The 72089-nt window shown below is 31.8% G+C and overlaps 1 protein-coding gene and 1 long non-coding RNA gene across 2 annotated transcripts; one reads left to right on the forward strand and one right to left on the reverse strand.

Moving 5' to 3' along the window:
• The first annotated feature begins 8002 nt into the window (after positions 1–8002).
• Positions 8003–10229, forward strand: LOC131179063 (uncharacterized). The gene is made up of 2 exons (XR_009148066.1): positions 8003–8214; positions 9899–10229. It is a non-coding gene; the product is annotated as an uncharacterized LOC131179063 (long non-coding RNA).
• A 15373-nt stretch (positions 10230–25602) lies between these two features.
• On the reverse strand, positions 25603–28952 carry LOC110662140 (leucine-rich repeat extensin-like protein 4). Its single transcript, XM_058145739.1, has one exon. It carries the CDS (start codon positions 28349–28351, stop codon positions 26120–26122), a length of 2232 nt encoding a protein of 743 aa, XP_058001722.1. The 5' UTR covers positions 28352–28952; the 3' UTR covers positions 25603–26119.
• Between the last annotated feature and the right edge of the window lie 43137 nt (positions 28953–72089).

The following is a 72089-nucleotide window of genomic DNA, read 5'->3' on the forward strand; positions in this document are numbered from 1 at the left end:
ATTATAAGTATTTTTCCCACCTAAAAATGAGGTGGCTTCCCCTTCCTGACCACAGTTTTTGGCACGTGCTGGCCAACTCCCTCCCCATTATCTGTCTTTTAATTTAATGGATTTGGGACAGGCAACAAACCATGATGTTACTTACTCCATTAACGCCAATCAAGGAGCCGCTGTGCCCTTCAATCAAGATTACCACTTTATTATCGAAGACTGCAAAATGCATTATTCACGAAATTTGTGATTACAGCTAAAGGGATATTGATTAAATATTTTTATGTTTATTTAAAAAATAAAAATTAAAAAAAATTCTCTTTATTCACTTTTTTTTATCATTTTTTAAAAATTATTTTATTTAAAATTATTTATTATATTTATTAATTAATTTTTTTTTAATTTTACCTTTATTTCTACTAAAAACAATAATTATTTCTACAATTTCCTAAAACTTATTTTACCACCTCCCCATCTCTTAATTAAATGAAATAAATGGTAATTTATTCAAATTATGAGTATTTTATTATAATTTAGGTAATTTAATTATTTTCTTAATCACTGTATAAAAATATTAAATAACATATAAAAATAAAGATCATGATTGAAGGATCAAGTGGATCCACAATTAATGTGGATCAAAGGATTTTCAGCATCATAAATATTTTATTTACCCTTTATATTTTTGAAGGTAAAATTTCCTTTCATCCTTTACCCTTTCCTCTTTCAATATTTTCCCTCCAACTATATCATCTTTTTTAGCAAATAGTAATAAATTATGCTTTCATTTTCAAGAAAAAAAAAAATAAACTTCTTCTCTATACTTATTTTCTCTACACACATTGAAGAAAACATATATAATTATTTTAATTTTAATAACATATACTTAATATTTAAATTTTAATTTTAAAAATTTATTTTAATTTTACTTTATTAAAACTTTAAAGAGTACAACCCACATGTACTTTTTTCTTTAGCCAATATTTGTGATGAAACAATTTTCTCTTACTCAGTATTTATCATTTGAAGGCTTCTTTATCTTTTTCCTCAACTTTGTACCAATCGATAAAAATCATGTATATTATATAAAATATGTAAGGTACAATATGCCAAATTTTTTGCCCTTTAATCTGGTTAGTTTAGTAAAAAAAAAAATATGACCGGTTAATGTTAGGATTAATGTAACAACCCGCCTCTTCGGGATGGCAATGGCCACATAGAGAACGCTGCAGTAAAGGGCTGGGCATTGCTTGAGGTCCAGGGCAAGGGACAGGAATGAACCAAATCATACATTGAAATGGGAGAAACTAATCACTAAAGGCGTCTTTTGGTGGAATGGCCTGGAGAGTTGGAAAAACTCTAGGGTTAAGCGTGCTCGCTTGAGAGAAATCCTAAAATGGGTGACCTCCTGGGAAGTTCTCCATTCCACTTATGGGACAAAACCGTGAGGCTTAGAATGAGGTGGATCAAAATGGACAATTCCTCTAGTGGTTGGAGCAGGGGCGTTATAAATGGTATCAGAGCCGGACCCCCTCTAGTAGATGTGTGGTTCGAGGACGAACCAGGCGGAAGCTGGTGGGCCTATAACAACCCGCCTCTTCGAGATGGCAATGGCCATGTAGAGAATGCTGTGATAAAGGGCTGGGCGTTGCTTAAAGTCCAGGGCAGAGAACAGAAATAAACCAAATGATACATTGAAATAGGGGAAACTAATCACTAGAGGCGCCTTTTGGTGGAATGGACGAGAGTTGGAAAAACTTCAAGGTTAAGTGTGCTCGCTTGAGAGAAATCCTAGGATGGTGACCTCCTGGAAGTTCTCCATTCCACCTATGGGACAAAACCGTGAGGCTCAGAATGGGGTGGGCCAAAACGGACAATTCCTCTAGTGGTTGAAGCAGGGGCGTTACAATTAATTTTAATTAAATCAAATTATTCATCTCACTTTTAATTTTAATTTATGACTGTAATTAAATTTAATTATTTGATTTAAAAAATAATAATTTTAATTTAAATTAAATTAATTAATTATTATTCAATTTAAAATTAATTTAAATTTGATCTATGATTTAATTTAAATTTGATCTATGATACGAAATTGAAATTAATTAATTATTATTCAATTTAAAATTAATTTAAATTTAATCTATGATACTAAATTGAATTAGACAGTGACAAATAAATTAATATGTTTGTTTGTTTTGAGTAAATAGGATAAATCTATATGAATTCAATTCAATATATATTTTAATCAATCAAATAAATTGAGCATGTGACATATTACATTGATTGTATCAATTGCAAAAATTATAATTTAATTGATTCAATTTAATATATATTTGAGTCAGCTAAATTAATTTGAGTATTTGACATGTCATATTGATTATATATTTTTAATCAATTAAGCGTTTAATTGAGTCAATTGAGATTACGTACAATGTCACATTAATTATATATATTTAAATCAATTAAGAAATTATAATTCAGTTGATTCAACTGAATCTATATATTTGAGTTAACTGAATTAATTTGAGTATGTTGCATGTCACATTAATCATATATTTTTATCAATTGAGTTTTTAATTGACTCAATTGAATCAAACTGATTATGTATAATATCACACTAATTATATGTATTTGAGTCGATTGCAAAAATTATAATTTAATTGAATATATATTTCAGTCAATTGAATTAATTTAAATATGTGACATGTCACATTGATCATATATATTTTAGTCAGTTACGAAAATTACCATTTAACTGATTCAATTGAATATATATTTAAATCAATTGAATCAATTCGAGTATATAACATGTCACTTTAATCATTAATTTTAGTCAATTAAGTTTTTAATTGAGTTAATTGAATTAATTGATTATGTGTAATATCACATTAATCATATATATTTGAGTCAGTTATAACAATTATTATTTAATTGATTCAATTGAATATATATTTAAATCAATTGAATCATTTTGAGTACATGACATATCACATTAATCATATATTTTAGTCAATTGAATATTTAATTAAGTAAATTGAATCAACTGATTATGTACAATGTCACATTAATAATATATATTTTAGGTTAATTGTGACAATTATCATTTAAATGATTCAATCAAATATATATTTTAGTTAATTAAATCAATTGAGTATGTGACATGTCACGTTGATCATATATTTTAATTAACTGAATCAATTGAGTATGTGACATATTACATTGATCATATATTTTTGTCAATTGAGCTCTTAATTGAGTAAATTGAATCAATTGATTATGTAATATGTCAATTATGTCAATTGACTATATGTGTTTTGAGTCAATTGAATCAACTGACAATATATATTTTGAGTCAATTATGACGATTATTATTTAAATGATTCAATTGAATATATATTTTGGTTAATTGAATCATTTGAGTATGTGACATATTAGATTGATCATATATTTTAGTGAATTAATCGTTTAATTAATTCAATTAAGTAAAAATATATAATTTATTTATATGAAATATATTTTTTAATTAAGTCAATAGAATTCATTTGAAATTATAATATTAATTAATTATTTATTATCATATATTCATTAATCGAATTAATTTAATCGATTTATATTGTTAGTTTAATTGAGTTAATTTAATCAATTTAAATTTAGATTGATCATTTGTTTAATTATAATAAAGTAATATATATTGTATTTTTTTAATATTAATTTACACATTAAAATAAAAATAAAAAAATAAAAATATATTATTTATTTTTATTTTTAAGTTTTTTTAATTTACATAAATATTTTTTTTCTAAATGTGTAAACCTAGTTAAAAAAAAAAAAAGAAAATCATTGATTAAAGAAAAGAGGAAAGAGAGAAAGTAAATGAAATTTTAATTTGTATTGAAATTTATAGTTAAAATAAATATAACAGACACAATTTAAATTTTAAATTTTAAATCTCTGTATTCTCCCATAAAAATAATTTAAAGGATATTTTAGTAAAATAACTTAATTTTTATATATAAAATGACTTTACTATCCCTATTATTCTATATTTAACGATGATTCACTTGATCAAGCTTTTTCATAAAAATAAATAGAGAGAGTAAATTAGTTTAATTCATATTTTTTGTGGCATTTTCATAGATAGCGTGTGAATTTCATAAAATTGAGATTGTATAAGAATGAGTTTTTCAACTGTTATATTAAATATTTATATCTAAATTCGTGCAATTCATATATATTTTTTAATTAATTTTACACATATTTTAATATAAATTTAATCTAATAGATATTAAGATCATTCTCTTATAATTACACTTGTATTAGATACACCCATTTTCATATTAGTATTATTAAGTGGGAGTGGGCTTTCTTTCAGCAATTTGAGCCGAAACTAAATTGTGGACTTCATAGGCCTAGTGTTTGGTAGTAGGCTCATAAATGACAAATAACAGTTTTACAACGAAAAGGTTATTGTTTTAGTTTTAGAAGACAAGTGAAATGAACGGGCCTCTTCGACTGGGCTGCAGCAAATACCCTCTTCGGCTTTTCCAACACTTTTAAAAATAATTTTGGAATGAGGTAAAAGTAAAATAAAATTTTTTAAATTATTTTTTAAAATTTTTTATTACTATTATTGAAAGAAAATGAAAACATTTAAAGTTTTTAAAACATTTTTTTTTCAATTTAATTTATTAAAATTGTTAAAATAAAGCTATTAAATTTTGATATCTAATTCTCTTATCAAAAATAATTTAAAATTTTAGTTTTTGAATTATAATATTTATAATTAAAATAATCAAATTAGATACTCACAATATTAAATTTTATACCATAATAAATAGATAAAAATTTATATTAAAATATAAAAGTAATTAAATAATTTAAGTTTAAATTAATTAATTATATTATTTACACTTTAGTGGAAGAAAAAAAAAAGACATTTTCTTTTATAGGATACGGATTCAACAGTCAAAACTCATTTTAATATAGTATGATCGACCAATCCAATTCAATTTTTAAAACTACGCATGTAAATTTTAGAAAGTACAATAATTTTTTCTTAATTTTTGGAAAGTAATTTATTGAAATAATTTTAGTTTTCTAGGTTAAGGTAACCACTAAAATCACCCTACTCAAACTCAAGTTGATTAATATTTTTAAAACTAGAACTCATTCCAAACTCGATTAAAATTTATTTTGAATTATCTAAATTGATTCTAAACCTAATTATTATTATTATTTGAAAAGTATCAAAATTTGTTTAATTATATATTTTTTTATTAATAACTTCGCCTAAGTAGTTTGCGCTTAGCCGATCCCAATCTCGGATAAAGGAGGAGGGTTGCGGTAGGTGACAACCAGCATAAAAATTTTATCACACCTTATGATATGGATTCAAATGTTATAAACGTTGGGGCGTCCTCTACTTACGACGCGCTATATCGGAGCCCGGGTGTAGTGAGAAATATGTAAAGGTGTAGGGCGTTCATCGAAAGCGACGCGCCATGCCAGCGCCCGGGTGTGGTATTAAGTGAGCAAGGGTTCTCACATCATGGACGGGTGTGGATAAAGAAGTTAGTCTATAGGACAGATAGTAGAATAGATAGTGGAACAGAACACAAGATAGACATAGAAAACAATAGAAGATATCAAAGAAGGAGACTAATTAGGAAGGAACATGATAGGAGGAGGATCAGGGTTGGTACTTGAAATATTGGATCACTTACAAAAAAATTAATGGAGCTAGTAGATACCTTGGAAAAGAGAAGGGTGAATATTGCTTGCATTCAGGAGACTAAATAGGTAGAAGAGAAAAGCAACGAAGTGGGTAATTCAGGGTACAAACTGTGGTTTACCGGAAAGGAGAGAAACAAGGTACAAACTGTGGTTTACCGGAAAGGAGAGAAACAAGAACAGAGTGGGCATAATCATAGACAGGACATTGAAAGACGCTGTAATAGCTGTGAAAAGAGTAGGAGATAGAATTATACTAGTAGAGCTAGTACTAGAAGGAGAAACAATAAATGTAGTTAGTGCTTATGCCCCACAAATAGGACTAGATACTGAGAGCAAACAAAGGTTTTGGGAAGATATGGATGATTTAATGTAAAGCATACCGAATGAAGAGAATGTTTTTGTCACGACTCAACCTATGAGCCGGAACGGCACTAGGACCTGGGCCAACCTAAAGCCCCCGAGGCCCGTAGTAAGCCTAACTATTCCTCAACCCAACTCTAAGGCCCATTTGGGCCCAATTTCAAGAATTCAACTGGACAGAGTTCGGCTATAAAATGGACCATTTAACGGAGAGTTTTTTACTCACCCTACCTGTAAACACAATATATATAATCATCTAGGGAGCTCAGCTCACCCTCCACATAATCATGATGCCATAAAAATAAATGGGAGCTCAGCTCCCTCATCCAGTCCAACATACAGGCCTTTAATAAGTTTACAGGTCCAACATGACAATTATATTACAGACCCAATCAAATAAATATTTCTAACACATGCGAAAATTCTAGGAGTTAACAGAATTATACAAATATTAATAGACGATCTGCGAAGAAGAAAAGCAGGTTAACCACAACAATAATCCTCCTATAGCTTGGAAAAATAAATGAACAGGAGTGAGCGTTCGACTCAAAGAGTAAAATATCAATTTTAACCATAATTTCTATAGCTATTTAAAGCTAATGTACCCTATAGAATGAAATGCAACATCGTCATAAATTTCATACAAATCACATCAAAAAGGCAATTTGGAGCACTCACACACCCGATAATGTCAAACAATACATATACGGGAGCTGATCCCCTATACAGCCCTCTTAATCCAACATTTGCTAGCGAAGATCTCAAGCCGGACTTTCGCTTAATAAACCAAATACGGGTTCCCAGTGAAGAACTCAAGCCGTGTCTACCCTGAAGGACTGGGTTCCAGCGAAAATCTCAGGCCGTGTCTACCCACCCTGTCCATATCCAACACCATACCACACGCACACCAACGCACGCACACTGCTCCAAATTACCACAACAACATCCATGGCACTTTAACAGTTATGAATGCAACATAAAACGTGCCTAGAGTTTAACTACATAAATACATATTTATAAGTGATACATGGGCATGCTTGAACATATAATAATATCAAAATTACAATTAAAATTAATATTTTACTCACATACTTAATCGCAATCACTGTGGCGGCTGGGGGAGGAGGAAGACTGTCTCGGCTCACCTGATAATTTTATTACAATTATTTAGTACATTTGACTCAATACAAGCTAAGAAAAGACCAACAATGTCCTAAGTCGTGCCGAAAATCAGGCAGAGTCTCCCTTATACCTAGGACCTGTCTTGTAACATCCTCACTTTAGCTAGTCCGTACAGTCTACTGTTCCGGTGATCGGTGTCGGTCCGGACAGCTAGAATGTATGAAAAAATATTTAAACTAAAGTGAGGGACTATAATTAACTCAAATATTAATAAGAAAAATTTAGCAAAAAATTTTAAAAATAAAATACAACCAAGTTCAATGAACCGGTGCCCTAGCGATGGGTAACCTAGTGAGAAGTTGCGGTTCTCGCAACTAGGAGCCCTAGACCCGGGGGAAAAATTATAAAATAATTTTTGGGACTCCAGAGAAGGGTTATTGAGGTTCTTATGGCATTAGAATGCCAAGAAAATACTTAGAAAAATTTTTCAATCGGTACAGACAATTTTGGCCCGTTAAGCCAAACGGAGGGCATTTTGGTCATTTTGCCTTCAGAGGTGATTTTTGGCCGACTTGTCCAGTTAAGTAAATAATTATTATGACATAAAATGTGAATAAATATTACTAAAAGTTGAATTGAAAATGAGTAGAAAAGAAAAGAAAAAAAATGAATTAAATGGGAATTTATGACATCACATGATGTCATTAGTGTGCCTTCACCCACTCAAGTGTTGACACATGGCATAAATATGTTTAAAAAGACAAAATGGGCTGAAAAATGAGAAAAAGAAATCAGATTTCCATTTCCTCTTCTTCCTTGCCGTAAACCAATTTTCCCTAACCTCCATGGACAAGCTTTTTCAAGCTTGATTTTCCCTAGCTTCCACACCATAAAAGCCCTAGTTGTCTTCACAAAAAATTCACCCCACACCTTGAGGAAGCTTTGGGCAGCAAAATCTTGAAGAAAAATTAAAGTTTTGGTTGGCTTGGATTTGAGCTAAAAGAGGTTAGTGACCAAAACCTTAAATTTAAATTCAATTCCATGTTTAAGCATTATATTGGTGATTAAATGACAAAGAAACTTGATAAAAGACATTGGTATGCCATCCCTTATTTTTGGCAGCCATGGTTAGGGTTTGATGGTGTTGAGTTTAATGAAGTTAAAAGGGTATTGGGGCTGCCCACAATGTGTATTTGCTAAGTAGATTGAAGAAATAAAGTGAAAATGCAAGTTTGATAATGTTGAGTTAGGGTTTGGAGGGGGGAAAATGAGACTTTGATCTTGTGATGATAGAAATAGGTTTTAATGCTCAATTAGTGACCATTTGGTTTGGTTTGAACCAGAAATGAAGTGAATTGGGTTGTGGGATTTGAGGTTGGAGTGGCTGCCTTGGGTGACCTGCAGGTGTGGCTGTGAGTCCAGCCTGTTTGGACAGCCATAACTTGAATTGTAGAGGTTCAATTGGTGTTTGGCCAATTGGAAATAAAACTAGACACATAATGGCACAACTTTGATGAAGAAACCATGCCCAGAAAACCAAACCAACTTGACCAAAAGCTTGCCCTAATTCGGGTGACCTGCACTCTGCGTGGGCAAAATGACCAAATGAACAGTGTTTGGTCATTTGGCCATAACTCAATGTAGAAAGGTCCAATTGACCTGAAATTTTACCAAAAACAAGGTGAAATATAGACCAACAACTTTCATGAAGAAACCTGACCCAAATTATGATCATAACCTAGTCAAATTGCCAACCAAACTTGAGACACCAAATCTGGCAGAATCAGTTTTGCCCAGAATTTTGGAATCTGCCCAATCCGGCCAGTTATGGTGTTTAGGCCATAACTTGAGTTACAAAACTCCAAATGGAGTGATTCAAAACAAGAAATTCATCTAGACAAAATAAGGAACAACTTTCATGTTGATCACTTTTCCAAAATACCACTGCAAAGGTGACTAATGGAACAGTAAAGTTAAAGCATGAAAACTAAAAATTTTGTCTAATTATCATTAAGCTTAGAGATGGTGTTGGCAACCAATACCAACAAGTTTAAAATGTAAAATGTGGTATGTTAATGATATTTAATCTAATTTACCTATTGTCAATGCAAAAGTCAACATTTTGGTTGACTAATGAAATGAATAGTAATCATTAAAATTTCAATTTCAAAGAATTACACAAATTAAAAGTGTTAAATGCCCTAGTAGTCCTAATGTGATTGGTTTGGATAGGTTGGCATGCCAATAGGGTTCTGTTAGCGATCGCATATGGCTTCATGCCGTTCTGTATTTCATGGCATCCCATGCCATTCTGTAACATAATAGCCTTTGGCTATGATAGTGAGTTGTTATACTTGGGTTTAACCCCCGATAATTATTACAGCTTATTAGCTGTTCTATTGCACACCAGGAGACACAATGTGACCGATGGTGTGATGGTCCGAGGTACTTAGTACCCTGTGCCAGTTTACCCGTTTATCCAGTCCAGTCAACTAGTATAGGTTACTCAAGCAGTGTTAATAAATCTTACTCAACTTTAATCGAATAATATTGTAATAAATATTTGAAATTTAGTCCACCCAAAAATGTAAACCTACATTCTGCATATTTTATTATATTTTATTTTATTCTATTTTATATTGTCACCACTAAGCAGAATTGCTTAGCGCGTCGCTTTTGCCACGCGCAGGTACTGGAGATTTAGCTGGGGAGTCCAGCAGACCGCATACTGGGTGAGCCATCATATCTGCACTCAGAGTTCAGAGTCACCTCACATTGCAGTGCATTTGGTAGGACATTAGGCCATCTGGGATATTTTGATATTTTGTTATTTTGTATTTTGTAAACTTTTGTTATGTACATTATAAACTCATGTACTTATATTTTTGCTGTAATTATCTATGAACTGTGTTCAGAATTAAATATGAGTATTTCTCATTGAACTTGGTGAATATGAGTTGAATGTAAATTTTGGAATACTGAATTGATTTGAGAAATGATTGAGATTGAGATTGTAATTATATTGGGAGTGTTTTTAAACAGGTGCAGAAGAACTGTTTTCCAAAATATAGCCGGCACTCTGCCGGATTTTCTATAAAATTTGCGGTAAATATAGATTTTTTTCAAAAATTGTAAATAAATAAATAAAAAGGGATAAATTGAAATTAAAACATGAATTGATGTTCCGACACACTGAGTGGCATAACTTGCTCGGCTACACTGTAGACGGGTAAGGGGTGTCACATTTAGTGGTATCAGAGCATCGGTTTAGGCGTTTCTGGGTCTAGATAGAGTACATACCATTGCATTGCATTTGTAAGTGTTGAGGTGACACTGATGCAGATTTTTTGTTTTCTTATTTTGAATAGGATATGGATCCTTCTTCGCAAAGAGCAGTTGAGGAAGAGGTGGAGAGTCATGCTCCACCAAGGGTTGAGTCTGGGGGCAGGGGAGAACCTACTCCACCTGCAGCTGAGGCACCTGCTCAACCTCAGTTTGCTCTGTTCCAGCAAATGACCGAGTTTTACCGGCAAATGATGGGGGCAATTCCACCACCACAACCACAACCACAACCTCCACCAGCCCTACAGAAGTCCCATTTGGAGAAATTGTGAAAACATGGGGCTGTGGACTTCTATGGGAAGAAGGAGGATGATCCCATGGCTGCAGAAAATTGGTTGGACAGAACCATCAGAGTACTGAAACAGTTAAACTGCACCCCCGAGCAGAACCTGGTGGGTGCTGTGTCCCTACTTCAGGATGACGCATATCAGTGGTGGGACACAGTAACCAGTGAGGTGCAACCTGAACGGATCACTTGGGAATTCTTCCTTACAGAGTTCAGGAAGAAATATATTAGCAAAGTATATTTAGAAGAGCGAAGAAGGGAATTCATCAGTTTGAGACAAAGACAGTTGTCAGTGGCTGAGTATGAGCGTGAGTTTGTCAGACTGAGCCAGTATGGGAGGGGTCCCTACCGAGGCGGAGAGGTGCAGACAGTTTGAGGAAGGGCTCAATGACAACATCAAAGTTATGATCACAGCACTAGAGATTACGGATTTTGCTAAACTGATAGATGCAGCATCGAAAGTGGAAAGGGTCAGAATCAATGAACAAAATAGAAGGGAAAGACAGCAGAAGAGGGGTCCGGGTCAGTCCAGTGCATTTTCTGCTCCCAGTAAGAAGAGTAAGGGTCCTCCTGCTCAGAGTTCAGGACCACCACAGGGTCAGGGTCAGTCTCAGGGGCCCAGACCGCAGTTCACACCGAGGAGAGGCCAGCCCACACCATCAATGGGCAGCTCTCCAGGGACGGTGTTTAGGGGACCAGCCCCTGCATCTTCTGCCTGTCAGTACTGTCAGAAGTGGCATAAGGGGGAATGTTGGCGAGTGACTGGTGCATGCTTACGGTGTGGATCAACAGAACATCAGATCAAGAATTGTCCGGAGAGGACTACTACAGTTTCTCCAACACAAACTAACAGACCTGCTTCTGCACCACAAAGAGGTAGGAAGCCTGGTAAACCTGAGGTAGCTGGTCCATCATTAAGGCCTGCATCCGAGTCAGCTGAGAGGCCAGACACTAGAATGCCAGCTAGGGCTTATGCCATCAGAGCTCAGGAGGAGCAAGATGCCCCGGATGTCATCAGGGGTACGTTTTCCCTCTACAATACTTCTGTACATGCATTGGTGGATCCAGGATCCACTCATTCCTACATTTGCATCAAACTACCCATAGAGAGGGGAGTTTCAATAGAGGAGAGTGATCAAGACATTCTGGTCACAAATCCACTAGGCCACAGTGTGGTAGTGAATAAGGTGTATAAAGGTTGCCCGTTGAGGATTCAGGGGTATGAATTCTCGGCAGACCTAATTGAATTGCCCTTCCACGAGTTTGATGTGATTTTGGGTATGGACTGGTTGTCACGTCATCAGGCAATAGTTGATTGCAAATTGAAGATAATTTCTCTGAAAACTTCTGAGGGTAATGAGATCACTGTTGTGGGTGAAAGGACAGATTTCCTGTCCAATGTTATCTCAGCTACAGTTGCAAGAAAATTGATGAGAAAAGGCTGTGAAGCTTACCTAGCACACGTGGTTGATACTAGGCAAGCTAAGCTAAACCTGAGTGATATACCCACAGTAAGAGACTTCCCAAATGTATTTCCTTAAGAGTTGCCTGGTTTACCACCAGAAAGGGAAGTCGAGTTTGCTATTGAGGTAATGCCGGGTACAGCACCCATTTCTATTACTCCTTATAGGATGGCACCTACTGAATTGAGGGAGTTGAAAATTCAGTTACAAGAGTTGCTTGATAAGGGGTTCATACGCCCCAGTGTGTCACCATGGGGAGCTCCGGTGCTATTTGTGAAGAAAAAGGATGGAACCTTGAGATTGTGTATCGATTATCGGCAGTTGAACAAAGTAACTGTGAAGAATAAATATCCATTGCCCAGAATCGACGATCTATTTGATCAGTTGAAAGGAGCCGGTGTATTTTCAAAGATTGATCTCAGATCAGGATATCATCAGCTGAGGGTAAAGGATGCAGATGTGTCAAAAACTGCATTCAGAACCCGGTATGGGCATTATGAATTTCTAGTGATGCCGTTTGGGTTAACAAATGCACCAGCAGCATTTATGGACCTTATGAACCGTATCTTCCATCCATATTTAGATCAGTTTGTAGTGGTATTTATTGATGATATTCTGGTGTATTCCAAGACCAGAGAAGAACATGATGAACATTTGAGGATTGTTCTGCAAACCCTGCGAGAAAAGAAGTTGTATGCTAAGTTGTCCAAATGTGACTTCTGGATGAGTGAAATCTCCTTTCTTGGACACATAGTATCAGCTGAGGGGATTAGAGTAGATCCTAAAAAGATAGAAGCAGTGATGAAATGGAAGCCTCCTAGAAATACAACTGAGGTCAGAAGTTTCTTGGGGCTAGCTGGATACTACAGAAGATTTGTGAAGGGGTTTTCTCTTATAGCTGCTCCAATGACCAAGTTGTTGCACAAGAATGTGAAATTTGACTGGAACGATAAGTGCCAAGCCAGTTTTGAGAGGCTAAAGGCTATGTTGACAGAAGCACCAGTGTTAACACAACCAGTGTCAGGAAAAGACTTTATGGTCTACAGTGATGCCTCACATAATGGGCTAGGGTGTGTATTGATGCAAGAGGGGAAAGTGGTCGCCTATGCTTCCAGGCAGTTAAGGCCACATGAACAGAACTACCCTACCCATGATCTAGAGCTTGTAGCAATTATCTTCGCACTGAAGATATGGAGGCATTACTTGTATGGTGAAAAGTGCTACATTTACACAGACCACAAAAGTCTGAAATACTTGCCAACCCAGAAGGAGCTCAACCTCAGACAGAGGCGATGGATTGAGTTCCTGAAGGACTATGATTGTGTGATAGATTATCATCCTGGGAAGGCAAATGTAGTGGCTGATGCTTTGAGCAGGAAGTCCATCACCGCTTTAAGATCACTAAATGCCTGTCTATCCTTAGCTCAAGATGGAGCTATTTTGGCTGAGTTGCAAGTGAGGCCAACCCTACTACAGCAGATACAAGATGGGCAGAAGACAGATGAAAAACTAATGGCCATTATGGCTAAAATTCTTGAGGGGAAGGAAATTGAATATGAGGTGAAAGCAGATGGGTGTCTATACTACAGAGGAAGAGTATGTGTACCAGATGATGGGGAACTGAAGACTAGTATTCTGAAAGAAGCACACACAAGTGTTTATGCTATGCACCCGGGGAGCATAAAAATGTATAATAATTTGAAGCCTCATTATTGGTGGCCTGGTATAAAGAGGGATATAGCTGACTATGTGACTAAATGCTTGACATGTCAGCAAGTTAAGGCAGGACATCAAGTTCCATCGGGTTTGTTACAGCCTATAAACATACCTGAATGGAAATGGGACCGGGTCACTATGGATTTTGTTAGTGGTCTACCTCTCACCCAAAGGAAGCATGATGCAGTGTGGGTGATAGTGGACAGATTGACGAAGTCAGCATATTTTCTGCTAGTTAGGACTGACTACTCACTAGAGAAGCTAGTAGAATTGTATATCAGTGAGATAGTTAGGCTGCATGGAATCCCACTTTCTATCATATCTGATCGAGACCCAAGGTTTACATCAAGATTCTGGAAGAAGTTGCATGAATCCTTGGGTACACAACTCCATTTCAAAGATGACTTTCCATCCTCGCACGGATGGGCAATCGAGAAAGAGTAATCCAGTCCTTGAGGATATCTTGAGGAGTTGTGTCATTGAGTTTGAGGAAGTTGGGATAGATATCTTCCATCGCGAATTTGCATATAACAATAGCTACCAAGCAAGCAACCAAATGGCCGTATGAAGCCTTTGTATGGGAGGAAATGTAAAACTCGGTGTCTTTGGACTGAATTGGGCGAAGATAATTTGGTAGGGCGGACACAGTGAAACAGTGAGGAAAAAGTGAAAATAATCAAAGCTAACTCAAGATTGCCTCCGATGATGTAAGTCTTATGCCGTCTGAAGAGAAAAGAGATAGAGTATACCGTTGGTGATAAAGTGTTTCTCAAAGTCTCACCATGGAAGAAAATATTGAGGTTCGGAAGAAAAGGTAAGTTGAGCCCTAGGTTTATTGGCCCATATGAATTCATTGAACGTGTGGGACCGGTAGCCTCTGAGCTAGCTTTACCACCAGAGCTGGATAAGATCCACAATGTGTTCCACGTGTCTATGCTAAGACGATACCGCTCAGATCCTTCACATGTCATCTCCATGGAAGAAATTGAAGTACAACCGAATTTGACATATGAAGAGGAACCCATACGAATCCTGGCTCAGGAAGTAAAAGAGTTGAGGCATAAGCAGATTCCACTGGTGAAAGTGCTTTGGAAGCACCACAACACCGAGGAGGCAACTTGGGAAAGTGAAGAGATGATGAGGCAACAGTTACCTCAACTGTATGCATCGAGTAAATTCGAGGACGAAATTTTTATTAGAGGAAGAGTTGTAACATCCTCACTTTAGCTAGTCAAATGCTGATCTCTTTGTTCGGTGATCGGTGTCGGTCCGGACAGCTAGAATGTATGGAAAAATATTTAAACTAATATAATTAACTCAAATATTAATAAGAAAAATTTAGCAAAAATTTTAGAAATAAAATACAACCAAGTTAAATGAGCCGGTGCCCTAGCGATGGGTAACCTAGTGAGAAGTTGCGGTTCTCGCAACTAGGAGCCCTAGACCCGGGGGAAAAATTATAAAATAATTTTTGGGACTCCAGAGAAGGGTTATTGAGGTTCTTATGGCATTAGAATGCCAAGAAAATACTTAGAAAAATTTTTCAATCGGTACAGACAATTTTGGCCCGTTAAGCCAAACGGAGGGCATTTTGGTCATTTCGCCTTCAGAGGTGATTTTTGGCCGACTTGTCCAGTTAAGTAAATAATTATTATGACATAAAATGTGAATAAATATTACTAAAAGTTGAATTGAAAATGAGTAGAAAAGAAAAGAAAAAAAAATGAATTAAATGGGAATTTATGACATCACATGATGTCATTAGTGTGCCTTCACCCACTCAAGTGTTGACACATGGCATAAATATGTTTAAAAAGACAAAATGGGCTGAAAAATGAGAGAAAGAAATCAGATTTCCATTTCCTCTTCTTCCTTGCCGTAAACCAATTTTCCCTAACCTCCATGGACAAGCTTTTTCAAGCTTGATTTTCCCTAGCTTCCACACCATAAAAGCCCTAGTTGTCTTCACAAAAAATTCACCCCACACCTTGAGGAAGCTTTGGGCAGCAAAATCTTGAAGAAAAATTAAAGTTTTGATTGGCTTGGATTTGAGCTAAAAGAGGTTAGTGACCAAAACCTTAAATTTAAATTCAATTCCATGTTTAAGCATTATATTGGTGATTAAATGACAAAGAAACTTGATGAAAGACATTGGTATGCCATCCCTTATTTTTGGCAGCCATGGTTAGGGTTTGATGGTGTTGAGTTTAATGAAGTTAAAAGGGTATTGGGGCTGCCCACAATGTGTATTTGCTAAGTAGATTGAAGAAATAAAGTGAAAATGCAAGTTTGATAATGTTGAGTTAGGGTTTGGAGGGGGGAAAATGAGACTTTGATCTTGTGATGATAGAAGTAGGTTTTAATGCTCAATTAGTGACCATTTGGTTTGGTTTGAACCAGAAATGAAGTGAATTGGGTTGTGGGATTTGAGGTTGGAGTGGTTGCCTTGGGTGACCTGCAGGTGTGGCTGTGAGTCCAGCCTGTTTGGACAGCCATAACTTGAATTGTAGAGGTTCAATTGGTGTTTGGCCAATTAGAAATAAAACTAGACACATAATGGCACAACTTTGATGAAGAAACCATGCCCAGAAAACCAAACCAACTTGACCAAAAGCTTGCCCTAATTCGGGTGACCTGCACTCTGCGTGGGCAAAATGACCAAATGAACAGTGTTTGGTCATTTGGCCATAACTCAATGTAGAAAGGTCCAATTGACCTGAAATTTTACCAGAAACAAGGTGAAATATAGACCAACAACTTTCATGAAGAAACCTGACTCAAATTATGATCATAACCTAGTCAAATTGCCAACCAAACTTGAGACACCAAATCTGGCAGAATCAGTTTTGCCCAGAATTTTGGAATCTGCCCAATCCGGCCAGTTATGGTGTTTAGGCCATAACTTGAGCTACAAAACTCCAAATGGAGTGATTCAAAACAAGAAATTCATCTAGACAAAATAAGGAACAACTTTCATGTTGATCACTTTTCCAAAATACCACTGCAAAGGTGACTAATGGAACAGTAAAGTTAAAGCATGAAAACTAAAAATTTTGTCTAATTATCATTAAGCTTAGAGATGGTGTTGGCAACCAATACCAACAAGTTTAAAATGTAAAATGTGGTATGTTAATGATATTTAACCTAATTTACCTATTGTCAATGCAAAAGTCAACATTTTGGTTGACTAATGAAATGAATAGTAATCATTAAAATTTCAATTTCAAAGAATTACACAAATTAAAAGTGTTAAATGCCCTAGTAGTCCTAATGTGATTGGTTTGGATAGGTTGGCATGCCAATAGGGTTCTGTTAGCGATCGCATATGGCTTCATGCCGTTCTGTATTTCATGGCATCCCATGCCATTCTGTAACATAATAGCCTTTGGCTATGATAGTGAGTTGTTATACTTGGATTTAACCCCCGATAATTATTACAGCTTATTAGCTGTTCTATTGCACACCAGGAGACACAATGTGACCGATGGTGTGATGGTCCGAGGTACTTAGTACCCTGTGCAAGTTTACCCGTTTATCGATCCGATCCAACTAGTATAGGTTACTCAAGCAGTGTTAATAAATCTTACTCAACTTTAATCGAATAATATTGTAATAAATATTTGAAATTTAGTCCACCCAAAAATGTAAACCTACATTCTGCATATTTTATTATATTTTATTTTATTCTATTTTATATTGTCACCACTAAGAAGAATTGCTTATCGTCGCTTTGCCACTTGCAGTCTTGGAGATTTAGCCGGGAGTCCAATGGACCGCATCTTGGGTGAGCCATCATATCTGTACTCAGAGTTCAGAGTCACCTCACATTGCAGTGCATTCGGTAGGACATTAGGCCATCTGGGATATTTTGATATTTTGTTATTTTGTATTTTGTAAACTTTTGTTATGTACATTATAAACTCATGTACTTATATTTTTGCTGTAATTATCTATGAACTGTGTTCAGAATTAAATATGAGTATTTCTCATTGAACTTGGTGAATATGAGTTGAATGTAAATTTTGGAATACTGAATTGATTTCAGAAATGATTAAGATTGAGATTGTAATTATATTGGGAGTGTTTTTAAACAGGTGCAGAAGAACTGTTTTCCAAAATATAGCCGGCACTCTGCCGGATTTTCTATAAAATTTGCGGTAAATATAGATTTTTTTCAAAAATTGTAAATAAATAAATAAAAAGGGATAAATTGAAATTAAAACATGAATTGATGTTCCGACACACTGAGTGGCATAACTTGCTCGGCTACATGTAGACGGGTAAGGGGTGTCATATGTCTAACCTGCAAAAGGGCTCAAAACGCACTTCTATATCCACAAATCATACACTTACAACTCAATCACATCACACAGCCCCTCCTAGGCCCATCCAAACAGTCATCAATCACAATATGTAAAATTACAGTTTAGTCTTTATAATTGACCCTTTTGCAAAAACTACCCAAATGAGCTCTAAAAATTCTAGAACGTTGCCTCACGGTCCTTAGCAATATTACTAAGCTAATGCAAAAGGAATCATAATTTTTTGAGCTACCATGAATATTTTACAAATTTCTAATCTAATTCAATCATTAAACAATTAAGAAAAAGTAAGGTTCGGGTTTATCTATCCCAATTCCGACCCCGGGGACGCGCTCGAGACGTCTGAAAATGGTGGGGTAGCCAAAATCTCAACCCAATTCTAAGACTTTTTCGGTAGCCTGTCTATCTAGTCGGAAATTCACAGACCCGGGCAACTGTCGAATTTTCACAAATTGAAGGTACTTACACGAAGCCCACAACACGGGGGTTAGTACATAATTTTTATGAAATTTTCTAAGCTCATTTAATTCTCAGAAAAATACTACGAAGTTTCGTGAGACCCACCGAAAAACAATATCGAAAAATTTTGAAATTTATATTGCCGCGAAGCTCTAGACTAGTGGAGCACTCTGGTACTCTCAGTTTTCTCGTAGGGTTCACAGTTTGCGAGAAATCTAGCCCAAAAATTGAAATAGGCTAAAAATTTTCGGACAAAAATTGGACAAACTGCTCGATAGATTTTGGTGTTCTTGGTGTCTATGGAAAGCTCTTGAGGTGTAGATGAAGTTTGACACAAGACCCAGTCCGATCCGTGGCCGGATAGGCCGGATTTTGGCCGGGAAGGTGAAGAATCGCGCGCGGGCAGGGGAGGACTTCACGCTTGTTTATCGGCCGCTTGGAGCGTCAACCGGCTAGGGGGAGACACTGGGGCGGCGCTGAGGGCTGGAGTGGTGGCGGCGGGGCGAGGGGAGGTGAGAGAAGTGAGAAAACGGGAGAGAGAGGAGAGACATCAGGCGCGCGGCAGAAGGGAGAAGAAGAAAAAGAAAGGCCGGTCTGATCCGGTCCAGTTCAATTCAGCCAGTCTGATTCAAGATACAAAATTTTAAATTTTTACTTTGCCTTGGGATCGAAAACGAGGCTCAAAAATTTCGAAAAAATTCTAGAAAACTCAGAAAAATTTGTAGAGTCCAAATATATTTTTAGTTTTATCACGTGGTCTTTAAATTAATTTTTTAAAAATCATCAAAGTTTTATATTTTTGAAAAATCAAACCCGATTTCTAAAATCCAAATAATTTCAAATAATTTCCTAAAATTTAACTAAAATAAAATATTAATATTTACTCACAAAATAATAAATTTAAAAATTTGGAGTGTTACAGTTTTCATTTGTGGATATTTGAATGAACATGTAGGAAGTGATAGGCAAGGTTATGGGAATGTTCATGAAGGTTTTGGTTTTGGCAGTTGAAATGAGGAGGGAAAAAGCATCTTGGATTTTGCTATGGTATACGACCTAATACTAGCAAATACCTACTTTATAAAAAGAGAGTCACATTTAATGACTTTCAAAAGTGGGCAACATAGAAGCCAAATCGACTTCCTCTTAACCAGGAAGACAAATAGAGCTCTATGCAAGGATTGCAAGGTCATTCTAGGAGAGGCTTTAACAAGTCACCATTGGTTAGTGGTCTTGGAGGTCAAGTTTATGAACAATTCAAGTAAGATCAAAAGAAATAATGTAGCTTCAACAAAGTAGTGGGAGTTCAAAGGAGTAAAGCAAGTGAAGTTCAAAAATGAGCTTTCGAGTCCGAAGCATGGAAGCTGGATATGGAGGCCAATGATATGTGGATACAGATGGAATCAAAGATTAGAGAAGTAGCTAGAAAAGTACTTGGAGAGTCTAAAGGACATGGACCACCCTCAAAAGAGAGATGGTGGTCAAATGAAGAAGTACAAAAGGCAGTGAAGAGAAAAAGGGAATGGTATAAGAAATTACCTAAATGTGATAATAATGAGGCATATGAACAATACAATATAGCAAAGAAAAAGGCAAAAAAGGCAGTTAGTCAAGCAAGAGCACAGGCCTTTGAAAAGTTATATGACAAAGTTGGAACTAAAGAAGGGGAGAAAGATATTTATAGATTAGCAAGGAGGAGAGAAAGGAAATGTCAATATCTCAATCAAGTTAGGTGCATTAAGGATAAAGAAGGAAAAGTGTTGGTGAAAGATGAGGACATTAAAGAAAGATGAAGAAATTATTTTAATGATCTCTTTAATAATAATCAAAATGGTAATAGCATGAATATAGACTATAGAACAATAGAAAAGAATGTGAATTATACTAGAAGGATTAGATCTTTAGAAGTAAAGGAAGCACTTAAGAGAATGAAAGTGGGTAAAGCTTGTGGACCCGATGGAATACCAATTGAAGTGTGAAAGTGTTTGGGAGATATGGGAGTGGCATAGTTAACTAAATTATTTAATAAGATTCTAAACTCAAAAAAAATGCCTGATGAATGGAGGAGGAGTATTTTAGTACCTGTTTTTAAAAATAAGGGAGAAATACAAAGTTGCTCAAACTATAGGGGAATTAAACTCATGAGCCATACTATAAAGTTGTGGGAGAGAGTTGTGGAGCATCGACGACGTCATGATACTTCTATCTCTCTCAATTAATTTGGCTTCATGCCCAGTCATTCAACTATGGAAGCGATCTTTCTCATTAGAAGCTTGATGGAGAAATATAGAGATGTGAAAAAAGATCTACACATGGTTTTTATTAATTTGGAGAAGGCTTATGATAGTGTTCCAAGAGATGTCTTATGGAGTGTGTTAGAAGAAAAGAGGGTATCTATTAGGTACATGCAAGTGTTGAAAGATATGTATGAAGGAGCAAGTACTATTGTGCGCACAGTGGGAGGGGACACAAGAGATTTTTCGATCTCAATTGGATTATACTAAGGATCAGCTATAAGCCCTTACCTTTTTACATTAGTTTTAGATGAATTGACGAAACATATACAAGAGAGTATTCCTTGGTGCGTGATATTTGCATATGATACTGTTCTGATAGATGAGATACGAGAAGGAGTCAATAGAAAGCTAGAGCTTTAGAGAAGTACTCTAGAGTCAAAAGGCTTTAAGTTAAGTAAAACGAAGACAGAATACATGCATTGCAAGTTCAGTGAAGGCCAAACTGGTGATAGAGAAAAAGTTAGTTTGGATGGAGTGGTACTGTCCCAAAGTAATCACTTTAAATATCTCGGCTCAGTCCTTCAAGTAGATGGGGGATGTGAGGAGGATGTTAGTCATAGGATTAAAGCCGGATGGTTGAAGTGGAGATGTACCACGGGAGTTTTATGTGATCGCAAGATTCTCAATAAGTTGAAAGAAAAATTTTACCGTACAGCCATACGACCGGCTATGTTATATGTTAGTGAGTGTTTGGCACTGAAGGAGTCATATGCGTCTAAGATAAGAGTTGCAGAGATGAGAATGTTAAGGTGGATGAGTGGCCATACTAGACTAGATAAAGTTCATAATAAGAGTATTAGAGAAAAGGTAGGAGTGGTGCCAATTGAGGATAAGTTGAGAGAAGGGAGATTGAGGTAGTTTGGTCATGTGAAGCATAGACATATGGAGGCTCCAGTTAGACAAGTAGAGCACATTAGGTTAGAGGATAGAAAGAAAAAAAGGGGTAGACCTAAATTGACTTAGAGAAGAGTAGTACAACATGACATAGAAACATTACACATTTCTGAGGATTTAACCCAAAATCGTTTAGAGTGTAGAAAACGAATCGATATAGCCAACCCCAAATTTTTGGGATAAAGGCTTAGTTGAGTTGAGTTGAGTATATATTTTTTATTAATAATCTATATACAAATTATTTTCTATTAATAATTTATATTTTAAAATTTAATAATTTCAAAAATAATTAAAGTCTATTTTATTTAAAATAAAAAATATAAAATTTATAAATATTATTATTAAAAAATATATATTTTATATTTAATTAAGTATTTATATAAACAAGTTTGATTTACAGATTTCCAACATATAAAATTCAAATTCATTATGGATATTATTCTTTAAATCCAATTATATACCACTCAAGCTCATCATATTAAAATTCGATCAAATCAAGTATCCGTAAAAACTCAACTCATTGTGGTCCCTTTCTACATTGAAATAGCGAAATGCTTATAATTATAACAAAACCATTACGTCAAGAGAATTCATAAATTTCGGCAATCAATTTATTTAAAAATTTTAATTAAAAAAATAGAAAATTATATCAAGAAGATCTATTTTACACATACATATACATATATATTAAATAAATTATCTACTTACTTCAATCTTTATTTTATTTTATCCTTGAGTGGAAACCTAGACTCCTTTTAATCATTTGAATATTAGTTTTGGCAAAGGTTTTATTAGCGTACTTACGAAGATAATTAAGAATGATTCACTCAATTAGACTAACGAAGCATAGTAACAATTTAGACCTATAAAAGATGTCATTGACAAATTTATTTAATTATAAACAAAATTATTAAGGAGTAGATGGGCATGAATTAGTTAGCCTTGCCGTCCCTTGTTACCAAATGATACTTTCTTTAATGACTACAAACTTCAAACCCAAGTATTAATTTTTTCCATCTGTGCAGTTGGTTGGCTTTTTATATTTGTATGCATCTCCTCTCTAAAACGGCACTTCCTAACTCAATCATTTTGAATCATCATAAAAGTTAGAAGAAGATTTCAAATTCTATAAGTCAGTCGGTAAAACTTGAACTTTTAATTAATATTTTTTGAATAAATTTTTTCGATTAAATCAATTATGAGATATTAAATTTAAATTTTAGTAAAATATATAAATTAATTTAAAAATTTTATTAGTATTTATAAATTATCTCATATATGATTTTTAAAATAAATATAATATAATATATTTTTTTTAATTTTTGATGTGATGATGGGCATGCATGGCTTTATGGCATTAATATATTTGACCTAATTACAGGCTGTCCATAGAACCCCTAATTAAATGAAAGTAATGCCCCAGTCGAGAACAAGTCAACCAACTTACGTGTTCAATTTTAAATATAAATTATATATTTATTATACAGCTGATGTGAAAAGCCTTAGCAGGCCATGTGATACCGAGCATCATTCAAGTAGGGCCCTTTGTTTATGTCACTATCGTTTGGTAGATATACTTTTATATCTCTTATAATTCGTAGTATGATGATGATTATCATGTTACCGGAAGCCCTATAGCTTTTCTTAGCTTTTCTTTTCTTTTTCTCAAGTATTCTGGTAGAAAAGAAGAGTGGCAATGGCAAATATTAATTTCAACTGTATGATCTAAGCTTTAAAACTGTCAAGATAATGGAAATTCAATTGCATTCATAGATGTGTAGTTGATGTTTGTTAAAATGACCCAAAAAGCATACTTTCTAGAGGGCAACTCAGCCTCCCCTTTTTGCTTCTTACTGCTCACATCACATGGAGGAATAAATGTTAACCCTAATTATAGTATGTGGTGAGAGATATGAATGCATTTCCATGTTTCAACTTCTTTTTCATTGTTATTATGCTAATATGGCCAAGCTAATTATGCCATTTGTCACTTCCTTTAACCAGACGGCATCTTTCTTTTGTTATTTTGTATTTTATTTTATTTTTTAAATTCCTACCATGAGACATTCATTTATGGCATTCTTTTACCAATTCCAACAATATTAGCCAAATATGAGAATTCATATTTTAGCATTCTATGTAGTCTCTTATCTTCTAAAGATACCCAACCAATCAAGTTTGGCCTTTCTTTCAATGGCCAGGATATACAATTGACAAATAATATTATCAGAAGAAAGTACAAGAAACTCAAGGGAAAAAGCTGCAAAGTATACATCGGCTCTGCCTCAAAATTTCAAGAAAAACTACTACCTTGCCCATGACTATAGATTTTTTTTTTTTTCCTTTTTTAAATATTAAGTTCAGCATAATCTCAATGCTTGAAAATTCAATTCCTATTCAACAGATTTTAGGAAGGGGGGGAGTGGGAATGCACGACCGGGTACAGAAAGCAATGGTTTTAGTGCCATAGAAAATCATGGCTTAGTATTTTCCAAAATTTTAAAAGGAAAACTTATTTAGGAATAGAAAACAAATCAATTCACATGGCCAACCATATTTTTGGAAGAAAACACCCTTGAAAATTTTGTGCACGAAAGGCCTTTAAATTGCCCATCAACACACAAGCAAAAACTTGTACAGAAATGGGACTAGTCATTTTCCATTGCAAATTGTAGGGACCCCATCAACACATTCAACTTTACAGGTAAAAAAATAACGCTGCTTGGGAGATGGGAAAATAGGTGGAAGGAAAAGAAAAGGGCCCCGCGGGGGAAACAAAAGTAGGGAAGCATCAAAGAGTTTTTGCAGCTTTTAACAAGAAATGGTGAAAAGCTACACAAAATATAAATAAACAGCACCAACCATAATAAAAAACAGTTACAGGAGAGGAACAATCTGAAAAGGATTTCTTTCTCTCTCTCCAATTTGACTTCACCCTTTTAAGCTTTTCATGACTCATGTCCATAATTCAAGCTCACAGGTTTTAAATTCAAAATTTCAAATCCACACTAAAGGGTTTGCACATGGGACTAATCCCCACAATTTTAATCTAATCAGGTAAAAAAAAAAAGGAATTAATCAGCCAACAATCAAGGGGCCTTTTTGGGTCCACCAAGATCTCACATTACAATCTGCTGCCTCGATCGAAAATTAAGTTCTCCATGGAAAACAACACAACCATCCAATTTAATTTACCCAGAAAAGAAAAATCCACAAGGTCAAGCAGTCAAGATTTTATTATTATTATTATTATTATTATTATTATTATTATTATTATTATTATTCCCTTTCCCTGCAGAAGCTGAAAATTGGTTGTTCAATAGCAAGCATCGATTAACTGAAATGAGATGATGGGTGTGAACATGACCATCAAAGCACATGGATTCCCAATTCATAAAATCGATTCAGACCCAAATTACCATAATGAATCTAGGGAAATGGCAGATAAGAAGCACATAGAATCATGGATTCCACACACAACATTAACATCATCAAACAAATTATCCAAAACACATGCGCATGGTCCATTCTCAAGTCTCACAAAACAGGAAGAGAAAAAGAAAAAAAAAAAGTAAAGGACTCTAAAGGAAAAAAAAAATAAAAATGAGACTGAATTCTGCAAATCAATACAAGTGAAATGTTCATGATTATACTATAAAATTGGAAAGAAAGAACCAAAAGAACAGAAGTATATAAGAAGAAGAAGAAGAAGAAGAAGAGGTAATGTAATAACAATAGAAGGCCCGAAACCAGCAGCAGCAGTAGCCCTGATTATGGTCTCCATTCCATAACTATACATACAACTTTCTCTGCAAACCTACTTTTTCTCTGCCATTTTTTATTTTATTTTTGGGACTCAAATATTCCATAACAATTCGAATAAATATGGAAAGACTTCCTCCTCTTACCTCTCCATCTTGTTCTCTGCATTTCTTAATCAATAATGCTATAGTGCTAGTCCTCAGAGACCATTTGTTGGAGAGCATTAATCCTAAAACAGTAGAACAAATCTCCTTATTCCTTTCTCACCGAGCGATGAGAATTGCCCTAAGAGAAAAGAAGCCCTCGTGACAAATTTGTAAGCCTTCGTTTGGTTTGATGAAAGGTCAGAGGAGGTAAATTTCAAAAGAATCAATAGTAGGGTGGTGGAGGAGGTGACGCGTATGAGACCCCAGTGATTGGTGGCAATGGCCCCTCGTACACTGGAGCTGGAGGGGGTGGACTTAGTATGGGTGGAGGTGGTGATGGAGACGGTGGCGGAGGTGGATTTTCACATGGAATTGGAGGGGGCGGCGATGGTGGCGGTGGAGAATGGTAGTGAAGTGGCGGTGGTGGAGATGCATACGTTACAGGTGGAGGCGGTGGTGAGTTATAAACAGGTTGTGGTGGAGGTGGTGACGGGGATGGTGGTGGCTTGTAATGCGTTGGTGGTGGCGGCGATGGTGGAGGTGGTGAATATTCTATACATGGTGGTGGTGGTGGTGGTGGTGGTTCTATACAAGGGGGTGGCGATGGTGGTGGTGGCGAATGGACGGGAGGAGGTGGAGAATAGATAGGTGGAGGCGGAGGTGACAAGTATGGATAGAAAGGTGGGGGAGGTGAATGTGGGGGTGGTGGAGGTGAATGTGGGGGTGGAGGTGGGGAGGGTGGGGGTGGAGAGCTGTAATAGTAAGGAGTTGGCGGTGGAGGGGAAGATAATGGAGGTGGAGGTGGTGGAGAATTTGGTGGAGGAGGTGGCGGGTGTCGCACACAAGGAGGCAACGGTGAAGGTGGTGGTGGAGATGGAGGAGGAGGTGACGGTGGTGGTGGATATACTAAAGGCGGTGGAGGAGAGGGTGGGGGAGGAGATGGTGGAGGTGGGGAAGGTGGAGGAGGGGGCGGAGAGTAAACTGGAGGAGGTGGCGGTGGTGGAGAAGGTATTGGGGGAGAAGGAGGTGGTGGAGATAAGTATACAGGTGGTGGGGGTGACGGTGGAGGGGGAGGTGGCGAGTATACTGGTGGTGGGGGTGAAGGTGGAGGAGGAGGTGGTAAGTAAACCGGTGGTGGAGGAGGAGGTGAGTAAACCGGTGGCGGTGGCGGAGGTGGTGATAGAGGAATAACAACTGGTGGTGGTGGGGAAGGTGGAGGAGGAGCAGGCAAAGAAGGAACAAAAGGCTTACATCTGAACACACTACAATCCACAGGCTTAAATGCCCTGCATTGGGCTGGAGACCTTTGTGACGGCCTCGCAGGCAAGCAATTCTTCCTGTCATCGAAGTCTCTGAGGCTCAAGCACACCGGCGGCTCTCCAGTGAAGAAGTTATAAGAAAAGGTAAAGTTCTCCAAATTGGGTAACTTGCAAATACTAGGTGGAATACTCCCAGATAGCATGTTATGAGCCACATTGAGTTGCTCAAGTCCAACAATACCTCCAAATGTGTCCGGCAATGAACCCATTAACTGGTTAAAGCTTACATCAAAAACATTCAAGTCCTTGAGCATACCAATCTCCGGTGGCAAACAGGACTTTAGATTATTATTCATGAGGATGATTTCATTGAGATTTGTCATGTTACCCAAGCTTGAAGGCACACAGCCATGGAACTTATTGTTGGCTAAAACAATAACAGAAACTGGGGAGTTGCCAAAATTATCTGGAATATCGAAAACGAACCTGTTGTGGTTGATGAAGATTGCATCTAAATCTTTATCAAATAGCTCTTTTGGTACAGTACCCTCAAATTCATTGAACCTCAGATCCAAAAATTTTAGCATGGGTAGCTTGAGGACAACTTGAGGGAATTTCCCAGCAAACCGGTTGTTGCTAAGATCCAGCTCAAAAAGCAGTCCCAAGTCTTTGAACTTGTGAGGTACAGTTCCACAAAACCTGTTGGAGTTGATGTGAAACAATGCAAGATCCACCAGCAAGCCAAGCTCCTCCGGTAAGTAGCCAGCAATATCACCGTGGTTGAGGTCAATGCCGGCGACAGTTTTGATGGTCTTGTTATCGAGAGCGTGAGCACAGTAAACCCCAGTGTAGTGGCAAACATCAGATCCGACCCAATTGGCAGTAAGATTCATAGGATCAGAGAGGATAGCTTGTTTCCAAGCTTGCAATGCTATATAAGCATTTCGAAGTCTTGGATTCTCAAAAACCAGAGATGGGTCTACAGTGACTCTCTCACCTCTATCACCAAATTCATCTCTGTAATAAAGAAGCTGGCGCTTCCTGATGTACATAGCTTCAGCATCAGTGAGGCGTCCATGGGAGGGGATTGTCGGGATCTGCTGAGAAGCAGCAGAAGAGAAGCACACAATTGTGCCAAGAAAGAAGAAGGCAATGAGAAGAGAGAAATGAGGATAGAAGTGGGTCTTCTTCCTCATCTCACATGAGACGTCCGCTCTAGCAAATGCCACTCTCTGTTTATTTATCTTGGCTGTTCTGTATGTACCTCAACCAAGAAAATGGGTTTTGCAAGAAATGCTCTGAAACTCAAAATGGGTGTTGGCCTGAGATCTGAGAGAGAAAGAAATAGAGAGAGAGAGATTTTGTTTTGGGGTTTGAGGAGAGAGAGGGGGAGAATGGGGGAGAGGGTTTTTTCAAGGGATTTTGGAGGTGTGTGAAGGAGAAAAAATAATGAACCAAAAGACAGCTAAATCACAGCTAAAAGTCCACCAGATTCTCTCTCACAGCTAAATACAGGGAGGGGCAGTTGCCGGTAAATAGACGATGTTAAATCACGAGATGGTGGTGAAATTAGCACGAGAAGTTGGTATTTTAGTGGCAGGAACAAGTCACACACAGGATTTTTAATCCGCCATTGAAGCTGGGCGGTGATGTAGTTGTTTTGTCCGTTCGTCTAGGCGCGTCGTTTCTGGAGTCAGATTACTCTTTGGCTTAATTAACTTGCCACCATTATAAACTCAAAGTAACGTTTTTATTCCTTCTCTGTTAACGTAATTGTCCTCCACTCTCTCTCTCTCTCTCTCTCTCTCTCTCTCTCCTTTTTCCCCTTTTTCTCTTATTTCTTCATTCCCAACGACTCCACCTTGTCATCATAAATCCTACAAAAAGAATAAATAAAATTTGATTAAAATTGATCAAAATTGTAATTAATTTAGATTATGTCTAAATCAGATAAAAAATTATTGCTTTTAACTTATAAATTTATTAAATTAATTTAAATATTTTAAAAATAAATTAATTTATCTGTCTATAAAAATTTTTTAATTTATAAATTAAATTTATAAACTAAAAAATAAACTGTAAAATTTAATTTTTTATTTTAGTATTAATATTTTATTATATTATTTTTATTTAATTTTTAAAATTTTATTTAATATTTTTTAATCATTTTAATAATAAATATATTTTAAACTTATTTTATTAAACATATTATCTTTTTTTAACCACTTATAAATATTTTAATTAAATATATAATTATTTAAATTTTTTAAATATTTACAAAATCAAATTACCTTTTACAAATTAAATCAAATACCTCCTAAATTTATCTGATTTAATTTTGAGTTAAAATCATATTTTTTTATTTAAAAAGTTGAATAAATCTAAACCATTAAATTTAATTAAAATCATATTAAATCGATTTAAATCAAAATTGAAATTTGAATCATAACTAAAATCGTAGAAATATCTTAAGGATGGACTTTTATACCCCTAATGAATCGAAATCAACCCATGATTAGGCCTAATTAGAATATTGGTACTTTTTTATGAAAATTAATTCAATTTATATCGTTTTTTATTTTTATTTTATATTAATAATTATAAAAAAAATTAAATTATAGATTTAGGGGAACAGCTTAGTAATGGATACTTCTTCTAGTTTGGTCATTGTAATTATTTCTAAAACTGTGATTTGTGAAAAATAGGGCTAAACGCAACTAAATTTACACGCCTGCAAGGAGAAAGATTTAAGATGAGGCTGCCACTTTAGTCTATGCATGATGCATTGCGTGTTTGACACTGCAAAAGAAAAAATAATAACTATTGTTAAAGAAAACAAAAGAAAATTCTATCTCAAAATAGCTTATTTTCAATTATATGCTTTTCTTAGCATTTGCATATTTGATAAAATTCCATTATAAAATAGTTAAATTGTGTATTTTTGCTTTGCCGACACCTTTGTTACAAGAACTTAAAATTCTTGGAGATGGAAAAGTAAGAATTTTTTTTTAAAGATAAAAGGCACTAGATTAATGATAGAAATATATTATTATTAAAATTATGATAACTTTAATAAAATTTTTATTTTTATATAATTCACACTCACATATATTTTATAATTAATTCTCTCATCAGTTTTTTATATTTTTTTATCAAAGGTAAAATATATGCATATATGAATTAACGATGAAAATAAATTATCGTTCAAACGTAATTTTAACAAAATTCTTATTCTCATATAATCCATACTCATACACACTCCATAATCAATATAGAATCTCGAAAAACTATAAAAATAAAGATTTAAATTTATATCTATCAAATGAGTATTATATTTTAATTATTGAATTAAGTCATATTAAATAAATTTTATATTTATTATACTTTTGTCTTATACACAAACAAATATATTTCTAGTTATAGCAGAAAATTTTGAAGGAAGTTCAATTTTTTTGTAATATTAATCAAAATTTATACCTAGCATGTATAAAATTTAAGTTTTTTTTTTCTTAAACCAATAGACATAGGAGCTAAAATGCATAAATTATAGGAAACATAAAATAAATGAAAAAAATTTACCTAAATTTATTTATCATAATGAAAAATATAAATATATAAAATTTATATTTATTAAATAAATTTTATCAAATATTTTATATTTTAAATTTATTATAAAGAAATTTGTGCTAGACGAAACCAATAAATAAATGGTCATGGTCAATCACTTGCAATTGTGGTCAATATCAATACCACGTTTTGCGCAATGAATTGATTAATGGCTTCAAATTTTATGATTTTCAATTCCTCACTCACTGAAAGTGACACGCTATTTTAGAAAATCAGAGAAATTTCATTAAATAGATATAAAATATAAAATTGAAGTACTATTTATTATTATAAATTTAAAATAAATTAATAAATTACTTTTTAAGAAAATAATAATAATGATAATTATCTCCCCCTTTTAACTCTATAACTTTTTAACCTTAATTTGTGGCTTTTTTTTTTATTTTCGATAAGTTCATATCTGTTTTTTAATAATAAATTTGCTTTTGTTCATTTTCTTCTATTTTGCAATTTTTTTTCCTCTATGTAAAGTTAATTTCTTTATCTAGTTATTTTTTTTCCTTTTTGACTTATTTTTATAGTTTTTATTAAAATATTTAATGAAAATTATATTTCCAAAAATTATCTAAATAATATAAGAATCATACAGAATAGATTATATATAGCATTTAATAAGATGTATTTTATTTTACAAAGTTAAATTATAATTTTGAAAGTTAAATTATAATTTCTATTATTAATTATAAACATTATATAATTATTTTGTTAATTAAACAAAATTAAAAAAAATGGGACAAGTCTAATATGAAGAGGCATAATAGCCTGAATTTAAAATGAGCTTCATATATTATGATTTTCCTGCATTTTATTAATAAAACTATTATTATTTAAGAAAAATGGGATATCAAACATGAATTGGTAAAAATTTGCAGTATAGAGATGAGAAAATTTGTTAAATAAATTAAGGTTCTGTTTATGCAAAATGGTTTTAATGAAAATTATATTTTTAGAAAATTTTTCTTGAAATTATTTTTTATTATTTAATTGTATAATTAAACTTATAATATATGTTTATATTATGCATATATAATTATTTTTATATTTTAATAAAATTATTAAAATTTAAAAATAATTTAATTTTTTAATAAAAAATACTTTTTATTAATTTATTTTTTTAATATTTTATATATTAAAAATAGAAAATATATATATTTTTCAGAAAACAAAACAAACATTAGGTTTTTTTTTTTAAATGTAGACATATATATTTGGTTTAAGAATATGATACACCCCTTGATAAAATCATAATAATTTTATTAAGACATGCTAATCCATATAAACAACAAAGCACACACCATCTACTATCGATATGAGAGCTCGAAGACTCAACCCCACTAGGAGATTTATATAAATTAGGTCATACTCATACATATTGATTCATCCTTATTTATTTTAATATTCTTTTTTTCTCAAAAATACATACACGTAATTCAAAAACATGATAAATTTCCTAATAAAATTATTATTAAGATATATTAATTCATATAAATTATAAGCATGCACCATCTACTATCCATATTTGAAGCATTATTTTTAGCCGTTAAAACAGTGATTTGATTAAAATAATAATAATAGTAGTTTAAACAAGAAAACAAATGGTTAAGGTCAAGAACAGACAGATTTGAAGACATCCGCTACTTTCACATTAGTATCCAAAATCCATAACATTTTTTTTTTTTTTAAAAGCGAAAAAAATACAACATGTATCAGAGGCATAGAAAGATCCATGCATGTTAGTTGTCCATATCACCATATCATGATTTATGACTATCATCATTGTCCATGCTTCATGATGTGGATTTCAATTAAAACATTTACCAACTTGATTTTAGGATGGAAAGATTAATTTATATTGGGGTGGGCGTGGGTCCCTAGCATCTAAAGCTCCTAATGCTTCAAAATGACATACGCCGAGTGCTTTTGGGTCCCACGCGTCACGTTCTGCGCGGCTGGATCTTTGGCGTTTGATTAAGGGTCCCATTCCCGTGAAATGCACCGCGTCCAGTTACGCGTCACCGTTCTCTTCAAGTTATCTTTCTTTTTCTATTTTCCAAAAATGCCCCTTCAATTGAAGAATAATAAAGCCAAGGTTTTAGCTTTAAACGCGTTTTCGCTTTATGCGCTTGACAATAGCAAAAATTATTCCAGCAAGGCTTCAGCTGTACCAATTCTGCTACCAACCAGATCTTCAAAATGGGATATGTTTAATTAATAAATTTAAACAAATTGATTTTTTCAAATATATTTAATATTTTTTCAATCATTTGATGAGTTAATTTAGCTGATCAAACTCTGTTTTTTGTTAAAAAAAAATTGTGAATGGATGTAATTATGCTTAATTATATTTTCACTTGTCTTTATTTTATAGGTATTTTTATATTCTTTAAGAAATAGTGAAGAAGTTGAGTTGGAATCATTCTCTACTAATATAATAAGAGTTTTTAAATTTTTAATAAGAATTTTAAAAAATTATTTTTTTATTAGAATTATATTATTTTAATTGATTATTTTCTTCTATATTTAATTTTTATTAGTTTACTACCTCATAAAATATGTTAATTGCTGTGATAAATTTTCACCAAGGAATAATTGAACGAATTTAATGTATAAAAATTCAATTTATCGTGAGTCAATGATCTATATAGTTTCAGGTTAGTTTAAAAAAAAATAAATAATGATTTTTTTAAAGGGATGAGAAAGTGGAGATTTAAAGGTCTGACAAGCGGTAAATAGAACAAATTTAAAGGTCTATGCGGTAATACTGTTAAAGTTATTATTAAAAAAATTTAAAGTGTATTAAAAAATAATTTAAAATAAAATTTAATAAATTTTAATTATAAAAATATTAAATAATAAAATTATTTTTTAAAATTATTTGTTAATAACATTTAAAATTGTAATTTTTTTAAAGTAATTTTGCACTTCTAATATTAATGCCAAGGAAAAAGACTGACATCCTTCCATCTTACATGACCGCTCTTCCTCCTTCCATTTTTATTATGAAAATTGTAAAGTTTCATTTTTATTTTAGTTTTAAAAAATTTATAAGATTTTAATTTTTATATTTATTAATAACATAAAAGATTTTAATTTCTTAAAATTTTATACTTTTCATACTAATAATATAAAGATAATGAATTCTTAAATTCATTAATAAAAAAAAAATAAATACAAACCAACTTAAATCAAATAATAAATCTCTAATATTAAACATAATTAATAATGAAATGCTTTCCCTTAAAGAATAATGAAATGCTTATATTTGTATCTAGTAAAACAAAGAATAAAAGAAGCCACAACAAGTTAAAATGGGTAAAAAAAACCTCAAATCAACTCGATATAAATGTTAAATAGTATCATAAATATATTAAATCAAAATTTTTAAGTCAATTTAAGATATTATAACTGATTATTCTATACGATTTTAATATTAGAAGGGATAAATTTAACTTTAATTCTTTATTATAGTATTCACATATAAATTTAAAAGTATCATACATATATATATAATTTTAAATTAAATTAAATGAATTAATTAAAATTTGACCATCCCCATTTATCAATGGACTGGGACTTGAGATTATGATTGCTTCTACAATTGTTGGATTATTTACTTTTGGAATCCCAACTTAATCTTAATCCCTAAGAGTTGGAAACACATATTTTTCAAATGGAAAATGGCTCAACCAAAACATCAAAAACATTTTAAAGTTGTTTTGTGAGTGTCAGCTTTAATTTATAGAATACTGAAAATTCTAATTTTCAATTTTCTTTTAGAAAAAGCTAAATATTAAATCTTTATATTTTTTATATTTTAATACATTATTTTAATTTAATTCACAAAATTTAATTAATATTAATTTTATTTTTTTTAGTTAAATGTAAAAAACAAAAACAAATAATTTATGGAGGCTTACCCCTTATTTTGATGATGATTTATCATGAAAATATAAATAAATAATTCATGGAAAATATTTGTTCATAAAATAATTTTTATAAAAAATATTTATTTTTTAAAATAAATGAATCATAAATTTCTTATGTATTCTCTTGGAGTTAAAAAAATAAAATAACTTGTAGTTGACCAATATACATTATTTTGTAAAATTATTAAATTTGAAATATAAATTATTAATAAAAATATTTTTACATACATTATTAAATAAAATATATAAAATTAAATATTTTTAAATAATAATAATAATTAAATTTAAAATTAATTAAAATAATTAAAAATAAATTTAAATTAAATTGTAAACCATTTTAAATGTTGAGAATATTGATTAAGTTTTCTTACCCGTTACTGTCCTAAAGTTGGAAGACGGTAATGGATAGACCGCGTGGAGCCCATAAGCCACGTGGGAAAGATAGTAAAGACAAAAATCCAGCGGGTAAGGCCAGCTGTAGCGCTCAAAGTTGCCACGTTTCAGTAATGTGTATGTCATTATCGATTTTTCTAACGCAGCTGTTTCCAACAACAGAATTGGGACCCACTTAGCTGCAGCCGCAGGTTTCTGTTGCGTGTTGACTTGGCATTTTCATAAAAATGGAACGCCCACTTTTCGCTTATATTCTTATTCTCAGCCTAATAAAATTATTTCTATTGCCTATTTTATCATTTGAGGAATGTTAACCATCCTCTTTAATAATACTCACTTTTAATATTTACTATATTATAAATTCACATTATTTTTATATTTTAATAGTTAATGGTATAAATAAATGATGAAGAGAAAAAAAAAACTATATAAGAGTGTGCATTAATTAATTATAATTGAATAATTAAATTAAATTGAGAAAATTTAATTATTTTAATAAAAATAAATTTGATTTGATTTAATTTTAATCAATAATTTTAAAATTTTTTACTTTTGTTATCTGTTCAATTAATTATAATTTAATAATTCAATTAAATTATTTTGATAAGAATTAATTTAATTTGTAATTATTTTTATTAATAATAAATTATATTTATTATTTTTATAAAGAAAAATATTAAAAATATACTTTTATAAATATTTAATTAATAATATAAAATATATATTATATTTTTTGATTAATTTAGTTATAGTTAATAACTGGCCGAATAAAATTTTGATTAGCTCAAAATTTAATTTGATTAATTAAATGTTCACTCTTAAAATTATAATTTATCATAAAAAAATTTAAATAAAAATAATATTGACTAATAATATGAAAAGCGTTAAAAGTGAGTATTATTAAAGATGATGTCCATCATTCCTCTAACTGCAACATTCTACACCCCTTCCTTTGCTAATATAAAATTGCTTTATTTGTTCATATTTCTTTTATTTGTTCATATAAAATTGTGAATATAAAGAGATATTTTTTTTCAAATAGAAAATAAAGAAAAAAAAATATACTTATCAACATTCAAAATAAATAAAATAATTTTTTTAATCAGTACAATTAACAAAATTAAAAGATAGTATTTTTTGATATCATGCCTCTCTCTATATATATAAATCTTGGATAATAGATTAAAATGTTAAAAATTTAACAACAATTTATTAAATTAAAAAATAAAAAAATTAATAAATTTTAATTTAGTGATATTTAATTTATTTTCTACAGTTGTGAGCTTTCAAATTTGAATATCAATAAGTGTTAAATATAAAAAAAATGCAAGTGATAATAATTAATTTTTTTATAATAGTATTTTTCAAAAAATAATATTATAATTTGATTTATAGTGTTACGTATAATTTATTTTTCACGTTGTTCTTTTATCTATAAAATAGGGATTTTTTTTTATCATTTAAGGATAATTCTTAATAATGATAATAATAATAATAAGTCTCTTAAAAATATTATGTAGATTATAATCTTTATTTTTTAGAAAATTAACTTTATTTTTTATTCAAAAATGCACTACATTTTATAAAATAAAAAATTATTATCATTAATTATACTTTTTTTAAAAAAATCAAAACTAAAAAAAATAAATTATAATATTTTTTAAAAATATTTTATTACCAATGAATTAAAAATTATCGTTTTAATGTTAATAAAATAAAATAAACCTCTTTTCAGACTTTTTTTAAAAAAAGTCCAAATTGAAGCTCCATTTTCTAATATAATAATTAAAAAAATTAAATTCTTGAATTTCATTTAGGTTAAAATATCTAACTATATTAAATAATATTATAAAAAATCATATGGGAAAATTAGATTGACTTCCATTTTGGAATGCTGATCATCCTTTCACAAGGAAAACAGCTGTGACTAAGGGATAAATACTCTGCACATTGGCGTATGCCCGTTGCTTAATTGGGAAGTCAACGATAATTTCCTTTAAAAAAAAATAAAACATTTTCACAAAGTTGACAAATATATATATATATATATATATATATATATATATATATATATATATATGAAAAGCACATACCTTGTAATGGAATGTATCAAGATCACCGAAGAAATTGGGGTCCAATCCTCACACGGCACTCAAAGCTTTTATACATACGTATATATTTGACTTTAATCACGACTTAACGTAGTTATTTTTTATATTTTTTTATAATTTTTTTATAAAAAAATAATTTATCATGTTAGAAATTAATTTTTTTATTTAAATAATTTTAAATTTTAATTATTAAAATTTTATTTCATATAAAAAAAATTAAGAGTTCTTTTTCTTATGATTATTAAATTTTTTAGGCATTATAAAACTCTGTTTAATATATTATATATCTTTAAATATTAATAATTTTTTAATTAAATCTTCAATTGGATTAGAAAATGTGTAAATTACCCTAAAAATTTTAAATAACTCTAAGATTTTGCCATTATTCATAATAAATTTAAATATATTTTCATTTTTTTAAATTATTTTAATATATTTTAAATAGTTATTTACTAAAACGTTATTTATAAAATTTAAACATTAATTTTTTTAAAACCATTGCTGATATTTAATATCTAAAAATTTTAATTAATAATGGTATTTTAATAATTAAAATATGATATATGTTTTTTTTTATTTATCCTTTTATTGGTATACATCATCTAATCAAAATAATAATAGAAATAATTTATTAATTAACTTATTTTAAAATTTAAAATTAGATGATATATTTTTTTATTAAATATAAAATTATATCAGTTGTCATAAAAAAAATTATTTTTAATACTTAAAATAAAATTATAAATAATTAAAATTTTTATTATTAATTTTATAAAAAAAGAATTTTATTATTAATGAAATTTTATAGTATGATATTGAAAATATAAAATATAAAAATCAATATTAAACTAAGCCATTAACATAAAATAATAAATAATATGTGCAAGCATTCATTCATTTTTTATAATAATGAAGTAATAATTTTTCTATTCTAATTTTTTTAAGATAAATTATTATAAATTAGAATTTATATGAAAAGAAAGTTTAATAAAGTTTAGATTAAATATTTGTATTTATGCATTTGTTATTATACACACTTTAATTTTTTTTATAATTTTTTTATAAATATTTAATATAATAATTATTAAATTTATTTTCATATAAAATTTGAATTATAATTAATATAAAATTTTAATTAATTTAATTATTAATTATGCTCTAAAAATAACATAACATACGAGCACAATTAACTAATTATATAAAAAATATCATTTATTATCATGTAATTATGCACTTTTGTAGTTTGTATTTTTTTTACAAACAAGTATTCTATGATTATCATCATTAATAAAATTAATACAAATTAATAAAGCCGTCTAACTTGTGCAATTCACTGAAATTAATATAATTAAAAATAAAAGTAATCAAAATACTTTAATTTTCTTCATCTGTGTGCATGTGATACCTGAGAAACCCAACAAAGCTAGCAACACCCTTTCTTTTCCTCTATCTACTTTCCTCGGATAAATATCACCAATGGTAGGGCTGTTTAGTTCTTACATTGAAATCAAAATCAATATTAAAATTAGAATTGAATGAAATCGAAAATAAAATGATAACTTTTATTTATATTTGATTTCCTACAGAATTAAAAATTAAAATTATTTTTTTCCTAAATATTTAATTCACATATATAAATTACAAAATCAAAATTAAACTTATTTTATACTTGAATGAAAATTAATTTAAAATTAATTTTTTATATATTTTTTGTTTGTTTAATTTTAGTTAATTATAAGAAAATACAAAAAAATATTTTTATATTTTTAATTATAATTAATAATAAAGTTTCAATTTTATTTAATTAAAACAAAGTATAAAACAATATTTGCTGCATTTTTTTAAATTTAAATAATTTAAATTAATTATAATAATCATTTTTTTTAATTTTAATTATTTATATGAAAAGATAAAAATAATATTTTATATTTTTAATTGCTATAATTATTTTTCATTTTAATTTTAATTTTTAATTAATTATATTAAATTTTAAATTATTTGTATATTTTTATTATTGTTATTATCATTTTAATTTTTTTAACTATATGAAAACATAAAAAAAATATTTTTTTATTATTATGATTATAATTTCAATTTTTAAATTTAATTAATTATATAAAAATGCAAAATATTATTTTAAAATTTTATTTTAATTAATAATATGAAATATATTAAAATTGAAATATTTAATAAGTACATGGGTGAAATTGAGCATTTAACCTTTAATAAGAAAATTATTCTCATTATTGTGTTTTGATTCATAGGTTGAAAAGAGGAATGGTAATTCATTTAGTTGTGCGAATTTAATTTCCTAGTTTGTGGGAACCGGAATGAAAAAAATAAGTTTCTAAACACCCATGAACGGAATGGAATCTATTTTTTCCTATTTTTGAATCAATTTTTGGTGAACTAAATGGGGCCTTAGATATTGTAATAGAATTATCCCTATATTTTAATTTATAACATAAAACCCTTGAACGTCAATTTGAGTCTTGTAATGTGGCATAACCAGTTTCCTAGTTACAAACTTGTTGATGTAACACAATAATTTGACACCAAACAAATAAGTATTATAAATTTAATTTTATTTAAAATTTGTGAAACTACTTTTTCTTCTATCTCTCTCATCCTTTTTCTCTTTCCCCTAGTTTCTCTCTAAAAATTTTTACCTAGTCTTTTTCCTCTGTGTCTCTTCTCTCTTTCCAGTTAGCCTAGATTCAATCTCCAGCTCTATATGACACTAATTGCAAACAAGTCAACCAGAGAATTTTTTATTGTCAATTGCATAACAAACATAAAGCCATTCAGATCCTCAGAATCCCATCCAACTTTACGGGCTAACAACAAAACCATAAACAACACCTATAAGAAACAAAGATATCGGGCTGAGATGCAAGGACAAAATTATAGACATAAATGTTACAAGTACCTTCAAAATATTTCAATATTAATACATGACTATATAAATATATCTATCTGTAGTTGATTAGTCCATGAAGTGTCAAGCATGATTCAATGCAATGGAGAGTGAGGAATGTGAGGCTGACCAAGTGCCTTTGATGGGCTCACCCTTATTGGCAAAGATCTCAGAACAGCTCCATTACATTTAAGTGTCAAAATTACGCTATTAACCACTCTGAACTGAACAAAAGCAATGTGTGTTGAATGATTATAGTCCTTCAAAAGCCTCAAGCACTGAACCTCTCCACAAAATGATTCAAAGAAAACATCAGGCTTTTTCACTTCCTTCTCAGGAACAATCACAATAAGGACCTCATTCTCAATTGAAGACTTCACTTGATGGGTACTTCATTATAAAAAGGATAACAAGGAGGAAAGGAGGAGGTGGAAAAAATAGAAATCGTTGACTTCTAGGTTTTGGCCATCGATTTGGATGGTAGTGACTCATTTGTGGTGGTTGCATGTGGCATATGTCCATTTAGGTTGCTCAAAATCAAACAAAAACCTCATATGAGAGTGAGTGTAGAGAAATTGAGGGGAAAATATGAAGATCTTACTCCAAAAGAATTGAGAAATTGGGATTTGGCTGAGGTAGTGGTAGTGTAAATCCTTATTTTGTGATAAGTATGTGCATTGAGACTGTGGAAACCCGATAATAAAAAATTATATGACTGTAAGATGTAATTGGAGGCATGAAGCTGAATTATTAATTCTGAGGCATGATCTTAAAAAAAATAAATAATAATAATAATAATAATATTTTTTTTGGAAATTAATTTAATTAATTTTAAATAAAATTTTGTTTTGTTTAAATTTAATATGGATAATTCTTAAATGGACCTAATTAAGTTTAATTGGGCTGCATAAGGCTAAAAAATCCTAGTTAGGAATTTCAAATATGATCTATTTAATTTATTTTCTGAAAATTAAAATAAAAAAATATGTTTTTTTCTATCTCTCTCCCATACAAACTCTCTCTCCCCCTTAGCCTCACACTCTTCCTCACTCCCTATTGGTGCCGCCCCCTTTCTTTTTCTTTCTATTGGTTGAAACACTTAACCCATATCTTAGTCTCACCCAAATTCCTCAATTCCAGCTATTTAAGCTATCTGAACCTTATCACACAATGACTCCAAACCCTACCACGCATCTTCCTCACTCCCTATTAGTGCCGCTCCCTTTCCCTCTCTTCCTGTTGGTTAAAACACTTCATTCATATCTCAGTCTCACCCAAATTCTGCAATCACAATTGTTTAAGTTATCTGAACGTTATCACCCTAGGACTCCAAGCCCTATCACACCTATCTCCCAAAACCCTATAAATACTCTACTGGGGTAGAGAAAAAAAGGGGAAAAAAAGAGGAAGGAAGGAAAGAAAAAAAAAAGAAAAGAAAAAAAGAGGGGGAGAAATATTCAGAAAATTTTTCATGATTTTTAGGTATGTCATACTATTTTTCAAAAATTAGATTTTTTGCTACTATTAATCTGTCAAAATTTAGAAATTGTATGTTTATGCATGTTCTTGTATTTTCTTGGGTTCCAATTGGTATTTGATCTTTTGTGTTTTTTTTTTGTTTTTTTTTTATTTAAGAAGTGTTATGAAGTGTTTGGAATATATTAGAAGACCTAGACCCGTAGGTAGTTCTAACTAATTAGGAATCTTAACCCCTAGGAGACTAGAGTTAGAATCTAATGTGAATTATTATTAGCATTTTCTAATTTTCTTTATTTTTTTTATTACAAGTAAAATTAGTAAGTAGTTATAAGGTAAGTACCAAAGAGGGCATTTAGGTAGAGTTAAACGAGAGTAAATTAGGGATATCATTATTAAACTAGAAGATAAGGCCCTTTTTTAAGGGTAGTGACACGACCCAACCTATGGGCCGGACCGGCACGGGGACCTGGGCTAGCCTAAAGTCCCTGAGGCCCGTAGTAAGCCTAACTATTCCTCAACCCAACTCTAAGGTCCATTTGGGCTCAATTTCAAGAATTCAACTGGACAGAGTTCGCCCATAAAATAAACCATTTAACAGGGAGTTTTTGACTCGCCGGACCTGTAAACACAATATATAATAAATTGGGGAGCTCAACTCACCCTCCACATAATCAAAATGTCATAACTCAAATTGGAGTTCAGCTCCCTCATCCAATCCCATCATGCATACAGTTAATAATTTTACAGGTCCAACATAACTTTTATAATACAGGCCCAAAATAAAAATAAGTGCTTCTAACACATGCGGAGTCTAAAATTTAACTCAATTGTACAAAATACATTAAATACTATCAATGGACCTGCGAAGAAGAAGAGCAGGTTAGCCACAACAAATAATCCTCCTATAGCCTCGAAAAATAGATGAACAGGAGTACGCGTTCGACTCAGAGAGTAAAATATCAATTTTAACCATAATCTCTATAGCTATCTAAAGCTAATGCACCATGTGGAGTAAAATGCAACATTGTCAAAATTTTCATATCATAACAGCAAAAAGGTAATTTGGAGCACTCACACACCCAACACTGTCAAACAATACATATATGGGAGCTGATCCCCTATACAGCCCTCTTAATCCAACCTCTGCCAGCGAGTGTCTCTCAAGCCGGACTTTCACTTAATAAACCAAATGCGGGGTCCCAGCGAGTGTCTCTCAATCAGTGTCTACCCTAAAGGAGCAGGTCCCAACAAGTGTCTCTCAAGCCATATCTACCCGTCCTGTCCATATCCAATACCATACCACACGCACACCATGCACACACACTGCTCCAAATTACCACAAACAACATCCATGGCACTTCAACAATTATGAATGCAATATAAAATGTGCCTAGTGTTTAACTACATAAATACATATTTATAAGTGATGCATGGGCATGCTTGAACATATAATAATATCGAAATTACAATTAAAATTAACATTTTACTCACAAACTTGAACCGAGGTCACTGCGGCAGCTGGGAGGAGGAGGAAGGCTGTCTCGGCTCACTTGATAATTTTATTGTAATTATTTAATATATTTGACTCAATAAAAGTTTAGAAAAGGCCAAAGACATTCTAAGTTGTGCTGAAAATTTGGCAGAGTCTCTCCTATACCTATGACCTACCCAACCTGCAAAATGGTTCAAATAAACTTCTAAACTCAACCCATATCTCATCATCATTATATGGCCCCTCCTGGGCCTCCAAACCAAGCAATAATTACAACATCAGACAACTCAATTATAAGACTTCAAAACTAATATTTTTCAAAAACTATCCAAACTAACTTTAAAAATTCTATAAACTTTCCCCACGGTCCTTAACGATATTATAAGGCTATTGCAATAGGAATCGTAATTTTCTTATCATCCACGAATATTTTATAAATTTTATTCTAACCCAGTACAAGGCAAAAATTGAGTAATGTAGAGTTTGGGTTTATCTATGCCAAATCTGACAACTGGAAAGCGTCTAGAACGTCTGAAAACGGTGGGGTAGCTTATAATCTTAACCCTGTTCTGAAATGGTTCCAGCAGCTTATCTGCTCGGCCCGAAATTGCAAATCCGGCCGACGATCGAATTTCCACGAAATGAAAGTACATACGCAAAGTCCACAATACCAGGGTTAGAATAAAATATATATATATATATATATATATATATATATATATATATATATATAATTATTTGAAAATTAGGGATGTTACATTCTTCCCCCCTTATAGAAAATTCATCCTCGAATTTTACACAAGGCAGAACAATGACACATAGTTGCATATCAATGTCACACCCTACTCCTTGTAAGATGTAACATGTTCCCGTAGTACACCTAATGAATTACCGTACTTCACCTACTGGTAACCCATTAAATATACTGCAAGGGATTTTAAAACAATTTTCATTCATTTTAGAATTGGTGGGTAAAATTTTTTTTTTTCAAATATTAAAAACCTTTATCTAGAGTCCAAACATAAATCAAATTTTTGGATATTTAAAATCTCCACAATTTTTACAAAAATTTCGGCAGAGTGCCGTCTGTATTTTGAGAAAACAGTTTTTCAAAACCTGAAAATAGAAACACTCCCAATATATTTCTCAATCACAACTCTATTTGCAACCACCAAACTTCAAATCAACAGCAATAGCAACACTTCAATTCAAAATCCAAATTTCAAATCAAGAATTAATATCTGAAAACATTTCATAACTCATGCACATTGCTTTTTAAATCATTAATTTACAATCATAAGTTAATTTACAGATGCAAAATCTCAAAAATAATATTATTATAATTTTATCTGTACAACTGCTCAAATTACGGAGATACATATGCATACTATCATATTTACATCAAACTAAACTACCAGGGTATAGACAAATACCCGTACAAAAATTTTTCAATTGTGCTCTTCTCTAACTGTAGCAGCTCGCTCTACTGTTATGTCCTTTTCTCTATTTGCGACAGCAAGTTAAAGCTATCGCTGAGTATATAAATACTCAATGGTGCACAATAAAGCATAAAATGCATAATAGAAAACAATTATGAACAAATCATCATTCAAAAACTCATAATCGCATTTCACAAAATTTTTTTTTCTCAAATCACATTTATAACAAATCATAATTTTCAAAACTTAATATAGCACAACTTGATCAAATGATTTAATAAATATAGTGTTGCCAAACAATAACACAACTTAGGCCATGACACAAAATTTCCGAACATGTCGTGTGTACATCACGACAAGGCAAACACCCCCACTAATCGAAATCAATAAGAGAGGTAGCTAGCTAGCTAATGAGTACTGATCCACACTCAGCCCTCAGACTGGAAAGCCAGAGAGAGAGGAAACTGATCAAATATAATACTCACCCCACAAGTGGAGGAGAAACATATTAGTATTGCCATGCCAAGTGTGAATTAAAAACAATTTAAATCAAGTTATTCAAATATTTTATACAATTCACAAATCATATTTCACTCTAAACTTTTCATTTACAAAGTAGGCAACACACTATTTTTCAAATAAGATTTTCAAAGCCATAACTAAATTCAAAACCATATTGTTCAAATATTTTATACAAATCAATAATTAATTTTCATTCCAAATTTCTATTGTAAAATAGGCAACACAACATTCTCAAAATTCATAATGAACAAAAACATTCACAATGTATAACAAATCAATTTCCATTATGAAAAATATAATTTAAAATTTTTGTGCACAAACACAATCAATTTTCAAAAATCAAATTTCTATTAACAAGTGGCAACACCATAGTTCTCAAAACCCATAATTAACACAATGCATACAAATCAAGTTTTTAGTGGGAAAACGATAATTTAAAGTTATTGTGCACAAACCTGACATGAGTCACCTCTAGGCCTTGACTCAGTCCCTTATACCTTCCGGGTCTTTTTCAGCTGAAACACAACATTCATAGTGTTTCAGTATCTTATTTCACAGTAAATCTAATAATTAATTCATAAATACTTAATTCTAGCCCAAATATGCTTAAACTAACATTCTTGAAAATTTTCATTTTGGAGTTACTATTCATGGTACTATTCAAGTCAATTTGCTGACTTTCTAAGGCTTAATAGGTATGGGAACTTCAACGTCACCCACATACCACATTTTGGTCACTAAATTTGTTGGTTTTGATTGTTTACTCAAATTCTAAGTCTTTTTGGCAAATTTGCAATTTTTCAGTTTTGGTGTCCTAAGTTGCACTGTTCCATTGGTCACTTTACTGTTAGAATTTGGCAAAATTTCCTTCATAGAAAATGTTCCCTATTGTCTTAAGTTTATTCTCCTTTTTGAATCACTCCAATTAGAGTTTTTTACCTCAAGTTATAGCCATTTGAACCATGGCTGCCGGATTGGACTCAACCCAGAATTCTGGGCAATTTTTGGTTCTGGCAGTTTTAGGTCACCAATTTTGGGTGGCCAAACGACTTGGTTAATGGCATAATTTGGGTTTGTATTCTTCATGAAAGTTTTAGGTCTATATCTCCTCTAACCACTGGTAAAATTTCAGATTATTTTGACCTGTCTAGCTCAAGTTATGACCAAATGAACAAACACTGTTCATTTGGTCAATTTATACAGGGACAGACTGAGATTTTCCAAGTTTGGTCAATTTGTTCACTAGGTTTTAGTTACTTTTTGGGCATGCTTCCTAGATGAAAATTGTGTCATTTAGTGTCTATTTTCATTCCCAATTGGTCTCATGCCAATTAGACGTATAAATTTTCACTTTTGGTCCCTCAAAATTGACTAGGTCATGCTGCCAGTAGCATGACCACACTCAATTCGAATTTGGCCTTAACTCCAACCATTCCAACACACTTCATTTGGTCACAAATGACAATTTCTCACTTCACCTTAGGTCAAAGATATCATTTAGAAGTTTCTCACATTTTTGTCTCTAAACCCTAATGTCCAAAACCCTAATTCACTAAATTGGTGCATTTAACCCATTTAATGCATTTAATCATAATTATTCAACACAATTAAGCTCACATACACTTTCAAATCCACCAAATTCATGATACATATATCAAAACCCTAGTTGACCAAATTTTCCTCTAGTCCTCGAACAATTGTTTTCTATTTGATTTTACACAATTTCTAAGTTATTTTCACTTGTTCAATATTAATTCTATAAGCATAAATCAATTTAAGTTAGGAGAGAGATTTACCTCATATGGAGCTTTTTCTATCTTCTCAAACTCCCCAATTTTCCTTTTTTTTCACTTTCAATCTTCAAATCAAGACCCAAGGACAAGTTTTAACCAAGGAAACCTCAAAATCTATGGCTGAATTTTGGTTTAGAAAGCTTTAAAACAAGCTTTCATGGTGGAAAAATGGAAGAGATGAGAAAGGGAAGAGAGAGTGGGCGGCACATATGAAGGAAGAAGAAGAAAAATGATTTTTCTTTCTTTTTTTTAAGTATTTTATGTCATTAAAAATTGCTTTTGACTTGGTCAATTATGTAGGGAAATTAAAATTATATTTTGACATCATGATGATGTCATCCAAGTGATGTAAATAAACTTTTTCAATTTTCTTTTTCTTTGGTATTTATTTTTTCATTAATTCTTTAATTTAATTCTTGATCTTGAAATTTTCTTTTCTCCGATTTTATTTGATAGTTAGGTCAGGAGTCAGCTCTCGGGGTCAATTGACCAAACTGCCCCTCACCGGTTCAACCCGATTTGCAAATAATTCAATATTTCTTCCGAATCACTGACCTAATTATTTGACTGGCTTAACAACTCTTTTTCGTGATTTTCTCTTATCCATTGTGTTCGTAATGGTCCTAAGGACCGCGGCTTCACATTTTACGATTCGAAATTTGAGTTTAAAATGACTTTGCAGTCCTTCCTGAGAAGGTCACCCATCGCTGTGACTCTCGGCTCGTTTAACTTCTTATATTCTGTTCTTCTTATTTATACTTAACTAATTGGCAATTACTAATTATTTGTGTTCATGGCTTATCTAATTGTCTTAAGTGTGGTTCTAATCCCCTTAATTGTCCGGACCGACTCCGGTCACCGGAACAGTGAAATATACCTAGCTATACAAATAGGGGTGTTACAATCAAACTTATGAGTACTTGCTGCGCATATCCCGCTCTAACTTCCAAGTGCATTCCTCCATAGATTGACTCCTCCATAGGACTAACCATAGGGATTTTCCTTGACCAAAGTTGTCTCATCTGATAGTCTACTACGGCTACTAGTTGCTCCTCAGATCAAATTCTCATTTAACTCCACTGTGTCTAGTCACAGCAAATGAGAAGGATCGGGAACATACTTTCTAAGCATGAAAATGTGGAATACTGGGTGGACATGAGAAAGATTTGGTGGTAACTCTAACTGATAGGCAACTGCTCCCACTCTGTCCATGATCTTAAAAGGTCCTATATAATGAAGTGCCAATTTGCCTTTTCTTTCCAAATCTCATAACCCTTTTCATAGGAGAAACCTTCAAGAACACGGTCACCCATTACAAATTTTACATCTTTCCGCCTTGGATCTGCATGGATGGTTAAAAAATTTTTATGTTTATCTGTCCCTGTCATAGTATGCCAGCTACCATCCTCCTTCTGAGTCTAAACCATCACATCTGACTACTCGTTTGCCCCTCTTTTTTTTTGTCATCTCTAGTACTCATTATAACTCCACTACTATCGAATTGATATTTGATAACTTTAATCAACTTTGGTGCTTACCTCACTTTTATTACGCCTTAACGTGTCTCTTGGTGACTTCAATCCTCATTCCTTTATTTCAATAATCTCTGTTCCCCAAAAACATGACTTATGTTCCTTACCCTATAGTATCCTATGAAATGCTTTCCTGTAGCACCTATCATATACATCTCGTTCGAAACCTTTACTTGTCCTATGACCTCAATAGTCAATACCTATAAATCTTCTCACTCCCATGATACTTCAAATTTTCAATCTCTTTTGTGTCATTACTAAGGTCTTTAAACCAGCTCCTGTCCATCTTATGTAACTAGTTATGTAGAGCTCCATCCAAGTGTCAAGCGTACCCTACACTACTTATCAATATTGGAAAGTGAACTGGGTCTCTTCTCTTATAGGACAAATGTATTTGTATTCCCTGACAACCTAGCTAATGCAACTTTATCGTTTCCCACTCCTTCTCTAGAATGGAAATATCTAGACTTCTTCCTAAAGCTTCTTAGTATGTGGCTTACTTCTGACACATTGGCACTTAGATCGAGGCTGTACTACTCTTTTAATCTATCATCTCATAATAACTTGTTTCAAACATCTCTTAGTGTGTTCCTAGCATACCTATTCCTTCTTATCCTCATCATTATAACTAGCTCTACCAAGCTTTCTTCCTGTCCTTTGGATCTTATCCATTTTCTTTTCTTATTTCTGCTATCGTTGATATCTTTTCAACATGTTGTACTTATTCATTAATCTTAGTCCTATCTCACCCTTACACCTTTTCCTTCAAGGATGTCCATCCCATCATCAACTTTAACTTTTTTTTTATTTTTTAATTTTTTAGTCTTATATTGATTACTAGTTCCATTACTTCGAGAATTCTAACTTTACGATTGACTCCTACTAGCACATCCTTCACATTACGTAACACTTATAATTAACCGTAAAAAATTCTTTTTGTATCCCCTTTCCCAACTTACCTATCAGAACATTATCATTCCCTACCAGCCTTAGTAGGAAATTGCTCATCTTGGATGGATAGGAGCCCCAGAAATTATAAGTTCTATCTGAACTAACACGGCTGTGAGAAATATGTGCCATGCCTTAATTCTGAACAAGATACTTCACGTATTCATTCTCCTTAATATAATCACATATACTGCTTATAGCTTTCCAAACTTTAGCCTCAACTTTTCCCATTAGCAACAATTTCATTCGCTGTAACTCATTAGTAAATAACACTTCCTTTAGCTTATAGTTGGGTTGTAAGCCCTAGTAACTAGCTCGATTTAACTCCTGTCACCTCTCTGATCATTCTTTCATACTTAACATTAGGTTCACCATTATCGTCATTTTCGCCTTAAAAGATTGGATATGTACTAACGCTCATCAAATTTTCAATTAATTGGATCACTTTGACACGACCTCTCTTCTTAACATAATCTCCTAGAATCAAAACACCAGCCAATTTGAAAAGAAGGAGAAATGTTCTCCCACCATTTATGGTATACCATTGTTTGATAAATAAGATTTAGCTCATATCCCTTAGTCACCCTTTTTAGTTTCATTATTTCTTTGTAATTATCGTGCGTTATTACAAGATATCAGTTGTATCTACCATTTGTTAAACTGTTGTCCTACCTGACATATCATCTTAGAGTTTACTATTTCCTTTTTACTCTCCATTTATCTGTCATACTTATAATTAGTTGTCCAATGCTCCTTATACTTAGTTATATTCTAGAAGATAAAAGCACTCACAGATTCTTTCAGATCTACTCCAATCTTACCAACAATCACTCCTCTAATCCGTGTACTTCTCAATATCTTATAATTAAACCTATACCTATCTTGTCTTATTCTAACCGTTATTAGCATTCTACTACATATTATCATACTATTAATTATTTAATTATTTATTATTACTCTTTTTTTTTTACATAATTATTCTATCGATCACACTGAAAATATATGTTTAACTCTAATTTTTGACTCTAGGTCTCACCGCTCTAAATTTTAATATCAAGCCTCTGTGACATTATCCCTCATCTTGCATATTGAAATCCCCTATGTTGACTTTTATCCAACTTACTCTTACTGATCTTGCTTCTTTATCTGACAACACAATTCAAGTTATCACAGCACGCTCAACAGTTATTACCTACTTTGGTACACCTCACCTAATTTCCATTATATTGTCAATAACCAAAAGGGTTCTTATGTCATTACCCCATTATCCTATCTTGGGGGTAGAAAACAGATAAGGTCTAATCCAGATCCTGTAACTCTAAGCTCTAGGCTCAGGCTCCTAACACTACATCAATTATGACCTGCTCTAAGTTCTGTACTTTTGGGTTCCATAACTTAACAATGTTCTTCCTAATGCCATCCTTTTCTACACTTTCTATCCTTTTTTTTTTGTTTATCTCATTTACCCTTCCTAGAACCACATTCACCTCCTCGGTATTTTGGCTCTATTCTTCCTAGTCTTATCCTAATCTGTTTTTTCAGTTTATTCTTTAGCCAACTCTTTTTATCTTACCCAAATCTGAACTTTCACTCTTCCATCCTTTAGCTCTATTTTCTTTTTGAACCTGATTGTCATATCATAAACTTATACCTTTCCACTATCCCTACCACGTCATCTATACCTCAATGTTACTTAGAATTGATCCTCTAACTACCCTAGCTAGACTTCTACTGGCATTCAGAATATCTCTCCTACTACATTTGAATAGCACTCCGTCTATATATACATATTCTATGATTTATCAATGCTAACTTTTGTCCTTTTTCTTTTACTTTATTTGGAGTATACTTTAGTCTTAAGTATTAAGAGGCTAAGGATGAACTTAGGGAATAGCAGTCATACTTCTCCTGCGTGATCTCTATTCTTACCCTTTTGGACTACATACTACCCCCTACTACCTTAGGGAGGGGATCTGTAGCAACTCTAATTTCCATATCCATTTAATTAGCTGAAACTTAAAATACTAGGTATCCAAACCCATCGTTCAATTTAAAGGATTACATACATCTTGATCTTACATCCTATAATTCCTACATGGAACTTGTACCCTCTCCAGAACACCTGAGCTAACAACTCTTTATCTCACACTACAATCCCATCTGGGACACTACACCATAAGTCATCATTATCAGTAATAACCTTCGATCCCTTCTAAAAAGATAGGAATATGTCCTAACTTACTGCAACAAAGGTACTACATTTACCACCTTGGCCAAACCATGTCAAATTAATGACTCTCTTATCATATCATAGCTCTGTAATTCATCAATTCATAGTTTCGACCTTCCCTAGGTAGTAGGGTTGTACTTTACACCTTGCTGATACACACAAGGTATACTATTCTCACTAAGCTCTAAGTAAAACATCTGTCGTACTGCAAAAACCATCCAAAATTCCATACCGAAGACCAGATGGTCTCACTCTATAGATATCACATTTACTTTGCAACTAATCCGCAACCTCTGGTCTAATGGCAACTCTTGATGTAACTCAAGCACATGCTAAGGTAATTGAGTTACTGACTCTAGTTACCACCCAACTGTGACCTTTTGATATTCTAGCTCTAGGTCCCTAACCATGAGTTCCCAACTCCTCTGTAGATATAAAACTCTGTTATGGCATAATTTTAACAAAACAGAGGCCATCCGTAAACACCCTCATTATGGAGCACTACGGGGATGCACGCAGCTCTGCACAATAATCTCATGTCGGTACTGTAATCTGTAGCTTACAGAGCAGACATTGAGAACATTGTATAGTTACTACGATATGTCCTGACAGACTAGGTCTCCTAATCTCTTATCTCTCTTGAATCTACTATTATCATAAACTTACTCTGACTGGGTTATCCACTGACAACTGCCAGCAGTGATATCCTCACCCTTATCTAGTGTAATTATACTATCAAAACTCACCTTTATGTACTCGTGCCTAGCACCAGATAGGCACAACACTTAGACCCATACTGATAGAAATATAGTATTGCTTGGAGAACGTATTTTCATGGCAGACCTCAACATGTCTGCTAACTCTATTTCACACTTCTATGTACTTCACAAAACTGAGGTGCTAAACTGAAGAACTATTATATTAACCAAGGAATAACGTAGAATCTAAAAACGAAGAATTACAGAAAAAAGACAAAACAAAATCCTATACTCCGCATGTGACAACTCTAGGTGCACACTTTCCCATGAATCTAAAGCCTAAGCTCTGATACCACATTTGACACGACCCAACCTATGGGTCAGACCGGCACTAGGACCTGGGCTAGCCTAAAGCCCTTGAGGCCCGTAGTAAGCCTAACTATTCCTCAACCCAACTCTAAGGTCTATTTGGGCCCAATTTCAAGAATTCAACCGGACAAAGTCCGGCCATAAAATGGACCTTTTAACGGAGAGTTTTTGACTCGCCCGACCTGTAAATATAATATATAATAAATTGGGGAGCACAGCTCACCCTCCTCATTATCAAAATGTCATAACTAAAATGGGAGCTCAGCTCCCTCATCCAATCCCATCATGCATACAGTTAATAATTTTACAGGTCTAACATAACTTTTATAATATAGGCCCAAAATAAAAATAAGTGCTTCTAACACATGCAGAGTCTAAAATTTAAATCAATTGTATAAAATACATTAAATACTATTAATGGACCTGTAAAGAAGAAGAGCAGGCTAACCACAACAAATAATCCTCCTGTAGCCTGAAAAAATAGATGAACAGGAGTGAGCGTTCGACTAAGAGAGTAAAATATCAATTTTAACTATAATCTCTATAGCTATCTAAAGCAAATGCACCCTGTGGAGTAAAATGCAATATCGTCAAAATTTTCATATCATAACAGTAAAAAGGCAATTTGGAGCACTCACACACCCAACACTGTCAAACAATACATATATGAGAGCTAATCCCTTATACAGCCCTCTTAATCCAACCTCTGCCAGCGAGTGTCTCTCAGGCCAGAATTTCGCTTAATAAACTAAATGCGGGATCCCAGAGAGTGTCTCTCAAGCCGTGTCTACCCCGAAGGACCGGGTCCCAGTGAGTGTCTCTCAAGCCGTGTTTACCCGTCCTGTCCATAACCAATACCATACCACACGCACACCACGCACACACACTGCTCCAAATTACCACAAACAACATTCATGGTACTTCAATAATTATTAATGCAATATAAAATGTGCCTAGTGTTTAACTACATAGATACATATTTATAAGTGATGCATGGGCATGCTTGAATTTATAATAATATCGAAATTACAATTAAAATTAATATTTTACTTACAAAATGGAACCGAGGTCACTGCAGTTGCTGGGCGGAGGAGGAAGGCTGTCCCGACTCACCTCACAAGTTCATTGTAATTATTTAATATATTTGACTCAAACAAGTTTAAAAAAGACTAAAGACACCCTAAGTTATGCTGAAAATCCGGCAGAGTCTCCCTTATATCTATGACCTACCCAACTTGCAAAATGGTTCAAATAACACTTCTAAACTCAACCCATATCTCATCATCATTATATGGCCCCTCCTGGGCCTCCAAACCAAGCAATAATCACAACATTAGACAACTCAATTATAAGACTTTAAAACTAATATTTTTCAAAAACTATCCAAACTAACTTAAAAAATTCTATAAACCTGCCCTGCTGTCCTTAGCAATATTATAAGGCTATTGCAATAGGAATCGCAATTTTCTTATCATTCACGAATATTTTATAAATTTTATTCTAACCTAGTACAAGGCAAAAATTGAGTAATGTAGAGTTCGAGTTTACCTATGCCAAATTTGACAACTGGAACGCATCCAGAATGTCTGAAAATGATGGGGTAACTTATAATCTTGACCCAGCTCTGAAATGGTTTCAACAGCTTATCTGCTCGACCCGAAATTGCAGATCCGGACGACGATCGAATTTCCACGAAATGAAAATACATACGCGAAGTCCACAATATCAGGGTTAGAATAATATATATATATATATATATATATATATATATATATATATAATAATTATTTAAAAATTAGGGATGTTACAGGTAGCTTACTCCAATGGCAATTGCAATTATCAATAAGAAAGTAGTCCTAAATTATCAAAATAATTGTTGGCATGAAAATGTAGTAATAATAGGATTTTTATTTGGTAAATTAAAATTAACTTTGTTTTTAATTTAACTGACTTTTGCATGTAATTAATTTAAATAAATACTTGGTAAATTAAAATTAATCTTATTTGTAAATTAAACTAACCTTGACATGTAAAATGAATATAATTTAATACTTGGTAATTGGAAAATAAATTTATATGTTAGAAATCTTTATTAGGTTGTGATTGTTTTGACCTTATGTGATATTAGAATAAATTACACATGTACATAATTAATTTAGTTTAATTATCCTTAGGGTAACTTGGTAAAAAATTAATTAATTAGGTTAAATAGAAATTTAAGGTTATTTGAAATTAAATTTGTTTGTAAATTAAATTCTCAATAATAAATTAATTTTAGTTATCTAGTAAATATTATTTAAATAATTAGCAACCCCATAGATACGAATTACTTGTGTATGAAAATTATTTGTAAATAATAACCCTTTTGTAAATTACTTGTATGTGTAGGATTAGAATTGCATTTTCAAGATAAAGTTTAATAGAGGAATAATAAATAAGACTTCTAGAAACATTAGTAGAGGACTGTCACTCAAATTAATGAGGTTAGACTAGGCATAAGGAGTACTTAACACCTTCCCCTTACGTACCCACTATCCCTAACCTAGACATTGGGCTATGGTAATGACAGTTGTGAAAACTCTGCAAGGAATAAGTTGCCATCCATGACCCTCGAAAGAAATACTGAATATGTCCCGGTTATTACCCGGGTAGTGACTCTTGTCTATCTATACCTTCGTGGTATAAATCCTTAGTACCGTGGTAATATTATAGGAAGGTGGTACTTAAATGTTATAGGAAGATAGTATTTACTAGTGGTTTGATTCTATTAGAATTATATGAAGTGCTTATCTAGGAAATGCTGTATAAGGAGGTGGTACTTAAGTGAGACCATTGTGACTCCACCATCTTTCCTGGATATTACCTGGTGTATTTTACATAATTCTAGTAGATGATATTTTGTCTCACGCCTTACTACAACCCCCAATCTCACAGGTAGTGACAATTTTCAGGTGACCATTCGCTTGTTGGAAAAAGAAGAGTGTTACAATGTCAATGGATAGTGGTGTGCTCACTCATCTCCAACAGGCATATCTACAGTCTCATGTGAATAGCAAAATAATACTTGAAATATTAAAATGAAATAGAAAAAAAATTATGGAGATAGACCAAAATTGAATGAGGTGGAAATTGGTCTGGTCTTCAAATGAAGTTGTTGTATCTACTGTGTTGTATGAGGGACTGGATTTTTGTGTGAAGGAGATTAGCGAGGAGCTAGTGGTATGGAATGAAGCTGTGAATGTCAAAAGAAAGGAGACAAAGCTAGGTTAGGTGGGATGTATACAGTCATGAGGGTGATGACAAGGCATTAGAAAGAAGGAGATGGTAAGGGAAGAGAAATAGGATGAGAGAGAAAAAAAAGTAATTAGATAAATTTCAAATAAAAATTAAATTTATAATATTTTGCTCATTTGGTGTCAGAATAAAGTGTCAGGTTAACAAGTTAACTAGGAAAGTAGTTATCCTAGGTTACAAGGATTTTATTGTTACTCAAATCGGTGTTCAGGGGGTTTTATGTTATAAATTAAAATTTAGGGACAGTGTTGTTATAAGACTCTTATTTCAAGGATGGTTGGTGAAATTTATCTAGTTTCCTCTCTAGGCAACTTCTTTTCCAGGTGATTGTCTATCTCTTTGGATATCTCCTTTTCTATTAGAGTTTCTTTGGTTTCTGCTTAATTTATATATTTTTATTTGCATGATTGTAATTTCACGAAGAATAAAATATGGTGATAAAGAGCAAAAGTAAGGAAAATCCATTTCTCTAATTACAACTTTGTTTATTGTTTTAGCTTTTTATGTTTTTGTCCTATTTGTTGTTTTGTGGGTTATGGTGTTGTATAGATGGTAAAGTAAGAGAATTCCATTGATGTAGAAGTATAAAGTTCTAATAAAGGTAAAGCAGCGATAAAAAAACAAGGTCAAGGAAATGAAGAAGCTGGGATTGAATAAAATGTGTAAGGTCAAGAAGTAGGAGTGTGTAGTAAACCATTTAAATAAAAAAAAATTAAGCTGAATCGATTTGATTTGATTGTTTGAGTTATATTGTCACACCTTACCCCTCTGTAAGGCATAATATGATCCCGTAGAATACCTAATGAACTACCGAACTTCACCTACCGATAACTCATTAAGTACCCTACAAGAGATTTTAAAACAATTTTCTCACTTTTGTTAAGTGGTGAGCGTTTTCTAATAGGTGTTTAAAACATTTAATTAAAATTAAAAACTAGTTAAAACTTTTGGCTCATTTTATTTTTCTGCAAATTTTATAAAAATTTTGACAGAGCTCCATTTATATTTTGAGAAAACAGTTCTTCAAATACCTGTAAAAAGCACTTCCAAAAATTTTCTCAACCACTACTTCAATTTCACAATCAATCTCAACAATTTCTCAAATCTCAAATTCAACAGTCAACATTTCTCAATTTCCAAAGTTCAATCATCAGTAAAATGATATCTATCAATCTCATTCAAATTAAAATAAAACATTTACATTCATTAAAGACAACAAACTATATATATATATATATATATATATATATATATATATATATATATATATATATATATATATATATATATATATATCATACCAAAATCTACAGTATGAAAATTCCACTAAATTTTATTACAACTTTATACAAATTTTGTACAAACTGCTCAAGACCGTTTTGCATGTCCATACATTTATGTGTAATACATACATCAAAATAAATATTTACAGGCATGGTACCCGATAACTTCAAGCAGATAAATCCTCAATCCTCAGCAGCTCAGTCTGCTACTCATCTAGTCTCTATATCTGTGACAGCAATAAAAGCTATCGCTGAGTACTAGGACTCAGTGGTGCACAATATACTAAAATAATTTTTATGCAGAACTTAAATCACATTTATTCGAAAATTTGACTGAACATGAAAATTAAATACAAATCATGTATTATGAGATTTTAATCCCAAACAATTTCATTTTGAAGTATCAAATCACATTTCATAAAACCCACAGTTAGTTCATGCCATTCGAAACAAATAGAATCTCAATAGCCAGAGGCTAAAGAGAAATCACATCATAAGGCTAGCTAGCTCAAATATATGGATATCCATTCACATCCTCTTCTACTGGCACACCTCAACACTTCTCCAGAGAAGGAATCAAAATTCGAAACTAATTACCCCCACTAGTCGTGCTAGTGAGGTGTTCAAATATATGGTCATGACACTGCGGTTTCAAAACTTATATTAACAATTTGCTAAACATTGTCATTTCAAATATACATAGTAACTTTCAAATTTAAATCAAAACATCATAAATAAGGTCACAACACTTTCAACAATTCAAAGCAAAAGTAAAATGCATATTTCATTCACTTAATCAATGAATTTTAAAGCATAGTGATGTTGTGCACAAACCTCAAGCGAGTCACCTCTTGGCCTTGACTCGGTTCCTCGGGTTCTTTCCTGGTATTCTTTTCAACTGAAACACACAATTTTACAGTATTTCAGTACCATAACTTAGCATAAATCCAAAAATAAATTTAACTTCACTTTTATCTAGCTCTAACGTGTTAAACTCGATGTTCCTTAAATTTTTGTGTTTCAGGTTACTATTCACTACACTATTCAAGTCAAATTGTTGACTTTCTAAGGCTTAATAGGTATGAAAATTCCAACTTCACCCACATACCACATTTTGGTCACTAAATTTGTTGGTTTTGGTTGTTTATTCAAATTCTAAGTCTTTAAATTTGATAAATTTTAGTTTTGGTGTCTAATGTTGCACTGTTCCATTGGTCACTTTTCTGTTGGAATTTGACAAAAATTCCTTCATAGAAAATGTTCCCTATTGTCTTAAGTTTATTCTCCTTTTTGAATCACTCCAATTGGAGTTTTGTAGCTCAAGTTATATGCAAATTACGTTTACTGTTCATGCTGCAGAATTTTGTTTTGGCAAATTATTGATTCCAACTTTGTTCAGCAATTTGATCAAGTTAGGTCCATAATTTGGTCTAATTTTCTACATATGAAATGTTCTACTATGCCTTAGATTTCCATCGGTTCAAGAATCACCTAAATCAGAGTTTTTTAGAGAGAGTTATAGCCATTGAAACTTTACTGTTCATATGGTAAATCTGCAGTTTTGCAGGTTCAGTGATCCAACTTTGCTTAGTGATTTGATTGGGTTAATGGCATAATTTGGGTTTGTGTTCTTCATTAAAGTTTTAGATATATATCTCATCTAACCACTGGTAACATTTCAGGTCATTTTGACCTGCCTAGCTCGAGTTATGACCAAATGAACAAATACTATTCATTTGGTCAGTTTGTGCAGGGCAACCTACAATTTTTCAACTTTAGTTAATTTGTTCACTAGGTTTTAGTCACTTTTTGGGCATGCTTCCTAAATGAAAATTGTGTCATTTAGTGTTTATTTTCATCCTCAATTGGTCCCATACCAATTGAACTTGTAAAATTTCATTTTTGGTCCCTCAAAGGAAATTTGGTCATGCTACCAACAACATGACCATACTCCATCCGAATTTGGCTTGATTCAAACACCTCTAACACTCTTCATTAGGTCACAAATGACCATTTTTCACTTCACATTAGGTCAAAGACATCATTTACCACTTCTTCACATCTTTGGTCTCTAAACCCTAATGTTCAAACCCTAATTCACAGCTCATGCATTTAGCTACTTTCAAAGCTTTTAATCCTAACCATTCAACTAATTAAAGTTCCTATACCCATTCAAACCATTCAAATCATGCAAATCACCCTTCCCTTCATGCTGGCCGAATTTCAGCTTAGTCCCTCAACAATTTGTTTCATTTCATTTTAAGTTTATTTACAAGTAATTCAAGCTAAAAACACAACAAATAAATCTCAAACTTTCAAATTGATGTGCTTACCTCAACCTTGATATCCAATCTTCAATTTTTCTCCTCTTTTATTCTTTCTTTCTTATTAAATTTCTTTCTCAAGGGAAGGGAATAAGGTTTTATGGAGTGATTATGGAAGAAGTTGGGATTTGGTAAGAGTTTCAAAGCTTGAAGACAAGCTTTAATGGAGTTTGCAATGGTGAGGGAGAGAGAGAGGATGAGGCGGCAAGTTTGGGTAAGGAAGACAATAATTTTTGTTTTTCTTTTCTTTTCTTTTATTCACTTATGGAAGACCCAAAAATCCCAATTAAATAAATATATTAAGTATTATTTTTATGGCATCATGCATGAAGTCATGCATGATGTCATCACCTTTTTACTTTTCCATTTCCTTTTTATTTATTTTTTTTTCTATTAGTTCTTTAATTTAATTCTCGATCCCGAAGTTTTCTTTTCTCTGATTTTATTTGACAGTTAGGTCAGGAGTCAGCTTTCGGGGTCAATTGACCAAATTGCCCCTCGCCAGTTCATCCCGGTTTGCAATTAATTCCATACTTCTTCCGGCTCCCTAACCTAATTATTGGACTGGCTTAACAGTTCTTTTTCATGATTTTCTCTTTTCCACTGTGTTTATAAGGGTCCTAAGGATCACGGCGTCACATTTTACAGTTCGAAATTTGAGTTTAAAATGACTTCGCAGTCGTTCCCGAGAAGGTCACCCATCACTGTGACTCTCGGCTCGTTTAACTTCTTATGTTCTGTTTTTCTTGTTATACTTAACTAATTGGACATTACTAATTATTTGTGTTTATGGCTTATCTAGTTGTCTTAAGTGTGGTTCTAATCCCCTTAATTGTCCGGACCGACACCGGTTACCAGAACAGTGAAATATACCAGGCTATACAAATAGGGTGTTACATATACGATTCATTTAGTAATTTAAGAAACTTAATTTTTTTTTTTTACCAAGAAATTGAAGATAAACTAGATCAACTAAATATGGCTTCTTCTATCGTAAAATCTATAAAGCCTAAATCACCAAGTCCAATCCATCACAAAATCTTAGGCTGTAGCCCATTCACCCTAAATCTAAGTACCTGGCCATATAATCCTCATGCTTTTTCTTCTCTCTTTCATTTTACTTTTGCTTGCAACACTTCCCTTCCCTATGCATTCCTCTCTCTCTCTCTCTCTCTCTCTCTCTCTCTCTCTCTCTCTCTCTCTCTCTCTCTCTCTCTCTTGTGTCCTTGTTGACATTGTCTCGGGTCCTCCACCCCTCCCCCCCCCCCCCTCCCCCAACCCTCGATTCTTTGGTCTTGGTGGCCATCACAACCTTTACTCTTTGGGACCCCTCAACTCTCTCAATTTGCTCATACTCTTTATTCTTGGCTAGTCGACACCCCCTCTCTGTTGCTTCTCAATTCTGTTTGTCTATTGTGCTCCTTGTTGTTGTGCCTCTTCAATGGTCGCTGCTATGCCTCCTCGCCTCAAACTCATTCTTCTTCTGTAAGCTGTTATTATTGTTGTTGTTGTTGGTGGTGGTGGGTTGTATTTTGTTAAATTGTTAATTGTTGTATTCTTTTCAAATTTTAATTGCTTATTATAATTCACTACTTGTGATTAAGGGTGGCAATTTTAAACACGATCCGCGAATATGATACGAACACGACATAGGGGTTGATCTTATTCGTATTCGTGTCAAAATCGTGTCAACTCATTTATGACACGCCAATAATCATGTCGTGTCACAAGTTGACCTACCAACCTGACTTGATATGTTTATGATAGACTTTATTATTCGTGTCATATGTCGACCCGTGACTCATCAATCCATTTTAACTCACCAACCCTTTTAACCTGCTAACCTTCAAATAACACCATTAAAAGTAATGAATAAATAAATATAAGTCTAATTATTTACTATATTAGAATTTTGTTCCAATAATTAATTTGTTTTCTTTTTATTAAAATTAATTTAATTTATGAAATTATATAATAAGTTAAAAAAATTGCTTAACAACTATGATTTTTAATTTTTTTTCCTTGATTTATGTTTTTTCTTTTTGCATATTATTAAATTTATAAATTTCATGCAATATATTATTTTATAAAAATTAAAAATATTAAATCGCATTAAAACATGTAAAATGAATTATGATAGTTGTGTCACATTGTGTTAAACAAGTTGAGTCATGCTAAATTATGTTAAATAGGTCATGCTATGACAAATTAACCCAACATGATTTAATATTAATCATGTTGTATTATGTAATCCATATAATAAACATGATTTAATATTAATCATGTTGTATTATATAATCCGTATAATAAAAGAGTTGTGTTCATATTTTTATTTTTAACACAATTTATTAATCATGTTATATTTGTATCGATCATAATTATGTTCATATTTGTGTTATATTGATACTAATATGACCCATCAACCCACTTTATCACCCCTTATTTGTGATATATTTACCGGGACTTGAGAAGTGATGTATTTATTAAGATTTTATAGAAGCGGAAAATCAATGAATTGAACTAAATTGAGTTAAAATTTTTTTATTCTATTTGATTCAATTTTTGTTGTATTAAGTTCTTATAATTCTCTCTCTCTATATATATATTTGAAATACAAAATATTTCTTTGTTATGAAAGAACAAATACATGATCAAAAAATTTGTTAGTTGCAAGAGCTGGTGAACCCAAAAAAAAAAAGAAGAAAGGCACATAAATAGTAACAGGGACACATAATATCAGAGAAATCCTTCATCTCGCTTTAAGTAATATTTTAATAAAATTTTTTTTATTTTTATTAAAAAATTAAGAAAATATTAATCATTTTTTTAATTTTATTTTTATTTATTATAATCTTTTAATACATTTAGTTCAATTTTATTACATTTCTCAGTGCAAAGATATTTTAATTAATTATTATTTTTTTATGAAAATAAAATTATTCAAATATTTCTTTTATTTTTATGAAAAACTTTAAAAAGTACGTAGGGAATAATTATTATCAAACGCACGCAGATTACGGATTATAGTTACCTGAAATTTAGGAGTGGCGCCCAAGTTTATTAGTTTTACCAGATTGGTCTCATGAGCAGCAGGATCAAGAGTCACAAGAAATCAAATTACTTTCAGAGTCGAGGGCCCGCACTTTTTGCCTGGGCCAGGCAGCACCGTCCATAATGTTACTGTGCTTTCATGGGGCTCTATTATCCCCTATTGCAATTTGCCTGCCTCGAGATTCTCCCTCCTCTTTGTTCAATGCATGTCATATATATTTTTTTAATTTAAAAAAAAAAATTCTAAAATTGAATGAATATAATTTGATTGAATTAGATGAGGCGTTAAGGTAGACAAAATGAGTATTAGGGAACTAAACATGATAAAATATTTGGGAGTCATTTGGTAATAAGAGGAAACACACGCTAAATTAATAAAAACCTAAAAAAGTTACGGTTTAAATCATAAATTAGATTGAAATTAAATTTGAGATTGAATCAAATTAATGATTTCAATAAATCATGAATTTGAATGAAATTAAATTTGAAATTGAATCAAATTAATGATTTCAGTTTATTAATCAATTTTAATTTTTTATATTAAAAATTAAATAAATAATATTTAGAAATTTATTAGATTGATACCGTAATATTAATTAAACTAATGATTTCCGACCCAAAACTGAAGCTGGTTAAGCCTAAGATTGGGTGATATTGATGTTGAAATTAATATTGAAAAATTATTTTTTTTAAATATATTAATTAAAAAATATAAAAAAATAATTTAAAATTAAATTTAATATATTTTAATAATACAAATTTTTAAATAATATAATAATTTTTTTAAAATTAATTTTTTAATAATATTTAAATAATATTTTTATATAAAAAAAATAATTTTAACCCTTTTAATTGTTTTAACCCTTCAAACACAACACCAAATAAACACGTAGCCAACGTGTTTAAGAAGAGGTTTACTTTTATGGTTGTCATTTCATTTTTGTTAATCAGCAGAAAAGAAAAACAAATGAAAACAACCGAGTTGAGCACCAAATGATGAAATGAGATGAGATGAGATGAGATAGACTACTAGTGTGGCCCTTGGAAACAAGTGTCCTTAATAGAGTGAGTCCCATGTGGTCGTTTCTCATCTTATCAAGAACTCCATACCAATCAAATCAACTAAAACTAAAGTTCATCTATTGTTTTTCTACTTTATTTTCTCTATCAAAATTTATTTATTTTTAAATTATTAAAAATGTTATTAAAAAAAATTTTAATTTTTTTATTTTGTTATCTTTATAATTAAAATTTATAAAATTTAATTTTAATTTTAATTTTTTTATTATCTAATCAATATATTTAATAAATTATTTTTCTTAATAATAATTTTAACAGTAATATTACTGTTAAATTCAAACCGGGTAGGATCCGTAACTTTCCCCTCTAAAAATTAACTCAAATCAAAGCAACGAAGAGATGTTGAAAGACCCATTCTTGCATATGTTGTTTTCTCATATACATGGGTGTAGGAAATGGAGACGTTTGATGCTTCGCTTACAATGTGAGACATGAATGCTGTCAGTGTAGCCAGGCTTGGCTAATAATTTTGAAAGTTGCAAATGGGTATGGGAAACAAATCACATAAAATGGGTAAGAATTTTTGCTAGGGTTTGAAAATTGAAAGATGTAACTGAGTTTGGGACTTCCAATTTTGGTTTTCCAAGGAGAAGAAGAAAAAAGTTCTGATTTTTATTTTTAAATATTAAAATATAAAAAATATTTTAATGATATATAAATATATTAAAAAGTTAAAAAAAATCGTCTTAATTTGGTTCAAAGTTTAATTTGGGTGATATTGACATTTCAATTTTAACATAAAAAAAATCTCTCAATTGAATTTCTTAAAAAAAAAAATTTTATTCTATTTTTTAAAATTTTAAAATTTCCATTTTATATTAAAAAAGATTTTTTTTATCAGAAGATATATAAGCATATCAAATTTTATTCATATAACTTAAAAAAATTTAAATTCAATACAATGTCATTGTATAAGGAAATGAAAAAACATTCAACATAGTATGATTGGTTTTTTTTTACACCTTTAAGGTATAAGAGAATGAGAGGTATTAAATTCAAGTTTTTCTATTTTTTTATTTATAATTATTATTTTTATGATATGAAAAAGGAGAAAATTATTTCTGCTATGAAACCATATCGACCATTGTGCCATGCGAGGATAGAAAGGAATTCACTTTCCTCTAACTAAAAAAGTTAGATGTCAAGCGAGATAAAGGTTGATTTAAAAAAAAAAAAAAAGATAAAGAAGGATTCTTCTTCTGTCTGCTTTGTTGCATTTCTAAAAAAATTAAAAGAAAAATGGAAAATGTAAAAATTTTTCAAAAAGAAAAGAGTGCCTACGGCTATATAATAATATTATTATTATTATAAAAATTCTCTAGTGAAATTGCCTATGCTTGTTCGTTTATTATTTTGCTTTTACTCAAAAGGATTTCCTTGTTATATTAAAAAAAGCTTATTTTTTACCTACCGTCATCAACTATTTTAGTTTATTACATTTTCATTCAACGTTACATAAAAATTTCTTAATTAAAAAAAATATTAAATAAAAAATTTTCATTCTACAATTTCATTATACATTTAATCAATTTAATATGTGACGATATTACATTATAAAATGAAAAGGTTCAATTTATTTGATATTACCTTTACATTTGTTATTAAAAAAAAATATTTTTTTAAATATATTAGTCATGCAATATTAAAATTTTATTTAAAAATAATTAAATTTGATATATTTAGCATAACATCACCAAAATAATAAAATGTTTTTTTTTTCTAAATTACCTTTTCAATAACATTTAGAATGGTACTTTTTAAAAAAAATTATCTTTCGACCTTTAAAACTCAATGCCAAACAGGTTTAAAGACTTTTTTTTAATGAAAAAAATGAAATAAGTATGTTAGATGAATTTTTGATTTTAAACCTAATTTTTTTTTGGGTTATATAAAATATATATCATTTGTGTTTAAATATAAAATTGTAAAATTCTATTTACCATAAATGTTTTAAATAGCATAAAGAGTCAACTCCTAATCAAGCAATAAATATAATTTTTAAACTAGATATAAGGTAAAAATTACAGAAAAGAGATTAATATAAATTTAATATGTGACGCTTTAATTTTTTTAATTTTTTTTTATTTTATAATATGAAATTGTCACGTAATAGATTAATTGAAGATATAATGTGATTTTAATATAAGGGACTTTTGCATAATTTTTTTTTAAGTTGAAAGATTTTATATAATATATTTTAAGTTTAGAGACTTTATAATAAGGATAAAAATTTAACAAACTCATAAACTGATGAACAACTCAGAAAAATTAACCTGGAAAAAAGGGGGAGAATTTCCCAAGTTTAAGCCTAATTTTCATAAGCAAGAGAAATAAGGAAAAATTATTAAATTATAATAAAAAAGAAGTTTAATTTTGCTGAGTATGTCAGGCTTTTGGCTCATTCATGTCAAATACACTTGTTTTTTAGAATACAATTTACTAGGCAGTGAAAATCCATGAGGAGTTATTAACAAGAAAATTTAATTTATTAAAATTATTTTTAAAATTGTGAAATTTTGAATTTAAATTAATTAAAATTAATTTTTAAAAAACTAAAAATTTGAGTGTCGGTGCTTGATTCATACAATTTTTATAGGGAGATATTGCCATAGAGCGTGAAATTAATAGGGAACTGCTCTATATGGGTAAAAAAAAGAGATTTTATAGTTTGTTTTCCCAATAAAATTTAATTTTGCCCCTAAATTTTTAATTAATGTTTAAATAAATTCATTTTTAAACCTTTATTTTAATTAACCCATAACTTAAGTTTAAAAAAAAGCTCAATTATGCAAAATTTTTTTATCTAATTAAATTTTTTATTTTTATTAATATAAAAATATACTAATATTTTATTATTAAAAATTAAAATTATTTTTAAATTTTTAATAAAAAATTGAGTTTAGGATTATTTAGTTTGGGGCAAATGAATTAAAGAACTTCAAATTTTAAAAAAATTATAAATAATTAATTTATTTAATTAAAAATAAATATTTATTTTTTTAAAAATAAAATAATATTTTTTTCTTCACTTTCTAAATAATAAATTACTTATTTTAAATTAGATAACCCATTAATTAAAAAGTAGAGTTTGAAACTGGTTCATTTGAATCAAATGGGCCCTAAAAGTAAACTTATTTAAATATGAGAAAAAATTTCAAAGGTAAAATTGAATTGTTTTCCCTAGCATGCAAAACTGTCGGCATATAAGAACAAAAGATAAAATATAATATAATATTTAGAACAAAAAGCAGAATTCCTAGTTCCAGCTCACTCCTCCATTCCTTACTTAATAAATCCTACAACCTTCAAAAAGAAAAAAAAAAAAAAATTCCTATCAGCCAATTATTGTAGGTTACACTAACCTTATTTTTCTGATTCCACCTTTTGTTATTCCTGAATAACGAGTCATTAGGAATCTCAAATGATTAGTATTTTTTTATATCATACAATCTCAAATAATTAAGACTAATTTGATATATCACAAATAATTTTAGTATCATTAAACTAAAACTCAATTGTCTAGGACTTTTTTTAATATATATATATATATATATATATATATTGTGAAGCTCTTCCCTGATCAATGAATCACTGGCAAGCAACCAATAATAATGGCTTTCTATTTTTGATCACCTGTTTACCAGCAACCTGAAGCAAGGTATTATAACATGAAAGGCAGAATCTGATCAATCTCTTTGTAAAATCTGTGTAAGATGATTCTTTTCTTGTCTACTTTAATTTCGGGTTGTCAATTGCATCTGTAAAAGTGTAAAGTTTCATGAGAGTGAGTAGCATTACAACCAGCTAACTTCCAAGACCAGCAAGAAATACTTTATGTACAACCGATAGATTGTGACCATTGATTATGATGGGATTCATATACAATTCTTCATAGTTAATGGTTCTAACAAAATCATTATATATACAATAGTTATATTTTAAAATTTCTGCTTTTTAAGTGGGGCACAAATAAGTAAACCATACAGGTCACCCAACCAGAGAAGAGGGAGAAATGTTAATGTGAAAGGTCAAAATCCAATACTGAAGGGGGCAGGCCTAGGTATAGCTAACATAACAATAGTAGGGACAAAAGCCCTTAAATAAGATGTGGACCAACATGAGGCTCATGGGCCAAGGTTCAATAAAATATATTCTTCAGCATGTCCAATATCTTAGGTTCACGTAGCAGATACTGTGTGGGCTCAACAACAAACAATTACTGACCCCAGGATCCATATCTATATCTATATCTATATCTTTATCTTGGCGACATGAACCACAGGATCCATCTCCAACCAACCAAAAATATAAATAAAAAGGACTGTTGGCCCCTAATTCATTGCCAATAGCCAAATTTTAATATCTTGGGGAAAATGTGATATCTTTATGCAATTTATCAACAGCATGTTTAGTTGATGATGTAGACATCACATCATGTAATATGGAAATTCAATCGAAACCCAAAAATCTTATCATTTCAAAAAAAAAAAAAAAATATGAGACCCAACTGAATGAGATATTTGCTAGTGGACCTCTGCTAAATTTAACTTGTGGGTCAGAGTTATATTGAGCAAAATAAATAGTAGAGTTTTTCTCACCTCAAGATAAATGTACAATGCAGGGTGGAACTTACCTACTACAGGGAATATGGTGACGTTGGGTAAGCACTGAAAAAAACATCAGAACAACCAAAACAGTGAGGAGTCAATACGAGTGAAGAGTGAAGATGTGATTTCCAATATACAAACTATTCAATCACCAATTCACCATTTGAAAGAATGAAAGCCTGCTAAACCATAAAACAAACCAACCCCAAATCAAAACAAGAAAACTTGCTAGTTTCAAGCTGACCTTATAATTGTCAGAAAAATAAAGATGAACTCATGGTCATGACAAAACATCAAGTTAGCCATATACAAGGTTGTGACAGGAAATTCAAGAATTTGATGAGCTGCAGTACATCATTGTGTCAAAGAAATAATTTACATGCAACAGCCAATTCTTCTACAAAAGCTACCACATGCAGAACAATAACAGAAGCATCTCTTGGCAACCTGCAAGAATTATGGTGACAATTGTCCAGCAATGGTAAAAGGATTGCTAATCAAAATTAATGATGTAGGACCATTAGAAAGCAACAAGAACACAACCCTAGCTTCAATATCAACATGTCATAGTTAAGTTGAATAATGCCACAAGGCAGGTCCATGACTCCCATTTGAACAAATGCATGGAAGGGGACAAAATGTTGACCATGATGCCAAGTAAAAATAATAATTAAAAGAACAAAAATAAACCACCAAAAAATATCAGGAGTGAAAAAATGAGGTAAATTCAAAGGCAACTGTGCGTTCAAGCATCCACAAAAGCCAATTGTATTTCAGCTTGGAGGTTATAACAAGATAAAAAAAAAAATTTCTGTTTAGAAATCCTTGTAAACTCTCATAATGGATGGAATGACCATCTACCGTTATCAATTAACAGGAAAATAATTATTTCTAAGCTTAACACCCATCCATGACCTTGACCATTGGCATGAGAAGTTCACCGACAATCTTGTCACGTACTCTAGTTTCTCATGATCTCATCTTCCTTTCACTATTTTCATGAGCAGTTTACTGTCCAAGAACACAGTTAAACTGCTTTATATAATATAATGTCCTGAAAAGCTGCTGTCTCCAGTATATTAGTAAGTTAGCTCCATGGCAGGGAAACACCAGCGTGGACAAGTTATATGTATATAGTGAATCAGTGATAAAAAAAAGTTTTATGGTCTTTTGCTTCTTTCAATATCAAAAGTAAAGATTTTCCATTAGGACATTGTATATTTATTCAGATACAAGAATGAGGAAGAAGACTTGACAAAAAGGATATCAGAGTTGATCAAATAATTATTACTCAAAAAATTTACTTTAAGCCACCTATGTTGACAGTAAAAGCAACAGTCAAAGATGCAAAACCACAAAAATTTAGCTTGTTGGGCATTAAAAGCATGCGTAAATCAGAAAAGCAAGCAATAAAAAAAGGTCACTGTTAAATAAAAATATATTAAAATCTTTAAAGTCTCTTGAGTTTAATTGCTAAGGTCAGGTGTGCTAACATGCCTCTAATGCAACTTCATTGTGGCATTAAGTTCCCTGGCTAAGGAGAGAGATGTTTGGTGACTGCCCACTTCCAAGTCCAACCCGTAAACATACATAATGATCCTCAATTTGAGAAGACCCCGATTGTTTGTAGAGATGCAGTTTGATATTATGTTCCCAATCTTAAAGCAAAAGAAATCATTCATTTCTTTCTTTTTTTCACCTCCTTCTCTTTCAGTTCCTTTTAAATTACTTAAAACAGTACAGTTTTCTAATTTTCTTAGCGTCAATCTTTCAAAGGGTACATGCATTGGTGTACACTAATCCAAATTAAAGTAAAATATTATGACTTTCCAGGGCAGTGTGAATATAAAATTTTTCTTATTCCCTCAAATATGCTTGCTGTTTCTTTCCCATGCAGTTGCCAAGGACAACTCAAATAATGTTACAGGAACAAATAGTTTTAACAGTTCTTAACGAGACCAACATGTAGCATTGCATGAAAAAGAGCAATGATACCAGAGTTGACATTCGTGAATTGACAAATAAAAAAATCCGTAAAGACATTATAATTGTGGGGAGAGTAACGAACCACAACTGAAATAAAAAAAAGGGGGTATATTAAGTATCCTTTTTTGACTTTGTTCTTAACGAAGAATTGAAGAAATGACCAGAGTCATGAAGACTAAATAGTCAGATGTAACATTGAAAATAGAGGAATCCAAATTTGCTTGTCAAAGAGAATTAACTAAGAACAAAAAGTGATTCATTCATGGTGCTTACTTGTGCATTTACTTTGATGTTCATTCATCATTTGCATGCCACTCTTGTTCACCCTCATTATTATTAACAAAAACAACACCATTTGCAGAGTCATGATTTCCATTGATAGCTTGTTTAGCATCGTCACGCCATTTCCCTGAAACCCATGTCAAATTAGTTGAATACATAAACATATAGTAACCTCATAAGCAACCTATGAAGAGAGAGTAACCCAACTTTAAATTAACTTGCATTGCCCGTTATGGTGCTCCTGAGCAGTTGATGACAAAGCTTGACTTGTACGCTCTAAATGTTCCCCTCAATCAGGATAACAATTAAAGCGTATGACTGTATTCCATAACACTGCATGTATAAGAAGAATAAACAGGTTAAAAATAATTATGAGGATTGCTGCATTAAGAATCTTTTCAGAATTGATGCTTGGAAACACTCAGTTAAACTCTTTGTCAACAAGGCAAACACGACTTTGACTGGCTAGATATCCTAACAGGTACATGGGCCGGTCCAAGTGAAACGTGGTGGTTACCTAAATAATCACATAAACATCAAAATAACTGCGTGCATGAATTCAATCTTGAAATTCCACTAACACAACGCATGCGCAGAGGTGTAATGGAGGGGAAGGGAGGAGAAATTCCCTTCCTATTTTTGTTTGGCAACCAATTTTTTTAAAGGGAAGGGGAACACTTCTCCTTCATTCCCTTTATAAGAGTTGAAATTCATTACGGCCCAATTCGGGGTGTAAAACATTTCACCCTCTGAAAGTGAAACAAAATTATTTTTATAACTACAAATGCCTTCCCTTCCCATTCATCCAAATTATACTCTCTCGCCCTCCCCCCCTTCCTTTTATTATTCAGTTTTAACTTTTCAAGCATAACAAGTAAAATATTTTCTCTCCTGTCCCCCCAGTTCATCCCTTCTTCCCCTCGCTTCTAAAAAAACCTTCCCTTCCCTTTTTCCCCTTCTAGCCATGCATATTATAATAGATCAAAAAGCTGGAGTTCTAAGTTCCTTATACATCATCACCAACACAATAGTTGAGTCGCCAAGAAGAGTTATCGTAAATAAAACAGCCCCCAACCCATATTTCTGTTCACACTCGCTCAATTATTTCGTGGATGACTTCAAAGGCATCCTCAACACCTTGTTCATCTACATGTGTTCTGCTGTCGAAATATGATGACACTGTCTCCCACTACAATGACACCATATTAATAAAATTATTGATTATCTGAACTGCCGCAGAACACTATTTGACTAAAAGCTAATGCTATTTTCTCACAAGAAGTGGATAAGAGAACTGAAAAATAGAAACAATCTTACATTGTATTTTAGAATGTAAAATGATGAATCACTGGCAATTGAAACTAAATCTCCACTTTCAGCCCAGTAAACATTCTTCAACAATCAGAACAGCCACAAGAATTTTAAAAACAAGTTCCCATTTGGCTAAAAATTTAAGTCATAGAAATAACTTCCTACTCATGTGAATATTTACGTACTCTGACATTAGCATCAATTCGCCGAATCAGCCTTCACTCCACCCAGTATAGAAAC

The sequence above is a fragment of the Hevea brasiliensis genome, chromosome 4 (assembly GCF_030052815.1).
Source record: "Hevea brasiliensis isolate MT/VB/25A 57/8 chromosome 4, ASM3005281v1, whole genome shotgun sequence".
NCBI lineage: Eukaryota > Viridiplantae > Streptophyta > Magnoliopsida > Malpighiales > Euphorbiaceae > Hevea > Hevea brasiliensis.

Bases quoted from the DNA above. Each gene is read 5' to 3' on its own strand.
- LOC110662140 (XM_058145739.1), bottom strand. From the start codon at position 28,351: ATGAGGAAGAAGACCCACTTCTATCCTCATTTCTCTCTTCTCATTGCC.